General features: G+C 45.4%; 1 protein-coding gene across 1 annotated transcript; it reads left to right on the top strand.

The window, feature by feature from the left end:
* Nucleotides 1-7610: 7610 nt before the first annotated feature.
* FAIM2 (Fas apoptotic inhibitory molecule 2) lies at nt 7611-46008 on the top strand. The gene is made up of 12 exons (XM_083485401.1): nt 7611-8015; nt 12474-12663; nt 19865-19965; nt 21153-21217; nt 24550-24603; nt 27027-27077; nt 28458-28497; nt 30092-30129; nt 31960-32047; nt 33511-33606; nt 37842-37895; nt 43417-46008. Exons 1-12 carry the CDS (start codon nt 8001-8003, stop codon nt 43564-43566), a joined length of 942 nt encoding a protein of 313 aa, XP_083341527.1. The 5' UTR covers nt 7611-8000; the 3' UTR covers nt 43567-46008.
* The last annotated feature ends 7479 nt before the right edge of the window (nt 46009-53487 follow it).

The following is a 53487-nucleotide window of genomic DNA, read 5'->3' as shown; positions in this document are numbered from 1 at the left end:
CCTAAAGAGCAGGCTTGAACCCCTGGAATCTTCTGCCGCTCAGATATTGGGTTGGTGTGCAACAATATTTTTTTATTTTTTATAAGATATTTATTAAAGTTTCACAAATTATATAATCAAACACAACAATACAAACAAACACAAACAAGAAAAAACAAGTATAATTTCAAATCCTTATTTTCTTAAAACTTACTTCACTGACCTCACCTCCCCTTTCTGCATTCCAATTTCAGATATTTAGTTCAGCAAATCCTCACCCTTAATTTTATCTAATTGTTAACCTATCTTTTCTTTTAACTTAATCTTTACAGCTGTAATCCACTTATTTTCTAAAGCTGCATCATTTTAACACTCATTAATTTTACAATGTTTCTTAAGATAGATCTTAAATTTCTTCCAATCTTCTTCTGCCGTCTCTTTTCCCTGAGCTCGGATTCTGCCAGTCATTTCTGCCAATCCCATATAGAGCTATCCCCTTCATCTGCCATTCTTCCAAGGTGGGTGGTGTGCAACAATATTTTGTTAGAGACTTATAATACTCTAAGACACGTGACTGTCAGTGCCTGAAAGAAGGAGACAGACATTGGATGAATCAATTCCTGGGATGAACCTTACACTAATAACTGGAATAATCCAGTTACAGGTAGGTAGCCGTGTTGGTCTGCCATAGTATAATAATAATAATAATAATAATAATAATAATAATAATAATAATAATAATTCCTTCCAGTGGTCTCTAAGGTGCTACTGGAAGGATTATTATTATTAGTATTATTTTGTTGCAATAAAGACACAAAGCTGGGGGATGGGCAGAGAAACTCTGTTCAGTTCACATTTTAATTTGAAACCAATTCACACTTAAAAAATAATAACAACAAACCAAAAGACAGCTAACCTTCAAAATTTCCCAAAACCTTCAAAAATTCAGAAAGTTTTTTGAATTTTCTGATGAAGGTCTCGAAACAAAAAAAATGCTATATTAGGGGAAAGGGTGAATATAAAAGTGCACATACCCTCCTCCTCTAGTTTTTGAAACTGTGAATTATTCTAAGTCCTCTAAGAAAAGCAGATACTTTATAATCCGTAACGGACAGTGGGGTGGAGGCTTAGCTGACCTCCCAATTGGTGAGTCTCTGCTGCTTACCATAAACCATAGAAAAAGATATATCAAGAACTCTGGCCACAACTTTCAATTTGAGGAATAATTCCTACTCAAGAGTTGAAATGAAAAACATGTATATTCTGCTAAGAATAACAGTTTGAAGCTAGTAGTAAATTTAAATATAACATGTAAGTACGATGGTTTTAAAGTAATGGTAAGTTTGGATACAACGTTTAAGTACAGAAATAATGTAGTTTCAAATATACAGTAATATGGTACAAAGGTACATGAAATACCAGTGCACAGCAATTGTTTTATACAAGTCTCAATGGCAGTCAAAAAGAGTCCATATATATAAAAAATCAGGATAAAGAATACAGAATGAAGGATCAAATAGGGCCAAAACGGAGTATCCGGAGTGTGAATCAGATGTACGACTCAGTAGTGGTGCATCCATTCGCCATCGACACTCCGTCTTATATTCTGGATACGAAAACATTTATTGGATACGTTGAGAACACTACTATACCAAAGGAGGCCTCCCTTGTCACCCTGGATGTCGAGTCGCTGTATACAAATGTCCCGTTACCTGAAGTCAGGTCGATTATAGAAACACTTTTGGATTCCAGACCCACGAGAGAACCTCCAACACATTTTTTTCAGTGCATTTCCAACAAGAACTCCAATTTCTTTAACGATTACCATAAACCATAAGCATAAAAAGCGGCTATCCAGAATTCTGCTTGGCTTGAGCAAATCCAAAGAGTTCTTTGCCTAACAATCTTCAAACACAGGTCTACAATTTAGCCTTAATGTGCTCATCAAGTAAGCGAGTTTGCAGCCCAGGCTAGGCTGCTCTGGGTTTCCTGAACCCAAGTTCAGTTTTCTCTCCTTTTATTACTAGGTCCTCACAACGGTAGATATCTCTTTTACCTTTCGTGTTTATAGAATGGCATTTGTCTGTTTTGCTTTGTTTGCATACATCCATAATTTGATTGACAATCATGATTCTAGACAAATAAAAACCTTTTTGCAAGGCATTAGTTATATATGTAAACAGAGTAATGCCGATCTGCCTACAGAACATACACATTGGTTACATAATTAAATAAATTGTCTTTCTAGCTGCTGATTACTGTAAGTGATTATAGATGTTGTCTTGTAAGTGAAGTATGTATCTTGGGTTTTGCGGTTAATTAACTGCTGGCTTTCTTCCCCTTACATAGTGCTTTGTAATTTAGCGTTAGATTACTGTGGCTTGTGGTTTTTACCTAGAGGCATCTCCACATGGCAAACTTCCTCGAAGAAATTAGTTGTGCTGACTGCGGCCTGCGGGAAGGAGGGCCCAAACCACGGCTACCTAACCATAAAATAGTTCTTAGGAATGGTATTTGCAAAAAGCATGGAGCAGAGATGGGGAACTTGTGGCAGCCGCAAATTCAGGTCACAGAAATGCTGAATCATGGCCTTATTAATTGTTACCCATCTTAAAAAATGTGGGTGTGGGTGTCTTAGCACATAGGGTGGGAGTTTTCTTGCCATTGACTGAGAACATGGGAGTGTGAAGACTTCAAGCAGATTGGAACAGTGGCGGAGCTTCATGCTCCTGCACTGTGGGCGGAGAGCAGGCGTAGCGGGGCTGGTGTGCGTTCTGGGGGCATGGTGTGCCGCCTGCAGGGGCATGGCGCCCAGCACGGGAGGGGGCATCTGTGATTGCACCCCACTGGGATCATGGTGCTGGACTGGAAGAATTTATGAAGGCAGGCAAGCTATGGACTAATGATTTATGCATTACTACGAAAGGTTACAGACCCTCCAAGTGTCCCTATTTTCCAGGGATGTCCCGGATTTAGAGAAGCCACCCCAGTTTCTGATTTGATCCCAGAATGTCCCACTTTTCATTAAGATGTCCCTATTTTCTTTAGAGAAATCTTGGAGGGTATGGAGTTATTCGATCCCTGATTGGTCTGAAGGCATCCTGTACAGTGGTACCTTGGGTTGAGAACTTAATTCGTTCCGGAAGTCCGTTCTTAACCTGAAACTGTTCTTAACCTGAGGTACCACTTTCGCTAATGGGGCCTCCCACTGCCGCTGCACGATTTCTGTTCTCATCCTGAAGCAAAGTTCTTAACCCGAGGTTCTATTTCTGGGTTAGCGGAGCCTGTAACCTGAAGCATCTGTAACCTGAAGCATCTGTAACCCGAGGTACCACTGTATAGGGAGGGTTTTTGTTTTTTGTTTTAAAAAGAATGTTTAATGTTTTCTTATGTTTTCATATATGTTGGAAGCTGCCCAGAGTGGCTGGGGCAACCCCAGTCAGATGGGTGGGATATAAATAGTAAAATTATCATTATGGAGTGGGACGTCCCTATTTTCATCTGAGAAATGTTGGAGAGGATGAGAGTGCGTTTCTGGAGCAAGAAGACCAAACCCCCTCTTGGCCTCAAGGGGGAGAAACAAACTGTATTGAACTGAATGTATAAATATTTTTTGTTGTTGTTTAGTGGTTTAGTCGTGACTGACTCTTTGTGACCCCATGGACCTCAGCAGACCAGGCACTCCTGTCTTCCACTGCCTCCCGCAGTTTGGTCAAACTCATGTATAAATAATACAACTTGTTAAACTGTTGCCATCCTGACAGGTAACTATTCATCTTCAAGTCTTGTATAAGGAGTTTACTTTATCGCTAAAGTCTGAGGGTGAAATTGCTGCATCACGCTGAATGACTCAAAAATAGACAACAGTTTACAGGGATGAAAAAAGCAATAGTAGTATTTTTTATGGGGACGCGGGTGGCGCTGTGGGTAAAACCTCAGCACCTAGGACTTGCCGATTGCATGGTCGGCGGTTCGAATCCCCGCGGCGGGGTGCGCTCCCGTTGCTCAGTCCCAGCACCTGCCAACCTAGCAGTTCGAAAGCACGTCAAAGTGCAAGTAGATAAATAGGGACCACTTACTAGCGGGAAGGTAAATGGCGTTTCCATGTGCTGCGCTGGGTCGCCAGATGCAGCTTGTCACGCTGGCCACCTGACCCGGAAGTGTCTGCGGACAGCGCTGGCTCCCGGCCTCTAGAGTGAGATGAGCGCACAACCCTAGAGTCTGTCAAGACTGGCCCGTACGGGCAGGGGTACCTTTACCTTTACCTTTAGTATTTTTTATGACACAACAGTAGCTAAGTTATAATGCACTGTGCCTATAGCTTTAATAAAACAAACTCCTGAATTTCCAACTTTATTCTGGCAGCATTCAAGAACAAAATGTTTTCTGGACTGTATAACTAATTAGCAGGTTAAAACCATAAACTGCAGGTTAATTGTTGAAATAAGTAAGTAAATAAGTAAAGCAAAATCTTGTTGCAACATCAGTGGTACTTTTTACAGTATCCTAGCAAATGGCCAGGACCGGCCCTACTGTTAGGCAAATACTGTGGCAACTGCCTCAGGCAGAAGATGTTAGGAGGAAGTGGTGACCGTCTGTCCCGGCTATTCCCCTCTGTTGGAGGACAGAGCTGTGTGGCTTGATGGTTGTTCTTGTCTCTTCTAAGCTACTCTGCTGCCCTCAGATGCAAGGGAGAAATGGGCTATGCTATCACCAGTGTCAAAGTAAGATTACACTGCCAGTCCAGTCAGCTTTTGCAAATGGAACAACCCCCAGATTCCCAGCTTTCATTTTCTTTAAAGAATCCCCCCCCCCCCAGCATTTGTAGAACCTGGGATATGAGGCAAAATGTACAGGAGCTATTCGTCTTTTCTCTTTCTCTCTGTCTCTATCTTTCATCTGCTCCATCCTTTCAGTACTTATGTCCTCTCCTCCCTGCAACCTGGAAAAATTCCTGCAGGCTGGCCCTGCAAGTGGGCACCTTAGACATAATGCTTCAATTTAATTTTATGTTGTTATTATATTATATTATATTATGTTATAATTATATTTATTATATTTTTATTGAATGTTTTAGGTGACAATGGACTCCCAGTAATTAAAAATTCAGTATGCAATGCCACATAGGGATGTGGGTGGCATTGTGGTCTAAACCACAGAGCCTAGGGCTTGCCGATCAGAAGGTTGGCGGTTCGAATCCCCGCAACGGGGTGAGCTCCCATTGCTTGGTCCTGCTCCTGCCCACCTAGCAGTTCGAAAGCACGTCAAAGTCAAGTAGATAAATAGGTACCACTCCGGCGGGAAGGTTAAGGGCGTTTCTGTGGGCTGCTCTGGTTCGCCAGAAGCGGCTTAGTTATGCTGGCCACATGACCCGAAAGCTGTTTGCAGACAAACACCCGCTCCCTCGGCCTATAGAGCGAGATGAGCGCTGCAACGCCAGAGTTGTCCATGACTGGACCTAGCGGTCAGGGGTACCTTTACCTATGCAATGCCACTGTCAAGCACCATCTAGGGATGCCAGTGGGGCACACTCAGGGCTCTGGTTTGCATGCAGAATATAAGGCGCACCAAGGGGAAGGCCAAGAGTGCGAGTCTTGCAGCACTTTGAAGGCCAACATATCATGGGCACAAGATTTGTAGACTACATCACATGAATTCTACCACAATGAAAATGTGTGGGTGTTCCACAAAGCGTGTTCTCCAATAAATGAGAGCACGTGTTGCAGTGTGGGCCACCAGGCCAGGCCTCTTGTTGCCAGGCAGGTTAATAGTTGTTGCCTGGCATCATGATTGGGTAACCGGGTTGCTGGGGCAAATTGTATGTTGCAAATTGGGTGGGTGGGACCATAGTCTTTAAATATTGGTGCACTCTAGTTTCTCTTTCTCTTTGCAGAGTGCATCGGATCACCCGCCCGCCCACCCTCTTTCCGGTTGACCTTGCTTTGCCTGTCATGGGATCGTCTGCTTTGGAGCAGGGGCCTAGTAGGAATTTTGCCATTTGGTGATTGGCTGTGCCATTTGGTTTTTGCCTACTACTCAGCAATTCGTCACAACTTGTAAGGTTGCGGTTAGGCATTGGTTATAATATGCTGGTGGTGGAGGGGTCAGGCTGGGCCTGCCCCTCCTATTGCGCTGAAGGGAATTCCGTTAAAGGAATCCTGGGGCTTGCCATGATTTCGTCCAATCCCTGTTATGGGACCAGGGCCGCCCAATCCCTGTTATGGGAATCCTTGTTATAGGACCGGGCAGGCGAGCTTTCGGGGAGCTGCTGGGGTGAGCGGCGTGGGTCCGACGCTTAGCTCAAATGACCCCCAAGTTTGACTTTCTCTTCTACTGGCTACCGATCGGACCTCGGGATGTCAGTTCTGTCCCAGGCGGGGGGACAGATAGTCATAACCAATGTCTAAACAACCACTCACTGATTTTGTATTTTAATAAAGTTATGGCCAAAATAGTGCCCAAAAACCAAAACTAAAATTATGTGTTATGTGTGAAGTTATTTGAGGGGTGGCCTGGGGACCTAAACACGCAAAAGCTTGTGCTCTTACAAATTTGCTGATATTTAAGGTGCTGCAAGACTTGTTGTTGTTGCTACATAAAAGTGACACGCGGCTTCCCTGTGGGGGAGTGGAGGAACAGAGGAGAAAGATCTGTCATGGATGCATTAGCTGAGAGTTCTACATGGCAGGGGGTTGGACTAGATGACCCTTGGGATACCTTCCAACTGTACAATTCTATGAATCTTTGACAATGCCCAAAACCTAAGAGTTAAGTTGTTAAACCTTGCACCTCATTGAAACTGGGTAGATCTCCTGCTAGTGTTCTTGCTGATGTGCATGTGGCTTGTGATTGTTTTTTTAAGAGCACGACAATAAAACAGTCCTGTCTTCAGGGCTCAGCAATTAAGGCAAATAAAATGCATGGCCCATTAAAGTTTTAAGAGGGATGAAAATAGTCCTGTAAGGCATCTAGGCCACAATGCACACAACATATAAATGTGTGCGTATTTTAAAGGAGAATCTGACAAGAAAGTGCAAAGAATAATGAAGGTTCTGCGTGAAACCTACATTTAAAGCACACACCCCAAATCCTGGGAAGTGTAGTTTTCCCTAGGAGAGCTACATTTCCCAGAAGCTTCGGTTCTCCGGATTCTTTGGAGGGGAATTGTTTAACATATATGGTGTGTCCACAGCCCCACAGCCAGCTGTTCGGAGAGGATTAAATATGCACAAAGCCACTGTGTTGTTTTAAATGATTTTCATCGGACGAGCACTTTTAGTGTTTTGAATTGTCCTATTGAACTATTTTTAAAAGGTATTCTGCATTTTATTATTGTAAATCTCTTTGGATGCATGGAGTGATATATGCAAACCTGATAAACTATCTAGCTGACTATGTGAAAGTCAGAGTGGAAGCAAGGGCGTCTTTCCCTTCTGATGTGCAACACTGTGGTTCCTCAAGCTGCTCTGCTGCTAATCACTCCCTGGGCTGCTGTTAGTAACGCAGCAAAGTGGTGCATTTAAGTCTCAGAAGAGCATCCTTCCCAGGTCTCCTCTGCATCCCCTTCTCTCTTTCACCTCCCCTTGTGTTTGTTCACTCTGCGATTCTGGTCCTCCACCGTTAAGCTGCATTCTGGCGTTTGCTGGGTTTCTCCCTCTGTGTGTGACACTGCATCACACTCTGAAAGAGGCTACGTCAAAAGCTTGCACTGTCCTTCCTCAGCACCCCCACCTTTCTTTCTTGCATCTGCTTCCCTCAGCATCCCCCCCTGTTCAGCAGCTCGGGAATGGTAGATTCCCACCTCCACCACCAGAAGGGAGATGAGATCTAGATGTTGCTGGAATGTAAGAGCATCACCAGACCAGGCTGCAGAGGTTGAAGCGACACACCAGGGAAAGAGCCAGCAAATAATACGTAGCTAGTCAGCTGCTGAGCAGAGGGGAGAAAAATAGCTTTCCTCGCTCTCGCTTCCTGCGAAGTGCCATTCTCTCAAGCAGAGGAGCATCAGTCCATAGGAAAACATGACGCAGGGAAAGGTAGGTGGAGATCAGGACCAAATAAACCTTGCTTAATTCTAATAATCAAGCTGGCTTGTAGATGCTTGGCATAATTAAGGACAAATGCAATTGTGTTGTTGAATTAATGCAACCTCACCATCTTTGTGTGTTTGTGTACGAGAGCAAATCATCCACCTGCTTGTTCTTTGCACCAAATCCCTGTTGCGAAAGAGAAAAAGCAGCGGCGGCGGGGTGGGGTGGGGGATGATGTGGGAAGAGGTTGATTGCATGTCACCGCAGGGCTAGTGACAGGATTGCTGTCAATCACCTCCACTTATCCCCTATCATCTCCCCTGGGATTTGTGTTCCTGCCAGCCTTTTAAAAGTGCTCTTGAAACCTTGCAAGAATAAGAAATCCTGTTCTTACTCATTGCAGGAGGTTGAACTGAAGGAGATTAAATGTCATCCATCACCCCCCCCCCCTGGCCCTGGCCTCTCCAACCCCCCTGTAAGAAATCAGTTGCCATGTAAAAGCAGCATCAGAGGGGCTTTAAATGCATGTTTTAGTTTTTGCTTCCTGTAGCTGCTGACTATGATGTAAGCAACAAATCTATGGTGGTTCAATCTTGGATGCTGCTGCAATTGCTTATGTTGTGTGTTCCATAATTCTGGGTCTCACCTGTGCGCAAAGGGAGTTATGTAATAGGGATGAGTTATCCCAAATGCTCCCTTGCTTGTGGAACTGGAATGTGGCCAGCAGGGTGTTGATGTCATGCAATGAGATTCTACTCCCATGCCTATACCAGAGGATACGTATGAAATGCTAAATTTCTTGCACGAAGCTGGACCTAAGAAATCTCCTTTGCAAAGGTCCCCTCCCCTTCTCTTCTGCCCCCCACCTTCTAGGCACTTGCTCCCTTTGAATTAGGTCACCTCAATCCAGATGGCACCACACTGACGCAGCTCCTGGACAACTCCACACACCTCTGATTCATTTTGGCGCTGCTGCTGATTGGCTCAGATTGTTCAGCTGCCATGTGTTGAGTTGTTATAATTATAGAAAGCTTTTGTGGGGTAGCTGCAAGGCAGCTCTTGCTGCTGTGAAACAGCCTAGGATTCATTAGCATTGGCTTTATGGAGCTGTGCTGTTGATTGTACAGGGTTGGGGTTGGGCACGCCAAATTGAGCGTCCAGCTGCCCTAGGACCTAAATCCTTCTGGGATCAACAGGGCTTATTTTGAATCTGTTATCCAAGATAGTGGTGTCAAGTGATACTGGATCACAGAGTGTGTTGCTTCTGTTGTTTTAAGTATTTTTAACTGCTGTGAGACATTAGGGAGGATATGTGTTTTTTTCTTCAAGCCACAGAAGCAGAGGCATAATTCAAAATGCTATGGGAGCAGCAGGTTGGATTATCCTGCAGTCTACAGGAGGGGTGGGGAACCTTTGACCCACCAGATGCTGCTGAACTACAACTCCATGAGACCCAGGGACAAGGGATGATGGGAGCTGCAATTCGGCAACATCTGGAGGGCCACAGGTTCCCCACCTCTGCATAGCTGTCAAGCGTCCCTTATTTGGAGGGACAGTCCCTTATCCCAGCACCATGTCCTGCTGCTGTCCCTTATTGATGGATGTCCCTTAAATTTCCTGGGTTTCAAAGGAAGCAGCTCCTTTCCCACCCTCCTTGCCGGCCAGGGAGGAGGGAGGCTCCAACTGTGTTGCTTGGCTGCCCGCCCCGCCCCCCTCCGGCCTCCTCTCACCAGCCTCAGCCCCTGGGAGCCCCTCCACGCCGGGACTGGCAGGAGCCTCGGGCCCTTCCGCCACCATTCTCCTCGTGGCCGCCGAACTGAGCATCTCTGCCTGGGGCCTCCCCTCTGCCCGTCACTGCCGCTCCCGCTAGGCCGTACTGCGGTTGTGCCGCCGAAGGACCCGGATGAGATGGGCAGCCTGGCATGGCCTATGAATTGCTGAGGAGCCTTGAGAGGAGAGCGAGGGCAACCATAGAGAAAGCAGTTCCGAGAGAGGAGGAAGAGGAGGAGGCAGAGGCGCAGGCAGGTGTTCCAAGGGCTACAAGGGAAGGACCGCAAACACTTCTCCCATAGATTTGTAGTGGTAGACTAGCATAGATGGTCCAATCTGCGAGTTTACTTCGGGAGCTATTCCCCCCCCCTCCTCCTCCCGCCCTGTCTGATTAAATTGAGAGCTGCAGATGGAGCACGAGAGAAAAGATACAGAACTGCAGCAGCATCTTCATAGCTTGGACTTCGTTTTGCGCGAAAAGTGGTTGCTGTTTGTAGTTATTTAATTGCAATGTTTCATTGGCTGGTGTCTTGAGCAGCAACCTCTGGAAACGAAGGGCTAAAAACCGGCGCTGCTCTCCAAAATTATCTGGTCCCTTTTAACTTTGTATTTCAGCTGGTAGACTAAAATCCCTTATTTTTGCTGCTGGTCCCTTATTTTCAAGGCTGCTGGTCCCTTATTTTCAAATCTGTAAGTTGACAGCTATGCACCTCTGGTCCACAGATTGAACCTCCTAGATGGCAAGGCTGAGCTTACAGTCTCACAAAAAGCCAGTGGATCAGTCTAGGGGCATGGGTAGGCAAACTAATGCCTGGGGGCTGGATCCAGCCCAATCGTCTTCTAAATCTGGTCCTTGGACAGTCCGGGAATCAGCATGTTTTTACATGAGTAGAATGTGTCCTTTTATTTAAAATGCATCTCTGGGTTATTGTGGGGCATAAGAATTCATTCATTCCCCCCCTTCAAAATATAGACTGGCCCCCCATAAGGTCTGAGGGACAGGGGACCCCTGCTGAAAAAGTTTGCTGACCCCTGGTCTAGGGAAATGGACACATCTACAAAACAAAATGGAAGACGACAACTGTGGGGAACCCACTGAGGCCTTTGAGATGTCATTGGACTACAACTTCCACCAGCCACAGCCAGGGATGGTGGGAGTTGTTGTCCAGCAACATCTAGAGGACCACAGCCCCTCGCTTGATATACATGAGGAAACAATGGCTTTCATGAAAAACGTAATGAGGAACCTTTTGCTATAACTCTACTAGTTCCCACTTGCTTCTTTAAAAGCACCACAAAGTTGAGCTTTTGGGTCAGAGACTGGCTGGATGAAGAAGAGAGGTGGGAGGCTCTGGAAGAACCCCCACAGGAAACCTCGGAAGAGGAAGGCTGTGAACCAGGGAACTTGTGGTGGGACATGGAAGATGGGTCAGAGGAAGGAGGAGGGTGGGGTGATGAAGAAGCAACAGGCTTGAGGGAGAGAGAGGAGCCACAGGTAGAAAGCCATTCAAGGGCAGGGCAGGAAGCAGAGGGAAGAAATTCAGGTTCAGGACCTCAAGCAGAGGAGGAAGGGGACAGGAGCTATGGCAGCTTCACGGGAACTGACAGGTCCCACTGTATTAATCTCCCCTCCCACCCGTGTCTCCAAGGACACACAGAGCTTTGCATGTAGCCAAACAAAGAGCACAGAGGGAACAAGAGGTTAAGGTTGTTTGGAAGACATACATCTAATGAAGAGATTTGGGCTTGCCGATCAGAAGGTTGGTGGTTCGAATCCCCGCGATGGAGTGAGCTTCCATTGCTTGGTCCCTGCTCCTGCCAACCTAGCAGTTCGTAAGCATGCAGTGCAAGTAGATAAATAGGTATCACTCCGACGGGAAGGTAAATGACATTTCCGTGTGCTGCTCTGGTTCGCCAGAAGCGGCTTAGTCATGCTGGCCACATGACCCGGAAGCTGTCTGCGGACAAACGCCGGGTCCCTCAGCCTATAGAGCGAGTTGAGCGCACAACCCCATAGTCGGTCACGACTGGACCTAATGGTCAGGGGTCCCTTTACCTTTACCTTTACCTTAGAAGGTGCAGACAGGCAGTCTTGGCCACTGTGCTCCTGGAGGCAAGCTGTGCCCTGTGGTGCTCTCTGGATGTACTGTATGCTGTTTATCCTAATAAAAAGCTAACTTTACTTCAAGTCTCTGAATCTCCGTTCTGACCTGCATATGAACCACCTCTGGCATTAAGATTCCCTCTTACGACTGTTGGCTAACATGCCATCATTGACAAGAGGTCTTAGGAAAAAATCATTTTCCAAGACCTTACTTGGTGTATATGAGAAATGAGCATATCCTAAATCTGGGCAGTAGTCAATTTAGTTTACTCAAGGTGGAAAGACTCAGCATTTAGTTCAACCAAGGTTCACCACAGATCCATTGCTTAAACAGTTTTGCCATTCTTACTGGACATGGGAAAGCTGAGAAGGTCAGACCATTCTCTGTATATATGCCCCACCTCTTCTAGTCTAAGAGGGCTGCTGAAGCTCCCTTGGCCATGTGTCCTCTTAAAAAAATACTGGAACTGGAACTTTGTTTTGGTTGCCTCCTCTTTGTCCCATATAAAACACATGAGGGTTTATTTATTTATTTTCTTAAAAATAAAAACAAAAAAAATTAATGTTCAATTTCCTATTTTGCTCTGCAGCTTTCCGTGAATAACAAGCCTGCAAACTCTGAAGGGCAGCAGGCAGATGCAGACAAAAAGGACAACACAAACGTCCCATCAGCTCCTCCAACATACGAAGAGGCGACCTCAGCAGAAGGATTGAAATCAGGGGCATTCCCTCCACCTCTGACCGTTCCTCTCCATCCAGCTTGGGCGTATGTGGATCCCAGTGAGTTTTCGCTTTCTCTTAGAATACAACCCTATGAATTTAATCAGACTTACTTTTGAGTAGATACACATAGTCTTGCACTGCTATTGACTTCTTACCCTGCATGAGTATTTGAGTATTTGTGGTGTCATTATGCAGTTATATGCAATTATTTATTTATAAAAATATTCATATCTATCTATCTATATTTAATTAAAATGTCTGCATTAATTCATAGCTTTGTGGATAAGTTGGGAGCTCCTCCACTGCTACCTTTGTGGAAACTCTATAAATTATGTACTAGTTGTTAAGGGAACTGGGAGATTTGATTTCTCACAGCTCCGTATAAACTTGCCATCCTCTCTTGTTTCCCTGACTGAGGAGTCAAGAAGGGACAGTTTAATATCTTGTTGATATTTTGCTCTATGTTTGCTGGATTTTCTAAATTCTACAGACATTCTCCTTTGCTTAGTTAACATATATGTTCTTTTTATTGCATCATCTATTTCATAAATGTGTATTTATATGGAAAATGTTCGTGGTCATGTGCTTGCTGAAACATTACACTCAAACCAATTTAGGTTTTAAATGTTTTAAATGTTTACAGTGAACATGACTTTGTGTTTGAAAGCTTGAAATCCTCATTGTGTGAATGTATTCCTGCAATGAAAATAAAAATAATGTCCAGTTTTAAAATTCCCTGCACAGTACAATGGGAACTGAGTAGCATCTAGGAAAGTACAACAAGCTATAAATCAACAAAACTTGGTGGTGGTAGTGGGGGAGAAAAGTACATTTAAATTAAATTTTGGTTTCAAAATAAAGATTTAGAGGATGGATTGTAAGTAAAAATGAGCAGTCAAATCCAGATGGTTTCCCCCAGTTTGACAAAGGGACTCTGGCTAACTGTAGAGCACAGATAAAATCCACAGGTAACAAGAGATCATTTCTTTCCATGTGAAAAAGCAAGAATGAGTGATTCATTCCACTGGTTGTTGAAATTCACAATAGGAAACAGATTAAGGTCGGCATCCTAACCCCCACTTACCTGGGAGTATGCCTCATTGAAGTTTTGAGATTTACTTCTGAGTAGAACATGGTTAGGCTTGCAATCAATGCATATAGGCTCCCTCTAGCAACAAACACTTCAGAAATTTAAAAAGCAGAGAGGCATCTATTGGGACACTGGCAATTCTACATCAGTGATATGTAAATAATGTATATTGCAAAACAATTTATGCATCTATATATGTATCATGTGAGCATGTTTAAAAAAATATTTTCAGTTTCATGAGCTAAGATGAAAAGCATTTATAGCAGGTTTCCTCAACCTCGGCCCTCCAGATGTTTTCCCTACAACTCCCATGATCCTTAGCTAGCAGGACCAGTGGTCAGGGATGATGGGAATTGTAGTCTCAAAACATTCGGAGGGCAGAGGTTGGGGAAGCCTGATTTATAGCAAGAGTCCATGCTGCAATAGGGCTTGAATGGGTGGACAGAAGAAAATCTGTTTGATAGTCCATTTTCAATGGATTCCTTGGACATCCCTAACCTTGCCCCAAGAAATTCTCAGTGAGGAAGCAAAGGCCCTAGAGGTTGGGTGAGTTCATCTGCTACCTGAAGGTTCCAGTCCTGTGCCATCACAATGATGTCACCAAGGAGGGCCATACAGCCTTTCAGAATGGTTACTCTCCCATTGATCTTCACATCTGCTTCTGGGTGCTGGAGCCTTCAGAGGACAATGGACATGTTTTTGCTACGTAAAAGCAGCAATAAGAAGAATACGCTAGAGAAATACAGTAAATGCGAATTTTCAGCTACTTCATTTAGATCTTAATGTTCCAATGGGTGTTGGGCGTTTAATACAAGGTCCAACTGAGTGACTATGAAAAGGTCTCAGTGAAGGTTGGCTTTTGGTTCAGGCGCTTATTCATTCATTGATTCATCCCCCTCCCATCACCCTAAGGTCCCAGGCTGGGTTACGTAACACAACAGTAAAGCACAATATTAAAATCAGTTTTAAACAATTTACAGTCACAAAAATAAGGTGGGTCCTAAAAATATACACCTTAAGTGTCCCCCAGGGCGGCAGTGTCATTTATTTGATTGTTCTTAATATGAATGCCCTGATTCCACAGGAGATTGCTGCATAAAGCCAATCTGCCAATCTCCCATTCTGCCAATCTGCCAATTCTGCCAATCTCCCATTCCCACCCCCCTTCTGAGTAATACCCCTCCCCACATTCTCACTATATAGAAGGATCTGGCAACTTCTGTTTCAGTGTATCTGAAGAAGTGTGCATGCACACGAAAGCTCATACCAAGAACTAACTTAGTTGGTCTTTAAGGTGCTACTGGAAGGAATTTTTTTATTTTGACTATGGCAGACCAACACGGCTACCTATCTGTAACTGCATAAAGCTTGCAACACAGTGGTGGAATCTAGTTACCAGCAAACCTGGGTTTAGGGTTGAATAGCGGGTGATAATTCAGAAAAGCAAAGGTATATTATTCACCTTTATCACATGTCTCATAATCCGGGCTCCCCCTCTCAAAGCACTCATTCTGGGTGACCAGCATTAAACCACTCCAACGATTCCAATATACACAGAGCTGGAACAAGGCATTTGGGTACTGGGGGCAAGCAACCAAATAGCAATCCCAGTGGCTGTAAAATGATGTAGAACAATCATAATGTTAATAATCCGAATAATCCAAATGTTGCTGCTATTTTTGGTATCCCCAAATCAGGTGACTGAGATGGGCTCCCTCACTCTGCCTAATGCTAGGGGTGGCTTTGAGTAGCATTGCGATTAATGAATATTTTGTTTTGCTGCGGTGGGTTAGAAATCTAATGGACATAATTCTTTTTTATTTGACATGTTCTAATCTTCTTCCTGAACTAATGCAAGAGGCCTAGTTTCAATATTCCCCCAAATTGATTCTGACCGCAATGAACCCTATTTTGTGGCTTGATTAACCGTAACCAAAGTATCCTATCGTTTTTCGAGGTCCCTTAGAATTAGGAATGTACGGCAACTCTAGGAAGAGGGTATTAATCAGAGGGAATTCTGTATGATACTTCCCCAAAAACTGCATCTCTTGAACCTCTCTGACGTTGGTGAAACATCATTAGGGAGAGACTGCCTGCAAGCTGGAAAGGGTGGTTTAGAATTAATAAGCCCCTAAGCTCCTTATCTGCAGCTCCCTTAAGACACTTAAACCTTGTTCATCTTTGCTTCCAGCCTGCTGCTTCACAACAGTTAAGTGTATCTGGAAAAGAAGTTGGGCTTAGTAACAAAGAGCAGCAAGTTGCAATAGCCTATATAAATTCACAGAGGGATTGCATCATGGGTTGTTGACCACTAAAAGCCCGTGCAATTAAATTTTTACAATTTTACATGCTTGACAATCCAGGCTCCCTCTCTCAAAAATCTAGCATCTTTTATGGAAGAGAAGGGACCAAATGTCCAGTTTCCTCCCTGGCAAAAGTAGGAGGCCCAGCCACACCCTCCCCTACCTACTTTTGCAAGTCTTTTTTTGTAAATTTTTTTATTAAGTTTTAACAATGCACAGTATAAAAGAAAAAATACAGAGACAAGAACAAAAGAGATATAAAAATACAAAATACATACTACAAAATACAACAATACAAACATTAAGCACAAAAATACAAAAATGCATACATTAAAAAACTAATAATAGAAAAGAGAAAACACATATAGGAAAAACACAAAAATTCCCTCTTTCTTAGTTTTATATCTTAAATTCACATATTTTCCTGACTTCCTCACATCCCCCGTTCTTGTATCCCTTTTAAAAGTTGGTTCAGCAAATTCATAGCCCTTAATTTATCTGTTGTTGGTTTAATCTTAAATTTTATCTTGTTGCTAGAACCCCCACAGTTCATTTCAATGTCATCAACATTCAGAAATTTTACAATATTTCTGCAAATAGATTTTAAATTTCCCCCAATCTTCTTCCACTTGCTCTTCTCCCTGGTCTCAGATTCTGCCAGTCATCTCCGCCATCTCCATATAGTCAATTAGTTGCATCTGCCAGTCTTCCACGGTGGGTAGATCTTCTGTCTTCCAATGTTTTGCTATAAGAATTCTTGCTGCTGCTGTAGCGTACATAAAAAAAGTTCTATCCTTCTTTAACACCGATTTTAAACCGAATAACATTGGAAGTTAGGCAAGGAAGCATCTTGAATTCAATGTTTTCATTGTGTAGTGGTGCCTTGGGTAAAGTACGAACTCTGTAAATGAAGCAGACTGTTGAATCTTGGCCAAATTTGTCCCTTGCGTGGATAGAGTTGTCATAATAGGTGATGTCAAGATGGTATAGTCTGAGACAATTAAACCAAGCTGTGGGATTTCTTCTGCATTAGGACTAAAGGAGAAATATTCCCTGGGAGAGCCACCTCATATGCTCACAAGAAGACTTAATGCTCCGTAATAGGAAAAGCCTCAGCCCCACAGCTGAAAGATAAAGGGCTAACCTGAGCCCTAATTGCAATATCTATATAGCCCATGATATGTATAGACACATAACATTTTGTAGCAAAATGTCTGTCCTGATTGGCTATGGCGGAGAAGAGGCAACTGTACTGCAGTATTTCCTGGAGGCAGTAAAATGTATCTCTGCATTTTCTGCACACATATATGTATTATTACCCGCTATCACTCAGTGATAGGAGAAGGGATTTCAAAGGTACAATCACTGGAATGCCTTTAATTTTATGAACCCGCCCATGTATTAAGATCTTTAAAGCAGGTTCTTCTCCAGTTATAGGTGGAATAAAATATGTATACAGTGGTACCTCGGGTTAAGTACTTAATTCATTCTGGAGGTCCGTTCTTAACCTGAAACTGGTCTTAACCTGAAGCACCACTTTAGCTAATGGGCCTCCCGCTGCTGCCGCGCCGCTGCTGCACGATTTCTGTCCTCATCCTGAAGCAAAGTTCTTAACCCGAGGTACTATTTCTGGGTTAGCAGAGTCTTTCTTTTGAGTTCATTTACACTATTTTAATGCTGCACTGCATATTTCAAGTGTTTACCTATACAACTCTGTAATCTATTTTTGGATGAAGGCATGGTTTATGCATTCTTAAAATTAATAAGTATGTATTTTATTTTCCTCCCTAATCTCCCCCATTATTTTCAAAAGAGATATTGGGGTCATGGTGAATGAAAATGCTCAGTGAAAATATCAACTCAGCTCAATATATGATGGCAATAAAGAAAGGCAACTTTCATTCTGGATGTTAGTAGGAAAGGGTTTGAAAATAAAATGAACCACTATCATAATGGCATCATATAAACCTACGGTGCAGTCACTTTTGGAATACAGTGTACTGTGCTGGTCATTCCATCTCAGAAAGGATTATTGTAAAGTTGGAAAGGGGCAGGAAACGGGTGAATTACCTTCCTTATGAAAAAAGACTAAAGTGTGTGTTGTTTTCAGTTTAGAGGGGGGGGGGAATCACAAGGGATACATGGTAGAGGTTTGTCACAGTGTAACAACACTGAATAGGTGTTTGGTATCTTCTTGTTATATTTCTTCAAAATCTTTAAATGTGGGTTTCATTAACAATTATCCAGGGATAACAGCCAATCTGAATGTTTATTCAAGGAACAATGGAAAATTCACAGTAAACCAAAGTCTGAGACAAATGAGATTCGAGCTGATCTCCCGAGTCCATTCCCACAAAGGATAGGGGGGAAATCTAATCCAGTTCACATTAAAAAGCGCACTTAGCTAATTCACACTTTCTGAAAACAACACACAAACTGAAGCAGAGCCTGCCTTCAAAATTTGCACTTCTCTGAATATTGCAGTGCAGTTGTCCAGCTAAGTAATGTGTACAAAAAGGCATACACTAGTATAAAGTTTACACACCCACCTACCCACCTACACCAAGCACATTTTGTTCAGAACTGGAAAGTCCTGTGAAATGTCCTCTTTCTTGGGACTTTCACATGATCCTGAGAGTACAAAGTCTACCTGGGCTCCCCAGGCCCTGTGGCCTTTTGATCCTATTTTGTGTTTCTTTGGTAAGAACTGGAACATGCAATTTTCATTGTTTTGCTGGGTTTGTTTTGCTGAGTTTGCTGGGTTTGCTACTCCCCCCCCCTTATATCTTTGATCTATGATACTGTCACCTGTGACATCTTTTTAAACTGTTCATCTTGAAGATGGTAACTTTCCATTCACTTCACCCTCAAAAGGGAATCAAATGTTGGCCTTTTCCCCCAACCTGCAAAGAATATGTTTTGGTCCCCATTAACAGAAGCCACAATCTAACCAAATACTCCAGCTTAATGCACTGGCGCAGTTCACACATCACACATGTTTTCTATTAACATGCTGATCTGGGCCACTTTTGCTTATCCCTGCTAGCACATGGGAGAGACAAATTATGATCTCTAGCTTAGCATCACATCTAAAGCTAGAGATTTGGCTTGTTTTGCTCAGTGAAGAACAAAGTATTGTCTTCTCAGAGACAAATTTGGCAAAACGTGGGTGGATCTTTGTCTGATATGCTGATACAGAATCAATGAAATATACAAGTCTCATTCAATGTTGCTGGCTAAATCCAGGGAACATAAATGGTAACCATTTTATAATGTCTGAAGAAAGCTTATGTATCAACAAGAAGTAAGTAAGTTTGGGGGTTTTGTTTATTTTTGTTTTGTTTTGCAAAGGCCTTTGGTTTTATGACATAAAGTTCATTCATACCTGCTCCTTTTTCTGTGGTAGAACATTAAAAAAAGGTAAAGGACCCCTGGAAGTTAAGTCCAGTCGTGAACAACTCTGGGGTTGCGGCGCTCATCTCGCTTTACTGGCCAAGGGAGCCGATGTTTGTCTGCAGACAGTTTTTCCAGGTCACGTGGCCAGCATGACTAAGCCGCTTGTGGCAAAACCAGAGCAGCGCATGGAAACACTGTTTACCTTCCCGCTGGAGTGGTACCTATTTATCTAGGTTGGCAGGAGCTGGCATTGTGTTTTTGTTAATGACAGTTGAATATGCAGATACTGACTTGTCATAGAAAACATCATCTGACTTGCTGCAGACTTGGGGAAACCAGTGACAGAGTGTCCTAGTGGCGTTAACACGCCTAGAAGATTTTGTGCTGCTTTGAAGAGACATGGGCCCTACTTGCGCCCAGGAGAGCAGTGGGGCAAAACTTGACTTGTCTTACTTTCCATCCTTTTCAGGCTCCAGTCCCAACTATGGCAGTGGATTTTCGGGGGACACTGAGACACTCACAACTTTCAGCTGGGATGACCGCAGTGTACGCAGGGTGTTCATTAGGAAGGTAATGTCTTTTACAGTCAACCTTCCGCCATACTGTACGGAACAAGGGTGTCCAACATGCTTCTTGCTCTAGGCTCACTTGTAAGAAGAAGAGGAGTTTGGACTTGATATCCCGCCTTTCACTCCCCTTAAGGAGTCTCAAAATGGCTAACAATCTCCTTTCCCTTCCTCCCCCACAACAAACACTCTATGAGGTGAGGCTGAGAGACTTCAGAGAAGTGTAACTAGCCCAAGGTCACCCAGCAGCTGCATGTGGAGGAGCGGGGAAGCGAACCCGGTTCACCAGATTACGAGTCCACCACTCTTAACCACTACACCATGCTGGCTCTTATCCAGTTTGCCTCCTTATCCAGTTACATGTGGGTGGGAGTGGGATTGGAGACCTACGGGTGTGATCCCATATGGGCCACAGGACTTTGCATTTGTGTCACTGGTGTGTGTCATGTGAACCCCTTTCAAGAAACATAGCTGATGTATAAGGAATTAAGTATAAATAGATTAATAGAATATTAAAGGAAAAAATAAGGTTAGAATGTTAAGATAATTATAGGATAGAAAACAGAGGAAGATGGAAAGGAATTGCTGAAACAATTAACAGAAGTGGAATACGAAAAGGGAGGTGTGAGGAGGTCGTTGAAATAAGTGAATGAAAGATAAGATATTGAAATTATTTGATGTGTTTTAAATTGCTTTTGTTTTGTTTTGTTAGTTTAATGTGTTAGTGTTTTGTGTTAGTGTTAGTGTTATGTAGTGTTTTTGCATTGTATTGTATTGTCCATTCTTTTTTTGTTGTTGTTTTTTGTAGTGTTTAAATTGTTGGAAAAGCAATAAATATTATTTTTTTAAAAAAGAAAGAAACATAGCTGATGGACAGGGCTATGCAGATTGCGTTGATTCTTAATGGCTCACACCCCACAAGGAAGGATTGTGTCAAACTATGGGCTGAATTCAGCTAAGTTTTTGCACTATTGGAAACCAGCACAATTAGGCCTGCTGTTGCAGCAGGATTTGCCCCCTCCCTGTGCAGTTGCTCAGGAGGTTCAGGAGAACCCCCACAATGGGTGGGGGGAGGAAGAGAGAGAATCAATTTTGCACTGATGGAATGATTGCCTTAGCACAGTGTTGAATTCTACCTTTTTTTCCTAAGCATCAGCCATGCTTATTCGATCCTTTCCCCCCCAATTTTAGGTTTACAGCATCCTTTTGATTCAGCTTCTTGTTACAGTTGCCATTGTGGCCCTCTTCACCTTCTGGTAAGTCTCTGGCCCACCAAGAAGCCTTTTGCTTTAGGTGCCTTTTCTGCTTTGGCTAATGTTTCCTAATGGTAGTACTGCTCCCGTATTATTTCTTCCTGTGCATGGGGAATAAAAGGAGCAAACTATGCATGACTTTCTGACTTGTGGACTACCCTGCGAACGTCTAAGTCCATGGACTTGCATTCAAGCTGACACAATTGATGATATATTATTTATTTGTTTTACTGTGTGTCTGGAGCCTTAAACAGAATGATAGCAGACTACAGGAAGGTATTAATAGCTTCCCTCAAAATTTCTGGGATATTTTAACCAAAGAGGAGCATCCACAATGGTCTTGAACATTGCTTTCAGGAGCAGCCAGTGTGGTACCCACCAGATGCTGTCGGACTCCAACTCCCATTGGCCCATCCAGCATGACTAATTGCAAAGGATGATGGGAGTTGCAGTTCACATTTGGAGGGTGCCATCTTGGCTACCCCTGCTCTAGGTGAGAATTGGTAGCACCTAGGGATGGATGGATCTGTCAGTTTCTGGTTCTCTCAGTTTCTCATTTCTCCAATCATAAATTCTCATTATTCCTAACAAACATATTTTTGTATGCAGTTTTGACTAAGGTACATATTTTCTGCAGGCAATTTCTCCTAATATAATGCATTTTTGTGTGTTACTTTCATGAACATATTCATTTTTTATGCACATTTCCCCATAATATATGCCTTCTTTTGTAAACATTGGGTGCTTGGAGACCTGCACTGCAAATTTTGCCTAAGTGCAAATTTCAAAGGGCGACTTATGTTTCGCTTCTCGTATTGTTTCAGAAAGTGTGGATTTGATCAATTCGGCTTTATATGCAAACTGAATTGAATTGCTCCTCCATACTTAGTGGCAGCTCCATTCAAAAGCTATATGTTCCACCAATATGTATCAAGAATGACAGGAATCTCATACATTAGAGTCTGTGGAATCAGTGAAATTTGTTGAAAACATTCACATCCTGTCTTTCTACATGCTCAAGCTGGCTCACAAAACTAAGATGAAATCAAATAATAATAATAATAATAATAATAATAATAATAATAATATTTTTTATTTATATTCCGCCCTCCCCAGTCGAAGTCGGGCTCAGGTCAGCTAACAACAATAAAATAGTACAACATTCTAAAATCATTTCATTATAAAATTAATTCAAATCAAATTGATGGCAACCATTAAGCTAAAGTTCTGTGAAAGGAGGGAGTCAGGCTGTGCCCTGACCAAAGGCCTGGTGGAACAGTTCTGTCTTGTAGGCCCTGCGGAAAGATGTCAAGTCCCGCATGGCCCTAGTCTCTTGTGACAGAGCGTTCCACCAGATCAGAGCCACAGCCGAAAAAGCCCTGGCTCTAGTTGAGGCCAGCCTAACCTCTCTGTGGCCTGGGACCTTCAGGATGTTTTTGTTTGAAGACCGTAAGTTCCTCTGTGGGACATACCAGGAGAGGCGGTCCCGTAGGTACGAGGGTCCTAGGCCGTATAGGGCTTTAAAGGTTAAAACCAGCACCTTAAACCTGATCCTGTACTCCACCGGGAGCCAGTGCAGCTGGTATAGCACTGGGTGAATGTGATCTCACAGGGAAGACCCCGTAAGGAGTCTCGCTGCGGCATTCTGCACCCATTGGAGTTTCTGGGTCAGTCTCAAGGGCAGCCCCACATAGAGTGAAAGAAAGATGGGTGTATGTTCTTTGTGCTTTTGTGAAGGGAGCACCCCTGACCTTCATACCTCGGGTGGCCCAAACTCAAGAGGTGGTGGCCTCCACGAGTGCTTCCCTGCCTCTGCCACTGGCTTCCGGTGAGACCTTGCTGAAATCTCACAAGATCTCGTGGAGTGCATGAGATTCCCCTGGAAACTGCTGCTACCGCTTCACAGGCACTGCTGTACCACCCTGGTAAGGGAGGCTTCAGTGGTGGGGCGGAGTGACAGCACAGTGGCACATTCCCCTCCCTGGGTGAGATACATTGGAGATCACCCTCTCTTTGTCCCTAGCAGCTGTATCTGGAAGAAGAAAGCATTAGGACTCTGCAACACTGTTTGGTGCACTTTTATTCATAGCCTCGGTTTTCAGCGGCCACCTGTCTGATGCTCAAATAGCAGAGGTGGTGGATGCAAAGGCTTACCTGAATCAAATTGCATGTCACATGAATAATACATTGGTATCGCTTGAGACTTTTCAAGCCATTTAATCACCTGGCTACAAAGCCAACAGCCATTTCCCTGAAGTAGAATAAAGCAAATAAATTGATGTCATTATGCTGATTGTGATGCCTGCTTCAATTATTTTTGAGGCTGTGTGGAAACTGAGAGCATTGGCCCCACCCCGCCCCTTTCCCCAAACACTGGGTGGTTTAAGCAGTGCTTGCTGTTTGCAGGGTCTTGCTCAGTAAGTACATGAAGCATTTATTTCCCACAAATCGGTGTATAGCTGCACAGAAAAAATGTCTCGGAATAAGCCCCTCCTAGCACTGTCGATAGTCCATTCCTTTGCACTGATGCTGACCCAGTTCTCCAGTGCTAACACAGCAGCAGCCTGTTACACAAGATACCAAGAACATTCTGACTAGACCCAGATCTGATACGGCCCTGTAACTAGACTCAACAACAGAGTGGCTTGCATTTTTTGTTTTGTTTTGTTGGCCAACCTCCCTGAGGTCACATGGCAGCAGTGGGTGTGGCTAATCATATTCTCATGCAAACTGCTTATATGCATGTACACACAGTCAGATATACACCCAGGACCCCTTTTCGGGTAAACCATGCAGATCACATGATACTGCAACCTCTCTGCTCATCAGATGATCGATCTGATGACTGGAAAGGGGATACTTTTCGTTCCCATCAGGGTGCTGGGCTCCACCCAGCCCAGCATTGTGTCTGCTTTTATTTTTGTTTCGTTTTTACTTTCTAATACTGAATTCTAAATTTTTGTAACCTGCCCTGAGATCTGCGGGTGAAGGATGGATAACACATCTAACAGCAACAACTTTTTAAATCTGATACTAAAATTGGTGGGGTCTTGGGAGAGCCAAAAAAATTGTTGGGAAGAGGGTGGTGGATCAGGCCCCCTCTAGTTGTCCATATTATACACCAGTGTCAAGATTTAGCAGCAGAGGACACAATGTTACAGCCACAGTGTGGATGGGGAGGAGAGGGAGGCAAGAGGCAATGGTTGGGTGGAGGGGGTTTGGCTTGGTGTGCCTCCTACAGGCCATGGGCAAGCAGTTGAGATGCCAGGATCACAGGTGCTCTGCTCTCTTTGAATTGCTCTCATGTGCCTTGTCTTTCTCTTTCTTTACTGCAGTGAACCAGTCCAAACATATATCCAAGCAAATCCAGCCTGGTACTGGGCTTCCTAGTAAGTACTGGCTTTATCTCAGAAATAAGCTTCATCTCTGTTTACATTCTTATTTAATATATAAGGCAAGTTTAGTTATTTTGTAGGCCCAGTTCAAGAGACTATTTATTGATGGACAGGCTAACATCCAACTACATAGGAAAACAAAAGCAACCTTAAGAACAAGCTAAAGGGTAGAGCCTGAGCCCCAACCCATAATAACCCTGCTCAAAATGACCCTATGGCTTCAGAGGCACTGGGAATAGTCACACAGCTGGGGCTCACCCAGTGAATGTAATGCTAGGCAGGAGAAAATGGAACTTCATTCCATTTACAAATTCTCTAGAAAACCAAAGACCCGTTCCAAAGGTTTATACTAACTTATGGATCATTTAATTGGGAACACGTGTTACAGATGTATACTGTTATTAGTTGTGGTGTATGTGTGGGAATGTTTTAGGAGATCTTTGGGGAAATAAAATAAAGAGGAAAAAGAAATGGGCAAACACTTTCAGCCCCTTTTGGCCAAAAGTGGGCAGAGTCAGGGGTGCAGCTTTCATTAAGCCTCATCCCATTTTAGTTGAGCACTGGAGATGAGGAGGAAGGAACCCCCTTAGTGTGCAGTGGGAAAGAGTACAGGGAGACTGAGTCTACGACTGAGTCCCTGGAAGGAAAGAATTGGGAGACAGCGGACCTACAAGCAGACCCCTGACCTGCTGGTTTGGACCTACAATAAACAATGGTTTATTAAAACCTCAGAAGGCAGAGGGGTTCATCATTCCCTTCCCCCTCTCCATGATCAGCAAACAATGCAAAATAGCACAGAAATGAAGGTTCAGTGCTACAAGGGAGATGGTGTAGGTGCACTGGCAGACGAAGGTGGGGGCAGCGGGGGCAGCGGTCTGCCCTGGGTGTCATCCAGGGGGGTGCCATCGCAGCCGTGGTGCTTGCCAAGCACCCCAGGACACTTGGTGCTTGCCACATACACCCCCAACACATGCCACACCCCCTGGGATGCTCACCACGCCCCCGGGACATGCGCCACACCTTCTGGGATGTAGCTTCGCCACTGTGCAGGTGTGCACAGTTAATGCCAGCCTGGCTTTTCTTGACACAGCACTAGAGAAGCAACAGGCAAGGTGTAACCAAGGATGGGTAGTTGGAAAGCACTGAAGAAAAACTCTGGGGGGAGGGCCGTGTAGCTCAGAAGTAAAATTTAGGGTTTACCACCTTAGAACATGAGCATCATACAGGAAAGAGGAGTACCCCCCCCCCCTTCTATGCAACAAGGTTTGGTTTTATTCAATACACACAGTCCATTGAGCACGGCTTTCGCCCACCAAGAACACACGGAACACTGTGGAGCGACACTTTCAATCCATTACTTTATTGATGCTTGTAAAAATCTAGAGCTGGACCGAAGCCATATCTTACCTAGGTGCAAATCTGCCCTCTGGGAGTGGAGGGTTGGAGGGAGTTTTATTTGTTGTTGTTGTTGCTACGCAAATCTGCTTAGGATTGCAAAATAAATAAAATACGTTTTCATTTAAAAAGAACCAGATTTAAGAGGTGGGGGCATGGCAACTGCAAGTACTTCCACCCCCACTCCATGGCTGTTTTTATTTCCCAGCCTGACCACATGCCTCAGCCTCACTGTTGCAAATGTTAAGTGGAACCTGTCTTCTCAGTCACAAGCCATCTCCCCACCAGGCAGAAGGTGACAGTACGGCAAACGGTTTAGGGTTACACTCTATAGCCCTTCACTTAGTGGAAAAATACTTCGAGAAGTTTTCCTCTTGCACAGACTCTCTGAAGGTTGACCTCCTGTTCCCTATTAACTCAGTTGTCTGGAGTCACTAATAATTCTCCACCAGGTTGAACTGGTTGATTGTGTGGACCATTCCGCCCCCCATCCCATTAAGAAGGGTGTTTTCTGTTTCTCTTGTAGCCCTTAGCCCACTGGGATGTAGGCTGGGGTTCAAGGTGGAACTTGAGAGGCTTGAGCTAAAGGGCCAAGTAAGTCATAGATCCTCTTCTTTCTCCCTATTAGACCACAGATGGGGAGCCTGTGCTTCTCCAGATGTTGTTGGACTGCAACTCCCATCAACCTCAAGAAGCATGGCCCAATGGTTGGGGGTGGGAGGCAGCTGTAGTCCAACATCTGCAAGGGTTCCCCATCCTTGCATTGACCAAACATCAAGAAGGGCCATAGCTCAGTGGTAGAACAAATGGTCCCAAGTTCAATACCCTGGTATCTCCAGGTAAGACCAGGAACGCTAACATAAGAAGAGCCTGCTGGATCAGGCCAGTGGTCCATCTTGTCCACAGTGGCCAACCAGATGCCTTGAATGGGAATCTGCAATCCCACCCCACTTGGCTCATATCTCTCTCTCTCTCTCTCTCTCTCTCTCTCTCTCCCTCCCTCCCCACCCCTCTCATTGCAGTGCCGTCTTCTTTATTACCTACCTGATCCTGGCTTGCTGCTCTGGACCCAGGTAAAACCCTACTTTTAGTGCATTTGATAGAGAAAGGGGATTTGGGTTCTCTGTGTATCTCCTTTTCTGTCTTGTTTGTGGGAGAGATCTGTGTCACCTTGGAAATTTGGATATCCTCATATCAGTACAAGCCTTTAGAAGACATCTGAAGGCAGCCCTGTTTAGGGAAGCTTTTAATGTTTAACAGACCACTGTATTTTAATATTTCATTGGAAGCCACCCAGAGTGGCTAGGGAAACCAGCCAGATTGGCGGGGTATTACTACTAATAATAATAACAACAACAACAATAGTTTTATTATTATTATTAGCTGGTCTTCTAGCTGTCCCTCTGATGTCCCTCTGATCTTCACTCATCCCTTCTCCCCTGGCAGGGGTGGGTGGTGCTGATGTAAGTTTGAGATAATGGCTCATCAGTTTGCCTTGTGGTGCATGTAGTGAACTAGGCATCACTGGCCTGGGTTCTGGTTTTGCATTGCACAGGGAGAACAGACCTTCTTTTCTGAATGAGGCATGCCACAGTGAGGAAAATGCTCTGCTATAGTTATGCACTGGAAAGAAGAGGAAGGGAGGAAGATCTGATTTCCCCCACTGAACATGCCAGTGTTTTTCAGTATATTGATGTCCTTGGGTATTAGTCCCTCCAAATCCCAATTTCCATCCAGATCCTAGCTGCTTTGCCCTTTTAGCAGATACTATACCCACAAGGGACGCGGGTGGCACTGTGGTCTAAACCACAGAGGCTAGGGCTTGCCAATCAGAAGGTTGGTGGTTCAAATCCCCACGACGTGGTGAGCTTCCATTGTTCGGTCCCTGCTCCTGCCTACCTAGCAGTTCGAAAGCACGTCAAAGTGCAAGTAGATGAATAGGTACTGCTCCAGTGGCATTTCCATGCGCTGCTCTGGTTTGCCAGAAGCGGCTTGGTCATGCTGGCCACATAACCAGGAAGCTGTACGCTGGCTCCCTCGGCCAGTAAAGTAAGATGAGTGCCACAACCCCAGAGTCGTCTGCGACTGGACTTAACTGTCAGGGGTATATAAAAATACTCGCAGCAGCAAAGGAGTGACATTGTTCATTTCCATGCCAAGAAATGCTTGCTTGATATAAACCACACCTCGCAAGCCACTGTTGAAAAGGCACATCTGAAAAGGTGGCAAACTCTTAGTTAAGTTGAATCAGCAAGAGAAGCTTTTGTGCTCCAGAGCATCTCTTGAGTGATAGTTACCCAGTAGAACTGTACACATGTTATTGCCCTGCTGCTCTATCCGCCCTGCTTTAATTATCTGATTATGCAAGATGCTATTGTGCAATTTTCCTTCTAGTGGTTATGCTCTTTGAGTAACGACAGTGTTTTCTTGGCTCCCTTTCACTGAACTCACAGGAGGTACTTCCCATGGAACCTGATCCTGCTGAGCATCTTTGTAAGTAGTCTACCTGGGGCTGTGATTTGTGCTAAGCTAATGGGGATTTTACAGGAGCATCGGACCGCATATTCAACAGGAAGCCGAAGGAAGAATAAGGGCAGAAAAGGAAAGTGTTTATTGATGCAACTCATAGTTAAACTATGGAACACACTCCCACTGGAGGCAGTTATAGACACCAACCTAAATTACTTTCTGGGTCCCCCCCCCCATTCCACTGCCCTCCTGCTTTCTCCCATATCCTGGCATGCCCTCCTGCCCACAGCAGCACCCTGAAAGCCTTCAGAGCATCTGAAATGGCCACCTCTGCTCGGACCTGTTGCCCGCCACCTTGCGCGCTCTGGCTGGCAGCAGCTCCAAGATCTCAAGGGGAGAGCCAGGCTGCGCTGTGGGGCCACAGTTTTCCTTCCCACCCAGCAGAGCTGCTTCCCTTCTGCTGCAGTTCATGTCTTCCCTAAAGAGGATTGGACAAATTGGACAAATTCAGGATAAGGCTATCAATGGCTATTAGCCATGATGGCTGTGATCTGCCTCCATATTATGCCTCTGATTGCCAGTTGCTGGAAACCCAATGGAGGGGAAATGTTCTTGTGCTTGATTCCTCCTTGAAGGTTTTCCACAGGCATATGGCTGGCCACTGTGAGAACAAGATGATGCTGCATCAAATGGGCCATTGGCCTGATCCTGCAAGACTCTTCCTATGTTCTCACGTCACGTTCTGTCCATTTCCAGTGGCTGAAAGCCAAAGTCTGAAACCATTGACTCTATGAAGCAGCTTTCGCCAACATGGAACCCTCCAAATGCTTTGAACTCGCAACTCCCATCAGCCCCCACCAATGGTCAGGAATGATGGGAGCTGTAGTCCAGCAATATCTTTGGTTGATTAAGCACAAATCCCATCATCCCTGACCACTAACCATGCTTTCTGGGCTGCTGGGAGCTGGAGTCCAACAACAGCAGGAAGCCCCCAAATCAGAAAGGCGTAGACCAGGGGTAGTCAACCTTTTTATACCTACCGCCCACTAATGCATCTTTCTTGATGGTAAAATTTCCTTACCGCCCACCAGTGATTGATGGAAGGAGGATTCAGCTTGTGCCGTAGAACCCCTTACTCCCCACCTAGAATCCTGAAATGCCCACTAGTGGGCAGTAGGGACCAGGATGACAACCCTGGTGTAGACAAAGGGTACTGTAATTTTTTGGGTAAAACAGTGCCTCAGTTAGAGTGCCCAGCAGCAAAAAAGGCTGGGGGTCCTGCACCTTCAAGAGTTGACTAGATTGAAGGATTTTGGCAGCACAGCTTGCCATGCAGGGGTGAGGAAAAAATTGCACCTTCTGAAATTCCCCCTGAAATGCAACTATTAAATGAATAGTTCTCTTTGGCTTTTGGCCTGTTTATGACACCACAGAGGAAGAAACTACCTAGTGTAAATCCATCCTTTATGCACTATTATTGCTTGGTGGCTCACAAATTCTTTGAGTTTGTCCTCAGAAAGGACAAAGAGCATGAGCTTCTGGTGACATCTGGTTGTGCCTCTTTCCCTAACACTCAGCTCCAGCTTCTGAAGTTAACCAAGTGTCTTTCCTTCCACAGACTCTTTCCATGGCCTATCTGACTGGGATGCTCTCCAGGTAGGTTGGTCACAAGAAGAGACTGCATACTTGCCATATTTCTTCTATGTGTGAGATTTCATTCTTTGGCCTCACCCTCCGATGTTTCATTAGAAAGTCAGAGCATGCTTATTTACACACACCCCTCTCTATCCCAAGGGTGGCATGATCCATTTTGCTGCTTGAGGTTCTCATATTGTTTTGGAAAGTGCAAATTTGATAGATTCAGCTTCAAGCATGAACTGAATCATTTCCCCCCTCCATCCCTACTTGTGGCCCAAGTCATGTACATTTGTCATTCCCCACCACCATGCTGTAACAATCTCATGCAGAGGTACATCATGAATTTTCATTGTTTTATTTTTGTCTGATGGCCTGTCAGTGGTACTGGAAGGACAAAACAAAGGCATTAGTTGGTCACAGTATCTAGTAGAGCAATCAACACAATGCAGCAAGATATTCTGCTGTTGCAAATACAAAACAAAAACATAGTATGCCAATTTGGGCTGTTCTTGATTAAGGCTGCAGTCCTAACCCCAATTACCTGGGAGTAAGCACTGAATTAAATAGGACTTTCTTCTTCTGAGTAGTCGTGTTTAGGATTAGATTTCAATGGGTGCATTCTTCCTAGTTTTTATCACCACATCTGAAGATGGGGAAGCAATTGCTTTGCTGGGTGCAGGCTAAAGATTCACTTAGCTCAGCTCCATTTGTCCAGCCATGACCAACTTTATTCTCATTTATATCTGTGTCTTTGGAAAGTTCACAAGGCAGGTGGGAAGTTGATGTTGGGCATCCCTGTTATGTTATTCCCAGCATGTGGTTCTCAGAGTCCCTGTCCAATAAGATTCCTCTGAGGTCAGCAGCTGTGGCTCAGTGACATAGCACTTGCCTTTGCATGCAGAGGGATGCTAGGATCCCTTCTTGGCCTCTCCAGTTAGAAAAGCTTGGGTGCCAGATCTGGGGAAGACCCAAGTCCTTGAATAAGCACCACTGGCTGGCATGTACAAGGCAGGTTTAGATGGACCAATTGTCTGACTAGGTATAAGGTAGCCTCATAATTGCATATGTAAAGGTTGTCAGGAGCTCATCCTACACTCAAGTAGGACCCTGGCAGCAAAACATGCCCAACTGGCATGTTCTCTCTCTCCTGGTCGATCGTTCGGGAGCTTCAAAAGCTTTCTTCAGCCCGAACAACACAGCGACCGATGCCAACAGCTTGCGTAACAGACCTCAGCAACTCAGCATTTTGGCTAATCTACTGTCTGCGGACAGCGCTGGCTCCCGGCCTCTAGAGTGAGATGAGCGCACAACCCTAGAGTCTGTCAAGACTGGCCCATACGGGCAGGGGTACCTTTACCTTTACCTTACTTTATTTACATATAAACACACACGGAGCACTGCAACATGGCTCCCTCTCTCTCTAGCATCAGACAGCAAAGAGAAAAAACAAAGGACAATAGTCCCACTTCACAGAACACAGTAACACAAACATTTTGTCTCCGTCACTTTCCACTCTGTGGAGTCAAAACACACACCAACATGTGATAGACAAAAACCCCATGACTGCAATCATGGAGCAGGAATTCTAACATCATTATGAGGCCCTATTCCTCAGAATGTGGAGAATTCAGATATTTTGACAACATCTGTTCCTTGTGCTCCTGAGCAACATATACAAGTTGGATTCCCTCTTCCTACTTAATGACTTTATCAGAATCCAAAGTTTCGAGTTAGTTTCTAAACCAAATGTGTCCCAGGCTTCTGAGAACTATAGCACATGTCCTTTCCGAAGGCGGATCTCTTAGTTTGGATCTCTAAAACCATTCCATTCCATTTTTCATTTTGCAGCTACTACAACACCAAGTCAGTCCTTCTGTGCCTGGGGATAACAGCTCTGGTATGCCTCTCTGTCACCTTATTCAGCTTCCAAACCAAGGTGAGTGAATGTGTCTTAGTAGGGTTGGGCATCCTAAATTTTGTCACTCCCTTTACAGGTGAAGGAGAAGTTGGGAGGGTCATTCTGGCAATTTTCAGGTGGGTGGGGGCAAAACACGGCAAAAATAAGCTACAGTTACAATTAGTAAGTCCAGAGCCAGGAGCAGGTAGCTTTCATTCCCCACCTCAGATGTATTCCTAGAATAACACCACATGTTAACATAGTATTGTTCAAGGAGACATCTGGATATAAAAAATGGCAGCCACCTGTCACTGTGTAATGTGTATGGGTTGCTTGTGCGTAAGTTGCCGCCTCTCCAGGCTTTGTTGCCTTGCTAAACCTTTCAGTCTGGGCAGCCCTTCACTTCGTGGCTGCCTCAGTCGCTAGCAGAATCTGCCAGTGGGCGTTTCTTAAATCTTTTCCAACATAAAAGTTGTTTGACACCCAGTCTCCTCCTACTCTCTCTGCGCGGAAGTCTTCTGCGCAGGGTGGGCGTGGGTAGCGGAGGACCCGTGCTCTCCCCGCTGGTGTCCGGTGAAGAGTCCTGGAGCCCTCTCGCCGATTCCCCCATCAGCCCCTCTATATCAATGGTGTTGCGCTGATTTGCTTCCCCATCTGCGGAGCTGCCTCTCTCCCTGCTGGGCCCTTCTCCAGCATCATTTGAGAGCCTTCCCTCCGCCTCTAGCTCCGATGTCAGTTCCCTGACACTGGAAGGAGCACCATTGCCATTTCTACTGAGGAGAGGGCCACCACCAGCAAGATGCAGCAAAATGAAATGTTTAAAAAGGGTGGTATGGGGGCACCTTCAGCCTCCGAGTTTGCTTATTTGTTCCTTCCTTTCAATCCATTTTTCTTTTGCGTTAAGCCTTTTTAGACATTACTGAGGGTTGCCTTTTTTCTTCCGTAATCTGCAAGTCATTCTGGGAATCTTGATGGTTGAAGAACAGAATTTTATGTTGTGAAGCGCCCTGACATCTATGAGTATAGGGCAGTATGCAACTTAAATCAATCAATCAATCAATCTCCATAAAACACGAACGGCCCATTGAAACTCTGAATTTTCTATAAACTGAAGTGACCGGGGCAAACACCAATATGAGATACATTATGTTCTAATTTGGAAGGGTCTGAGTTTGGATTGTATTGGGACGAGGCTTCCTGAAATCTCTTGAAATCTCCCCAACACGTGCCAAGGTGGATATTGTGGCTCATATAGTCAAAAAGCTAGATGTGATGGAGAGCTTGTCTGAGTCTAAGACAGTGTAAGTGAAGGGATCTCAAGGCATGAGATATAACTTGAGAAGGATGAGCGTTCATCTGGGTACAAGATTCAGTAGCAATTGCCTGGCAAAGGCTGTATGTGTTTGGTTATGTGAGTACCTCGTGCCATTGGTTGGGTGCCATTGAATATACTCATTCAGGGTACACAGATATAGTGCTGACCTTTTTCTTTCCTCCCACAGTATGATTTCACCTCCTGCCAGGGCGTGCTGTTCGTGATGCTGATGGTGCTGTTTTTTAGTGGGATCATCCTGGCCATTCTGCTTCCTTTCAAATATGTAAGTCTCATCTTGCTTCTACCAGCAAAAATATACCCACATGGGAATGTGTCATTTCACTGGGACAGTGAGGTTCAGGGCCAGAGCACTCAAAATTGCTGAAAGCAGGAGTAGTCAACACGGTACCCACCCAGATGTTGCTGTACTAGAACTCCCATCAACCCTTACCACTGGCCATGCTAGCTGGGACTGATGGAAATTATAGCCCAATATCTTTTGGTGAACACCCATGTTGGTTACCCCTGGTTTAAAGCTTAATCTACATGGAATCACAGCATTGGGACAGGAGTCAAATGGGCTTTTAAGTCAACCCTTTGCTTGCTACCAGTTCTCTGCTGCTCAACCTTCAGAGCCAGTGTGGTGTAGTGGTTAAGAGTGGTAGATTCGTAATCTGGGGAACCGGGTTCGCATCTCCGCTCCTCCACATGCAGCTGCTGGGTGATCTTGGGCTAGTCACACTTCTTTGAAGTCTCTCAGCCCCACTCACCTCACAGAGTGTTTGTTGTGGGGGAGGAAGGGAAAGGAGAATGTTAGCGGCTTTGAGACTCCTTCAGGTAGTAATAAAGCAAATCCAAACTCTTCGTCAGAACCTAAACTACAAAGCAAAAACAGGAGAAAGTTGCTTGGGCCTGTTTCAAGAAAGTGAAAAGGGATAGGTGAATCTGTCCATTTTGGTTTCTCTCTGCTTCTCATTTTTCCAGTGTTCACTTCTCCACATTTCTGAATCAGTGTGCAATGAAAAAGAAGAAGAAATCGTGGAAATTCATTGGCATTCTAGCCTAAACGTTTCCTAGCATGCACATTTTTGTATGCAGTTTTGCCTCATTCACATGTTTTTCCTAGCCATTGTCTCTACTTTAGTGCATTTTTAACATGTTGTTTTCAGTACTTAGTGTGTTTTATGCACACTAATGGACACATTTTTGGGGTTCCAGATTCAAAGAGGTGTCAGTTTTGAATTTGGGGAAGTGCAAATTAGGTAGGTTTGCTTTAAAATGCAAACCAAAAAGAATTTCTCCTCCATCTGCACCTGAGGTGGAAAAACCAAATGGTATTCCCCGCCTCCCCAAGATAACATGGGCCGTATGAGAAAATACTGCACGAAGGTGCATTATATTAGGCAAAATTGTGTATAAGAATGCATATGAATTTCCATGCAGACAATTTTTTTAAAAAAGACCTTAGAACCTGATGCAAACATTGAATAGCTGAACTTAAGACTGGGAAAATGAGAAACTAAGAAAAACAAAAATCGACAGATTTATCCATCTCTATTCTTAGGCAAAATTGTGTCTGAGGTGGCTCTGGCCATTCCCCTTTCCTTTTGCAGCCTATGGAATCCCACCTGCAAGACCACTAAGCTAGACTGGCTCAGAAGTCTTCATTTTTGCCCTCACCCTTCTTTTCCAAACAAACACGTTCCCTCCTGCTAATTTCCTAACCCTTATCTCCATTTCTATTGTGGCGCTGTGGTCTCCATTTCCATCCCCCCCCCCCCGACACACACACAACTGCAAGGTTTGGCACCGGCTTGTGTTTACTGTTCCTGACCAGCAGTTGCTCATGAAGCAAAGACTGATTATGACAGGGAGGAGGAGAAATGGGAAAGAGGGCAAAGATGCCAGAATCTCTCAATCATTCTCCATCAGGGAGTTTTCGTTCTGCAGTTATCACGAGAGCCTGCTAGATATTGACAAAAGAAGGAGTGTTAGCCTGGGTTTTGAAGCCCCCATTAATCACTGCGGATTTGGCTTGTTTGCTTGATTTCCAGGGTGGGCTGGGCTTTCCATGACCTCAAGTGGCTGGAACCATACTGAGTACCTGATTATCTTGCCTTAAAAGAACAATCCGTCCTTTGATTCACACCCTTCCATGATTCAGGCCTGAATAAGCCGAACGTCAACGCGTGTGAGAATGTTGTGCTTTGCATTAGAGAGCCCCAGATTTCTCATCCCTGAAGCAGGTTCTATGTGACACTATGTACTTCTCGATGGCAAACACCAAACAGGTCCATGTTGCTATTTTAATTTGGCATAGTGGTGGGTGGTTATCTAAAACCTGACCCAGGTGAATACGTGCTTCCATCATCTTCACCAGGTGATATTCAGCGTGTGGCACTGTGGTGTAAACCATTGAGCCTCTTGGGCTTGCAAATTCAAAGTTTGGAGGTTCAAATCCCAGTGATGGGGTGAGCTCCCATTGCTCTGTCCCAGCTCCTGCCCACCTAGCAGTTCAAAAGCACACCAGTGCAAGTAGATAAATAGGTACCACTGCGGCAGGAAGGTAAACAGCGTTTCCATGCGCTCTGGTTTCCATCACTGTGTTCCATTGCACCAGAAGCGGTTAGTTATGTTGGCCACATGACCCGGAAGGCTGTCTGTGGACGAACGCTGGCTCCCTTGGCCTGAAAGTGAGAGGAGCACCACAACCCCATAGTCGCCTTTGACTGGACTTAACCGTCCAGGGGTCCTTTACCTTTATTCAACTAAATAGCTGTGCTTGTACAAGGATTGACACTAGTACAATGGAATTTCCCCACCTCTTTTCCCCCTGCATGTGCCTTACACCATCCCCAAATCTATGGTTGCTATATTTCAAAAAGTAGAAATCTTTTTTGGGGGGTGGGGGTGGGGTGGTCGTTGTTACTACTCAAACACACACTTCCTGGTTCTGTTGGCTAAAACCTGGATATTTTGCTGATTTTTTTGAAATTTTCCCTGGAGACTAATTTTGCTGTTGGACTCCAGGGAAAATCCAGACGTTTGGCAACCCTACCCAAATCTGCTCCAGAGGATTAGGGAAAACCCCAGAACAGGTTTGTTTTTGTTTTTGAGGTGGGGTGGAATGGAGGGAATGTTCTGTTTTGTGCAAGGAGAAATCCTCATATTGACAGAACATTCTCCTTAGCGCTACATTGAATACAACCCAAGATATTATCAAGCTGGGTAGGAAATGTATAACACATTCCTGTCATACATTTATCTTAAATATTAACAGGGAGTAGAGAATAATGCTTCTATGTAGTTCAAGTTAACCGTTTCTGTCTGTTTTTCTGTCTCTCTCTCTCTCTCTCTCTCTCTCTCTCTCACACACACACACACACACACACACACACACACACTGCAGTCCTAACCCTCCTTTCTTGGGACTAAGTCCCATTGGATTCAGTAGGACTTACTTCAGAGTAGACATGGCTACGATTCTGTTGCTGACACACAACAGGAGTCTCTGCCAAAAAAGAGAGCTTTATTCAGCTTCCAGTTATCATCCAACACCCTTCAAATCATTATCAAGTGATGTTTGGTTCTCAGCCTGTGCTTGGGAGCCTGTTTAATGAAATGAGAACAATGCAAAAGTAATTTCTCTTCCTTACACCTTGTTGGTTCCTTTTCCATCTTCTTTCTGGAGGTGTCTATTATTATTGTTACTATTTTACTTTGAGCCAACCTGTACCTTGAGCCTCTACTAAGAGAGGGGCCATAGCTCAGTGGTTAGAACATCTGATGCCCATGTAGAAGATCTCTGGTTCAAGACCTGGTGCCTCCAGGGAAGGATGGAAATGGAACCCAATAGAGCTGCTGCCAGCCAGTGCAATCAAAACTGATGGTTTCAGTCATTACAAGGCAGGAGCTTATCCTACACTCGAGTAGGACCCTGGCAGAGACCCATGCCCGACTTGCATGTTCTCTCCCTCCTGGTCGATCGTTCGGGAGCTTCAAAAGCTTTCTTCAGCCCGAACATCACAGCGAGCGATGCCAACAGACATCAGCACACTTTGGGATCTGCAGAGTCTTCACAGTTCGCTTAACAGACCTCACCAACTCAGCATTTTGGCTAATCTACTTTATTTACATATAAACACACACAGAGCACTGCAACATGGCTCCCTCCCTCTCTAGCATCAGACAGCAAAGAGGAAAAACAAAGGACAATAGTCCCACTTCACGGAACACTGTAACACAAACATCCTGTCTCCGTCACTTCCCACTCTGTGGAGTCAAAACATACACCGTCATGTGAAAGACAACAATCCCATGACTGCAATCGCGGAGCAGGAATTCTAACAGTTCTCAGGTTTCAATACCTGGCAGCTTCAGGAAAGGCTGGAAATGGAACCCAGTAGAGCATCTTACTATGAACAAACATCCAGCCATTCATCCTCCCACATGGATTGCATTGTTTACATCCTTCTGTCCTATGAGGCTGACCAATCTCTCTTGCTTCTTTCCATGTAGGTGCCGTGGCTCCAGGCCATTTATGCTGTGCTGGGTGCAATTGTATTTACTATGGTAAGTAAGCTGAGCTCAAGACAATTCTTTCCTCGACTCACTGCAACCAGAAGTGAGAATTCACAGAGGTTAAAATATCAGCTGTGGTTTTCACTTGTAGCCACGCAGAGGATGCAAAAGATGTGGGGGAATGACACTGGGGAGAAAGTGCATCTTTCAAAACCACCACCACCAATTGGGTCCATGTAAAACAATTAAAGGTCCAATATATTCAGTTTCTCTTGCTGCGTCCTAGAAGAAGGATGTCATCAACCAAAAGGCATTGTGCCATTTATTTATTTTTTGGTCTCCTAAAGACTCTTATTGTTTTATACAGAACCACCAGCAGCCCAGGTCCATTTTAAGCCTTTGCTTCCTTTGATTTTGTGGGAGAAGGAGGCTCCCCCAACCCCACTCTTTCAAATACACAAAGCTGAGTCTCTCCTTGTATTTCACGAATCTGTGCTTTATACAATCCAATCTGCAACCCATGTGTTCAAGTCTACACTGTTCGGGATTCGGTTATTCAGTTATGATGGGCAAGACACCCACTTGTCTCAGTTCAGAATGGGAAAACCAAGCTATCCCCTTGGAGACCTTGGCTGTGGACACAGCATAGATTTAATGCAGATGATTTTCCTCCAAAGAATCATGGGAACTGAAATTTACTCCCAAAGAACCGCAATCTCTAACCCCCTTAACAAACTACAGTTCCCGGGAGGGGTGCCAGGTGCTGTATATGTGCTTTAAACCTAATCGTGTTTATGCCGCCCTTGCTATTGCTGCCTCACCATCAGAGTGTGGGAGTGGAAAGATAGGGACAGATAAATCTGTCAATTTTGCTTTTTCTGAGGTCCTCATGTTTCCAATCTTCGGTACTTTCATTATTATACACAATTTTTTTTGCACCTTTTCCCTGAATATACTTTTTTTTTTTTTTTAAAAAAGGATTGCATCAGCTGAGAGTGTTGTTTATCTCTTGCTATCTTTGCTCTCTCCCTTTTCACAGCTAATTGTCCTCAGGGCTTGAGGGGGGCAATTGGCCACTATATAAGTTAAGAAGCAGAGATAAGCAATGGGCTCGGCCTACATCCCCTTGGGCTTGCATAGCATTCCCTGCAGCCTTTTCCGCCAGTCTCCCAGGGAGCTGCAGGAGTCTCAGAGTCTGACGCCTGTGCTATATATATATGCGTGTGCATGAGAATGTATTCATTTTATACTACATCTGTGAATGTAGCCAGGCTCTAACTATATGGTGGAAGCTGGTAAGAGGCGACAGCCATCCATCAGTGAGGGGAAACTCAAAGAGATTCTAGCAAGTAGGGACATTTGGTCTGGTGCACAAGGGCACCAGTGCCTGCACCTGAGGTTGGCAAGGCTGGGCACCTATTGAGGGCACAGGGGCTTGGAAAGGCTCATCACTGATCCTGTCAAGCCCACCACCATTCGGACCCTCCCCACTACCAGAGCTGTAGCACAGCATGGCTGCTTACCTCTGCCACCGTCACCAGCAACTCCTCATCTTGCCTCCCTTCTTTGCCGCAGACATATGTATCTCACAGCAAGGTAATAATAATAATGATAATAATAATAATAATAATAATAATAATAATAATAATAATAATATATTATTTCTACCCCACCCATCTGGCTGGGTTTCCCCAGCCACTCTGGGCGGCTTCCAACAAAAGATTAAAAATACATTAAAACATCAGTCGTTAAAAACTTCCCTAAACAGGGCTGCCTTCAGATGTCTTCTGAATGTCATATAGTTGTTTATCTCTTTGACATCTGATGGGAGGGCGTTCCACAGGGCGGGTACCACTACCAAGAAGGCCCTCTGCCTGGTTCCCTGTAATTTCACTTCTCGCAGTGAGGGAACCGCCAGAAGGTCCTCGGCGCTGGATCTCAGTGTCTGGGCCGAACGATGGGGGTGGAGACCCTCCTTCAGGTATACTGGGTTGAGGTTGTTTAGGGCCTTAAAGGTCAGCACGTTTAAACTTTGGTAGACTGAATGGTGCAACTGCATGTACCTGTGTGTTAAAACTAATCATGTGGTTCTTCTTGCTTGAGCTGCAGCATGAAGCCTTAGCGTATATCCTCAGAACATTGCTGCATGTCTCTTCCCATGTTCTGGGCTGCATCAATAGGAGTATAGCATCTAGATCAAGGGAAGTAATAGTGCCACTGTATTCTGCTCTGGTCAGACCTCACCTGGAGTACTGTGTCCAGTTCTGGGCACCACAATTCAAGAAGGACGCTGACAAACTGGAACGTGTCCAGAGGAGGGCAACCAAAATGGTCAAAGGCCTGGAAACGATGCCTTATGAGGAACGGCTAAGGGAGCTGGGCATGTTTAGCCTGGAGAAGAGGAGGTTAAGGGGTGATATGATAGCCATGTTCAAATATATAAAAGGATGTCACATAGAGGAGGGAGAAAGGTTGTTTTCTGCTGCTCCAGAGAAGCGGACACAGAGCAATGGATCCAAACTACAAGAAAGAAGATTCCACCTAAACATTAGGAAGAACTTCCTGACAGTAAGAGCTGTTTGACAGTGGAATTTGCTGCCAAGGAGTGTGGTGGAGTCTCTTTCTTTGGAGGTCTTTAAGCAGAGGCTTGACAACCATATGTCAGGAGTGCTCTGATGGTGTTTCCTGCTTGGCAGGGGGTTGGACTCGATGGCCCTTGTGGTCTCTTCCAACTCTATGATTCTATGATTCTATGTTAGAAATGTGTCCCATCAATGAAACTGTGTGCCACCTTCTCAAACTGCAGGCAGAGTTCAGCCGGTGCTTAGCTCAGTACATACAACAATTCAGTATATAGGAAGAAGGTCCCTGTACACTCCTTAAACCTCCCTATCATTGACATCTCGGAAAGGCTTATTCCCTGAACATGGAAAAGTAGGTTTTGGATGTCACTCTGTGTGGCTGAACCTGCAGGCCAGATCCAGATCAGGCCTTCCCCCAAACCATTTTTATTCAGCCAACATGTTACCTTTCCAACATCAAAGAGAATATCGCCCCAAATATGCCTATTTCTAATGCAGTGCTGAATGTTGTCCCATCCTGCTTTTAACTAAAAAGGTGTGCTTTCAGGGATGCCAACATGTTCCTTCAAACACCAACCTCTGAAGAAGTTTGCCATTTACACTGTCTAACTTTGGGATATCTGAAGCCTGTACTTAGGTACTGTATTTTTTTGCTCTATAAGATGCACCAGACCACAAGACACACCTAGTTTTTGGAGGAGGAAAACAAGAAAAAAAATATTCTGAATCTCAGAAGCCAGAACAGCAAGAGGGATCGCTGCGCAGTGAAAGCAGCAATCCCTCTTGCTGTTCTGGCTTCTGGGATAGCTGTGCAGCCTGCATTCGCTCCATAAGACGCACACACATTTCCCCTTACTTTTTAGGAGGGAAAAAGTGAGTCTTATAGAGCAAAAAATATTGTATTTGCCCACTGGTAGGGAATATAGGTTAAGATATAGGCCAGTCTAAGGGAATGGCCCAGTGCCCTCGGTCAACCAGGTAATCCTGCCAGTATTTCTGTAACCATGTTAACCTTAGTGGAACAAACCTGCCTGGAGGTTCCGGTTCCCAACAAAAGAGGGTTGTTCTCTTGGAGCTTTCTAACAACTGCCCTTTGGATCTTTGATAACCCACAATTTATCATGAAACTAAACCACAAATCTGAACTGCAGTCCTCGGCAAGCATTTTAACCGGGCTCTATGACGCAAGAAAAAGCGGGACGCAAAGCGCTGTTTACATTAGAGTAGACATTTCGGGCTGAAGGTCACATTCCTTTCTGAGCACCCTTTTCCAGGGGCCACAGGTGGGAAAAGCCAGAAGCAAAAGCGGGCAGGGGAACAAATGTAAAATTTGTCCCCACCCTTGAATTAAAAACCAAACATGTAGCATAGGGGAAGGTTGCGTGATGTTCCTTGTGTTCCTCCTTTGGGAAGAATGCAGTAGGCCACGTTGGTACATAGCTGTCAACATACAGATTTGAAAATAAGGGACCAGCAGCCTCGAAAATAAGGGATCAGCAGCCAAAATAAGGGATTTTCCGGGCACAGGTATGTTCAACTTCTGAGCCCCTCTGAGCCAAAAGCAGAAAGCCCAGCCATCAGCCAAACAAAGCCTCAAGCGGTGGTTCTCACAGCTCAGCAACCCGGCAAAGGGGATGCAGCAAGGAAAACCACTGTCACCTCTCCGCCGGGAAGCGCTGAGCAAAGGCAAGTCCCAAGGCAAAGCAGCCGATTCGATTGGCACAAGGCATGCAAGCTCCACCCCCCAGTCGTTCTTAGACTCCTTATTGGGTGAGCAACGCAGCCAAGCAACACAGTTGGAGCCTCCCTCCTCCCTGGCCAGCAGGGAGGGAGGGAGGGAGAGGAGCTGCTTCCTTTGAAACCCGGGAAATTTAAGGGACATCATCAATAAGGGACAGCAGCGGGACACGGCGCTGGGATAAGGGACTTTCCCGCCAAGTAAGGGACGGTTGACAGCTATGCGTTGGTAGGTCGTGGTGGTGGTTGTTTAAGCAGATAGTGGGATGCAGGGAAAATCTACTGGATTCTGTAGCCCATTGTGAGCCTTTTAATTCTTTTCTCCTGTTTCCATTCGCTCAGAGAGCCACAGGGACATGGGTATAGTGGAAATGCATCGAAGTTCTGTTTATGGATCTCTTTTCCCCTTTGTACAAGGGAGGAGAGTGAGGTGTTGCGTCTGGGCAGCGAGATCTTGATTACACTGGTTCAGGCTGGCAAGTCAGGCTGGCACCCACCCAGCGAGGAGCCTCCCTCTTAATCCAAGCCATGGGAGCTGCCTGAGCTTTCCGGGTGAGGAGCAGAGCGAAGGAGGTTGAGGCTGGGTATGGGTGTGGACTTGACCTACCAGCAGCAAGGGAGGTGGCTAAAGTATCATGCCAATACTGTTATCACCATAAGCTCTGAAGGTCAGAAAGGATGGGATGAAACTCAGTTCAGTGCCCATCTTCATCTGGGCCAACTCATTTGCCCTTTCCAAATCAATATACAAACCAAAACACCACCAGCCTTCAAATGCTGTCATTCTCCAACCCAGAATTGTGTACATCAGGAGAATAGGCACATAAAAGTTTGTGTATTAGTAGTAGGAGTCGTCGTTATATTTTTAGCCCTCCATTCCTCCCAAATGCTTTATCTTAGGGGAAATTGCTTGCCCAAATATGTTTAATGGGCAAAAGTTACATACAAAAATAATAAATAAATGTGCATTAAGGGGAAAATGTGGGCACACTAAAATGCTCAGGACTTTTTTCATTTAAATGTAAACAGACGTGGAAATGTGGCAAATTGGAATTGTAGCAGAGAAAACAAGCGAAACTGATTTGACAGATTTCTCCAGAGAGGTTACCGGCACACTTAGCAATCCTATACTGCAATCCTATACTCGCTTCCCCTGGAGCAAGTCTCACTGAACTTAGGGGGACTCAGCGCTGAGCAGACATGTATAAAATGGCAGCACTGACCTTGGCCTGTGTTTTGTTTTCTCTTCTCAGTTCCTGGCCTTTGACACACAGCTCCTGATGGGAAACCGACGCTACGCTATGAGTCCAGAGGAATACATCTTTGGGGCTCTCAACATCTACCTAGACATCATCTACATATTCTCCTTTTTCCTGCAGATCTTTGGGTCTAGCCGAGAGTGAGCTTGGCAAAGCTGCTAGGGCTTGTGTCTGATTTATTATTATTATTATTATTAAAAAAGAGAAAGGAATATACATCGGATGACACAAGAAGAAAGAAAGGAGAGAGGAAAAAGTTATCCAACCTCTCTAGCCCTTTAGCAAGCTCCATTCCATCAGATGGGCCCCTGTCCACCCACCGGCCTCGTTGAGCTCCTGCAGGCTGTACATATATACATATAGATGCTGTTAAAACTTTTGTGACTCAAAAAGCAAACTGGGGTGTAAATGTACTTGCTCTGGCGACTGCCTTCAAGCTGTAAATTGAACCTGGAGTTGCAAGACTAGAATGGGCACTAGAGTGAAGGGGAGGGGGACCATTTTTTTATGTGTGTGGTTTCAATTGCTGAAGCAAAGCAGTTGGGAATTCAGAAACGATCTTAATCAAGGTGGTCACAAATGTTTGTGAAAATCTGCAGAATGGCTGATTTATTTATTTATTTATTTATTTATTTATTTATTGGTGTTCTTCATGACAATTGCTGTGCAAGCCTCAAATTCAAGTCCTGGCACACATCTAGGGCCAATCTGTTCATTTGCTTTCTAGCCACTAGATGCTTTTCCTCCGAAGAGCTCAGAGCAGCTTACAAGGTCTAATCTCGCTTAGCTTCATTGGTAGAACTTCTTCACATGCCCTCATGATCACTAGGATGTTTTGGGGGGTGGGGGTGGTTCCAGACTCTGAGCCTGTTCTGCCTGGCTTTGAGTTTTAATTTGCTGATTTGAAGTTGCAGGGTTCAATTTCCGTTCTTTTGCCCATTTTCTTGGTTTTTTTTGTTTCAGCACTATTTCCAGCATAGCAAGAGGAGCAGTGGAGGGCAAACATCCAGAATAAATGGTCACTGTGTTCCTCCTCAGTCAGTGATGGCATTTCTAGTCCCAGCCACTAACAAGAGCAAGCATGTCCTTAGATCTGGGATAATACCTTTTGCCGCCACTTTCATGCTGCGCTCCCATGCACCAATGACTTCACCTGTCTCTCCATCCCTTTCTTGGGATGTGGATGACATTAAGACTTCTTCCCATGAGTGGATCAGGGCTTGAAAGGAGATGAGGCAGAGAGAAGGAGGGAGTGACAGAAGAATGCTTTCTGCTTTCATATGTCTAGCTTAGCAAGTCTTTTCAGATTTAGAGAGGATGGCCACGGCATTTCTAATAGCCTAGCATTTCTTTGCCAATTGTTACAGACAGAAAGATGGAGGGAAACACACCCCAGCACTGAGAAATCCATGTGTAGGAGATTCCAGAAATCTAGACAGGAGCCTACCATTCTCATTTGTATTCAGATCACCTTTTGCATTATGACACTGCATCTGTTTAGAAATATTGGGTGCATGAATGGAGACCTTGTGTCTCCTCTAAATCTCGTATATAGATAGATCCTTGCAAGTGAAGACATTCCAGCCTCTTAGCTAGATCCCTTCACCATCTTGGATAGAATAGCTGCCTAAATTAAGCCTAAATTCCTGACTGGAGTTTGAGGTCATCCCTCTGCTGCCAGAAGTGGATGGGTCATAAGAAGAGTGCTGAGGTTGGGGTAAAGGGTTCAAGAATGAAAAAGCTTCAGCACCACTGGACAAAGAACGTGAATAAATTCTAAAATCCCAAATTGACCAGATTGTGTGTGTATGTTAAGGCAATGAGGTCATATCTAACCACTGCCTAACGAATGGTGTATTTCTGCATCAGATGATAACATACAATCACCCTGTGTAATTCAGAGTGTGCCCTGCATTCTTTGCATTTATATAAAACTGCTGGCACAACCATGATGTAGGTATTTGCACTCTGTTCACCTGTGTGATCGAGTGAACTTTTACATTATTATTTGTGCATTCACGACATTGATACCCTTCCTTCCCTGAACTCAGTGGTGCATGTGTGTGTGTCAAGATGAACTCTTTGTGAGGCTGTTCCCACATGGGATATATTAGAGTGATCTTCTGAAACCTGGCAGCCTCTAATACGCCTGTCAGCCCCAGTCATCTAGATTGGATGTGCTGTCTGGGGCTGGCGGGAGTAGTGGTCAAAACATCTGCAGGGCACCACGTTGGGGAAGGTTTGGTAGGACTGAGATGACAATAATTTACTCAGGGTCACCCAGGGAGTTTCACAGCTGATAAAGAACCGAAACCCAGGTCTTCATGGTCCCACACTCTGTCCACCACCCCAGACTGGATCTGTAGATAGTGATGCTATGTCATATGATGCTTTGTGTGTTTATCTCTTTATTGCTTTGTGGTGCTGTTATCCTTATTTCGATTCCTAGAAGCTCAGAGCACCGTACATGCAGCTCCCAGCCAGTCTACCATCCAGCCAACCAACAAGCTGAGACCTGCTTAGATTTACAGCGTAACAGCATTCTATGTCATCAGATGATTCAGTTATTAAAACAAGTGTATTCTGTCCCAGGGTGATTTTGTTCTGTTACAGCAAAGGCACAGCCAGAGGTGTAGATAGATCACCACCACCCTTAAATGGACTCTATTGCTTTAGTCCATCCGATTCTTGGATTACGTGGACATATAATGAAGGGGCTCCAGCCCACTCAGGCCTGTTTGGCTTAAAGGCTGATTCTGAGACCAAGGAAAATCTCTTGTCTTCACGGTTTCCATGGGAAGCTTCTTTCCACGCTGACAGGGGAAGCATTGCAGGGCAATCTGCTTTCTCCACTGGAAATCTCTCTAGGTTCCTGAAGTGGGGCACTTCAGTGCTTAACCAGGAGAGGGCAGAGGAACTGGATTTGAGGTCAGCAACTGGCACCCACTCCTTGGACTGGGCCAAGTCTGTTGTCTCCTGAGTCTCACAGTCATTTGTCAGTGTTGTCCAAAGAGCCTGCAGGCTGGATGGCAGTTTCTTGACAGACTGGGGTCAGGGTGTTTTTGAGAAGCTTTTATTTGTTGACCAGCGATCACATTTCCTCAGAGCGTGATCTCGGCCTGGAAAGGGCAGACAGATTGTCTCCTGCCCCATGCCCACTACCTCCTCAGGCTGCAGCTTACATGAACTCCAGAGCATACCCGAGTATCTTTCCATCATTGCACGTGTGGTATTAATGGTCCCCATGTGGAAACCAACCAGTTATTTTCTAATGGTGGCCCCCAGGCTGCAACAGCCTCTAACTCTTATTTAAAAGATGATCCTTCCACCCGATAGGGGCGGCTTATCTGAAACCTGCCTGGGAATGCTGAGGAGTCTGCGTCACTCCGTCGCCTGTGGCATTTCTGACCAGTGGAGAAAGGGGAGGGGATCTGAGCAGGCCGGTGCCAAGCCCTTTGCTCTGTATGTTATCCTCCTCTTCCTCCTCTTGCTGCTGTCCTCCCCTCTTAGCACTCAGATGTTTGCACAGTCATTGCACACAGATTCAGTTTACAAGCTGGTGGTGCCCCTGAGCGAGTGAGAGGAAAGTTACTGTGCACATGTGGAGTAGCAGTGTCCTGCACAAAACACCTGCCTCCCTGCCTGCCTGCTTCTTCTATCAGAAGAGTTTTGCTCTCCCTGGTGCCTGATTTATGCAGTGAACTTTCTGGTTTTGTACCCAGGCTGTAATGTAGAAGAGGAAAACAGACCTTCTGTAAGAGGGGACAGATAGAAGATGGAGGGATACCCCTGGTGAAAGCAAATGGACCTGGACGGATAGGAAATGCCACCATATTTTTCGTTGTCACATATCTAGCAACTGTGAGAGGTGGGGACACAATAAATGTCTTTAATGTATCGATTAAGCAAATAAATGGGCCATCAAGTTGGACATGTTGCTGTGGTGGTGGTGGGACGCCTGTCTAAGTCAACTGTTGCAGATGGCAGCCAGGCAAGTTGCTTTTTCAAAAGCTGGTCCCACCCCAGATCCAGAAGCCAAACATTTCTGCAAAGACTTTAGAAAGAGGCAGGGGATGCATTTTCACTGTGTCGATATCCTTGCCTCTTTGCCACTTCTCCCCTTTCTCCCCCTAAAAAACAGTGGCCCACCTGCCAGAAAACTAGCATAGCAAATCCGCCCTTCCTGGTGAGCTGCTTCTGATATGAAGCCCATCCCTTGCACCACCAAGGAGCTCCCTGCTCCTGAGAACTGAGATCGTTCCTTCCTGCATCATTCCACCCACTTCATCCGCACAAGTCCATTCTGAGTAATGTTTATTGGCCACACTATAGAGGGAGGGAATGTTGGGAAATTGGCTTTTTCATGTAGTGTGACCACAGCGTATGCTCACTGAAAGAATTGATTATTTGATTGTTTATTTAATTTCTATACTGCTTAATGTATTTTAAAAAATCTCTAAGTGGTGTACAAAAGACAGAAGCAACAACAAACAACATAAACAAGATATTACAAAAATACACCGTTACATGTAAAAATGTTACATTAATGCAAAGGTACTAATATCAATTCATTCTCCTTCTGACCTACACCCTCCCCCTCAGCCCCCAGGTTCTCATGCAGGGTCCCTACAAACTTTCAGTTCATGCACAAAAGTCTCACAACAACAAGAGTTCCTGGAAACAGCAGACACCACCCTAGTCTCTCACTTTAGCTTTGCTTGTTATGGGCAGGCCCAAAGTACTTCCTCAGGCTTCCCACAGCTGTGTCCCATTCAGCTGCACTCTCCATACCCAGTTCCAAGGTTTGTCGAGTTCCCTGGGGGGTCCAATGAATGGCATAAACCTACTTAATGGGTGGTGTTGAAAGTGGATGTGGTGAGAGGAGGCCACAAGACCAGCAGTACCTGCAAAAGAAGATATCCGAAACCTTTCAGATGTTGAGACTCCAAATCCCATCATCCTGACCATTGGTCATGCTGGCTGGGACTGATGGGGGTTGTAGTTCAACAATACATGGAGAGCACTACATTGGCTACCCCTTTCCAACAGCATCTGGATGACTGCAAGTTTCCCATCCCTGTGCAGCAGACGGTTTTTATTTATACCACTGGTGAATGCTTAGGCCTTTGCAGTCCACAGCAAGCAGGAGGGTTGCATATCTGTGCAGCCATAAACTGAGAGAGTGTCCTTGCATGAGATGGGACAACTGTCAGAATCAAAGGATGTTTAGTGAGCAGGAGGAACCTCACAGGGACACACTGAAATAGTAACAGAAGGGAATGCTAGTTCCACATGAAGGAGCTAGAGTTACCAGGTCAGGAACATCCCAGTCTCTGAGATTTCAGGGCCCAGATCTGAGGCATGAGGGGGCTGGTGATATCACGGGGGCAGGTCCTGGACACTGAGGACAACTGGGAGAGGGGAGTGAAGGAGAACAGACCCCCTCCCACCAAGTATCTATGCTAAAATTTGCAGCTAGCTTCAAGAAGAAGAAGAAGAAGAAGAAGAAGAAGAAGAAGAGGAGGAGGAGGAGGAGGAGGAGGAGGAGGAGGAGGAGGAGGAGTTTGGATTTGATATCCCGCCTTTCACTTCCTTTAAGGATTCTCAAAGCGGCTAACAATCTCCTTTCCCTTCCTCCCCCACAACAAACACTCTGTGAGGTGAGTGGGGCTGAGAGACTTCAAAGAAGTGTGACTGGCCCAAGGTCACCCAGCAGCTGCATGTGGAGGAGCGGGGAAGCGAACCCGATTACGATTCACCAGATTACGAGACTACCGCTCTTAACCACTACACCACACTGGCTCTCCTAGTGGGTTGAAGCTTGCAAGCAGCATGCACAGGCATCATCATCATCATCATCATCATCATCATACAAACACTCTTACCTACCTGGAGAGGGTCAGGCAAACCTGGAGACTTCACGTCAGACCTGGAAGTCTGACAATCCTAGAATAAGGTTACCATATTTTTTCCCAATGAATCCGGGCACACTTTCCAACTTCAATGGATTTTGTATGGGGACTGAATGGTAAATCTGGGGACTGTCCCTGGGAAACAGGGACGTCTGGTAATCTTACCCTAGAAGGAACACAAGCAAGTGAATCTACATGGCTGACTCAGGCAGCGTTATTATTTTTTGGGTGTTGCCACAGAAGGTGGAAAAGGTTTCCCTGCCTGGTACTACAATGACCTGCGTGCTGCTTTGCCCAGGGCAATGGTTATATTTGTGTGTGGGAGGATGAGGAAAGAAACGCTAGTGCTTTGAGGAAGGCCAGGAAGGGAAAGAAACATAAGAAGGGAATCCTTTCTTCCTCACACATCTTTAAAACTCCATGCGAGGGTCAGGCTCTCTTGACTCATGGAAGAGCTCCTCCCCTTGTCTGCAATTTGGGGTCATTTGCAAATGAAATCTCCTTAAGCCTCTTTGAGTAGCAGCAGATCATAGCTGAGCTGTGTGATGCCACTTCAAAAAGGTGTCGAAAGAACAACGTGGGGGGTCTCCCTCCCCCTTTCCAGCATCATCTTAGGGACTCCATTTTAATAGATATGGTTTTTGACCTCCAGTCTCTTCTGACAACAAGAGGAGCCCGTGGTCAGCTTTCGATTCCCATACTTTGCTCACCCTTCCCCTTTCCATGATCATCACTCTGGGACACAAACCATGTCACCAGGAAGACGTTCAGGGCAATTTATCAATTAACAGCCCAACACAACCCAACACAAAACTTTACCCACAGCATTTCCCCCTGAACTTTGCACCATCTTCTTCCGTGTATCGTTTATCAGTGGGACATGGCATAGGAGGTGGGCCCATGTTCCCAATCCTTTCAGCCACACTTTAATTCATGGTTTCTATTGGGGGGGGGGGAGAGACTCCTGGCATGCCGTTTCAGTAAGAGTGACTCACCTGGTGGGGCCGAGTCATGGCAATAGCCTCCCATCGGGGCATCACTGCTAAGGATGAAGGAGAAATTCACTCCACGTCACAATTTAAAGGCAAACATTTAAATCAGTGTTTCCCAACCTTTTTTGGGCAAAGGCACACTTGTTTGATGAAAAAAATCTCGAGGCACACCACCATTACACCATTACAGCCCCGTGACGTCAGCGCGCAGCGTCACGCCGGGAGGGACGCACGAAAGTGTAAGTTTCAATTATTTTCCCTCCCCTCCTGTGTAAAGGGGAATAAACTCTGCTAAGTAAAGGCACTTGCCACAGCAGCGTCAACGTCACAGCACCCACCGGCACCCAAGAGAGAAGGGGTCTCAGCAGCCCTTTTGCCAGGAAGAGGAGCAAGAACGAGAGGAGGAGGAGGAAGAAGAAGAGAGTCCCCCCCAAAAAAACATTCTCCTTTTGATCTTCCTTATTTGCAATTCCTCATTGCAAAACAGCGGTTGATATACAGCTGATTTTTTTGTTATTACAGTCCCCACCCCCTCACCTAGAAAAACACCACCTGTCAATTTTTTTTTTTTATTATTATTATTATTATTATTATTATTATTATTATTATTATTATTATTCCCTGCCACTCTGGGAGGCTGAAGCCCTTTAAGGCTTCCTTCTGTCCACTCTCTGTGAATTACCTGCCCGGAGCGGGTTTCTGGGGGGGGCGCTGCTGCCGGTGTCCTCCCCGTCGAGTCTCGCCTTGCCCGGCGCGTGGCGGCTGCCCTTTCCCACACTCTGCCGGCTGCGCTGCCAAGCCCCGCGGCTCGGCCTGTCAGCGTTACCGGGCTCGGCGGGCGGTAATTCCCGAAGAAAGCCGGCGGCGCTTGAAGAGCTGGCAAGCCCCCATTTGCATGTCTGTTTTCCGCAGCCCTTGGAGAGGATTAAGTTCCCTCCTTCCTGCCGGGGAACCTCCAAGCTTTGAGGGTGGGGGGGGAGGAGGCAGCAAAGCGAGGCAGGAAGGAGAGCGCGGCTTGGCTGGGTGAGCTTTGGCAGGGGCAGGGAATGAGAGCCGCGAGGCGGGCGCTGTGGACGGAAGCGCTGCCCACCGAGCTCGCAGGCAGCCAGGCAGGCAGACGGCGAGAGCCCCGCGCTGGGCGGCCTCTCCTCGCCGCCGCCGCCCCGCCTCTCGCCACCCGACTCGCCCGCCTCCCTCCCATGGAGGTAGGCTGGTGTGCCGTGGGAGGGAGGCGGACGAGTCTGGCGGCGAGCACACGCGGGGCGGCGAGCGAGCTCCCTCCCACATCCCATCGCCGCTCGCTTCGGCCGGCCTACTGGGCTGTCGCAGGCGGAAGGCCTGTGCATGCGCGAGGTTTTCGCGCCTTCCTCCAGTAGGCCGGCCGAAGCGAGCGGCGATGGGATGTGGGAGGGAGCTCGCTCGCCGCCCCGCGTGTGCTCGCCGCCGCCGCCCCGCCTCTCGCCGCCCGACTCGCCCGCCTCCCTCCCACGGAACACAAGGCAACGTTCCGTGGCACACTAGTGTGCCGCGGAACACCGGTTGGGAAACACTGATTTAAATTCACACTTTTCAAAACAATACATGAACCTGAAACACAGCCATCCATCAAAATTGGCATTTTCCCGAATTTTACAACAGAGTTCCTCAGGCAAGCAATGTGTAGGGAAAAAAGCATGCAGTGCCCATAAAAATGTGCCCATCGGCAAAATCATTACAAATGTGTATTAGGGAAAGTTGCTTTGCAGAAATTATATTTTAGGCAAAATTCAGTGGGTAGAGCATGAGACTCTTAATCTCAAGGGTGCGGGTTTGAGCCCCACATTGGGGGAAAGGATTCCTTTATTTCAGGGGGCTGGACCCTCATGGTCGCTTCCAACTCTACAATTCTATGATTCTACAAATAGGTGCACAATGGGAGAAATTCGCAATAAGTGCAAATAAATTTTCAGGTTTTTTATATTTAAAAAACCCTCATGGCGTGGAAATGTGGAGGACTGGATTTAAGATTGGAAAATATTAATCCAAAACTGACACATTTGCTCATACCCAGTCACTGCCACTTATTGTAGAGACACAGCAACAGGAAGAGTGAATTGTGTGTTATAAGGGGACATAAGCAGGGGCACTGAATTGGCACCAGCCCAACCCAGCCCAGACCCCACCACCACCTTGCCATTCCCAGTAAGGAATAGTGATGCCATGAAGGCTGTTGCAACAGCTGTGCCCTACTGTGTGAGCCACTCTTCCATCTCACGAGAAAAGAAGGCTGTGCCTGGAGGAAAAGAGGAGTATCTACCCAGAGAAAGGAAGAGCATATACCCAAACAGGATAATTGGGTGGGTCGAAGCCACAAAAAAGAGCTCCAAAACCAAAGGGCAATTCTCCAAGTCCATCAGAAAGAGCCACACCTCTAGCAAACAACATCCCTTGTATTCAGGATGCAGACGGGGAAAAACAGTTATGTGTGATCCCGTGTCAGATTGCCACGCTGTATGGATAGGGCACAGGGAGAAACCAAACTGGGTGCTGGGGACAATCCCCAGAGGAGATGCCTCCGGGATGAGGATGTCCCCCGGGAGCAGATTCTGAGAATCAAGGAAAGTCAAATGCCCCTCTAAGCACATCTTTATCTCCTCAGCCATCACACTTCTGTTGGAGATAGGGGCCATCAAACTAGTTTCTCTGGACCTCACCTTGCTCTAGGGTTTACCAAACTTTTGCTTTACAGCACCCAAGATGACTGGGAACGTGCAAACAAATTTAGCTGTGAGATGCTTCAGCTGGAGAATGTGGAAATGACATTTTGGAATTGGAATGTTTCGTTTCATGGCAGCAGCCAGCAGCCACACAGAGTTTGTAGATCTCCCTGAAGCATTATCTAGCACTGTCAATTCACCCAACAAGCTGGAATCAGCGTTGTTTTGCTTGTGCCCGGAGGCACGTCTGACAACAAGAGTGTTTACAGGGGTGGCCAGGGGTGTTTATGGCTTATTTGGCATTTCAAAGGCAGGGTGCAGGAGCTTTTTACTGCTTCTCCCTGCCCCTAAAAGGAGCTGAGCATTTGCAAGCATGATAATCAAAACACTCTGAAATTCTTGAATTCTTTGATGCATGGGATGACCTTTTATGAGTGAGAATATAAGATCTGGATTCAAAGTTCT

The sequence above is a fragment of the Podarcis liolepis genome (genome assembly GCF_965112155.1).
Source record: "Podarcis liolepis genome assembly, chromosome: 2".
NCBI lineage: Eukaryota > Metazoa > Chordata > Lepidosauria > Squamata > Lacertidae > Podarcis > Podarcis liolepis.
Note: the sequence above shows the minus strand (reverse complement) of the source record. Positions and strands in the feature narration are given on the sequence as shown.

Coding starts and splice junctions, on each gene's coding strand:
- FAIM2 (XM_083485401.1), top strand. Junction 19,966..21,152: donor GCAGGGTGTTCATTAGGAAG/GTAATGTCTTTT, acceptor CCCCAATTTTAG/GTTTACAGCATCCTTTTGAT. Junction 24,604..27,026: donor GCCTGGTACTGGGCTTCCTA/GTAAGTACTGGC, acceptor CTCTCATTGCAG/TGCCGTCTTCTTTATTACCT.